Source organism: Pan troglodytes, chromosome 20 (genome assembly GCF_028858775.2).
Source record: "Pan troglodytes isolate AG18354 chromosome 20, NHGRI_mPanTro3-v2.0_pri, whole genome shotgun sequence".
Lineage (NCBI taxonomy): Eukaryota > Metazoa > Chordata > Mammalia > Primates > Hominidae > Pan > Pan troglodytes.
The window spans coordinates 8,920,402-8,992,081 of record NC_072418.2 but is presented as its reverse complement, the minus strand read 5'-3'; the positions used below and the strand labels follow the sequence as shown (position 1 = coordinate 8,992,081).

Genomic DNA, 71,680 nt, shown 5'->3' with positions numbered 1-71,680 from the left:
TTTTTAATGATGGGGAAAAAAGGTAGTTGTCTTACTTTGATAAGTTTGACTTAGCACCTACCACATTTTTGATGCTTTTGGTCACAGTTCTGTCACTAGAATGCTAGCAATTGGACATATGCAATGAGTAACCTGATTACTTTAATACAGTGGTTTGAAGTGCTGCAAGCAGTAACTCCTAGACACCAAATCACAGCGTTTCAATGTGTGGCATGTTAGAATGACAGGCCTTTTGGTGGTATAAATACCCTATTAACTAATCCTTGTGCTGTTAAGTTTCACAACTTTGACTCCTGGGTCTGAAAAAGGCACTGACCCCTGCTAAGTCTTGAACATCAAAACCAGTGGAAGTCTTGTCTTCAGATCCAGGGAAAAATGACAAACAAAATGAACTGTTTTCATGAGACACAGGGCTAGAAATTAAAACTATTCAGCCAGGTGCGGTGGCTCACACCCGTAATCCTAGCACTTTGGGAGGCTGAGGCGGGCGGATCACGAGGGCAAGAGATCGAGACCATCCTGGCCAACATGGTTAAATCTCGTCTCTACTAAAAATACAAAAATTAGCCAGGAGTGGTGGCGGGTGCCTGTAGTCCCAGCTATTCAGGAGGCTGAGGTAGGAGAATCGCTTGAACTGGGGAGGCAGAGGTTGCAATGAGCCAATATCGTGCCACTGCACTCTAGCCTGGCAACAGAGCGAGACTCTGTCTCAAAAAAAAAAAAAGAAAAAAACCCAAAACTATTCAATCCCTCTAGGCCCAGGAACTATCAATCACGGACGAGGTGGGTGTGCGAGATTATAAGGGTCAATTTTGAGGGATAAAATTAGTTCAGAGTTTTTCTTATAAATTAAACGTTAATATCAAAAGCACACTGATGCAAGGTGAGGGTCTGAGCCCATGTGTCAGGAGTAAGGGTTTTTGTGGAGCATTGATCTGTTCTTTTTAATAGAAAATCATGAAAGCTTATAAAAAGTTTATCAAAATCTTACCCTATGGTCAAACCAATGAAAATTAGATAGATTTATTCATAAAGTTTTATTAAAATTAGCTTTAACATTAATAAATACACCATATAAAGGTAAAATTTGGGTTTTCTCTTTTGAACAAAATTTGTATAATATTAATAAGAGAGAAAATAGTTTTGTTTATCTTTTAAGTAAACTGGAGGGAAAAAATGGAGTGGAGAGGGACAGATTTGTTTGGTCTCATGCTGTCTTATTGTTTGAGAAACTGCGTCTCCTATTAAAAGGTAAATATTTTTGTTTTATCATTTTGGCTAAATAAATGACTTGTTTTTTCCTTTTTTTCTTTTTCTTTTTTGAGACAGAATTTCATTCTTGTCGCCCAGGCTGGAGTGCAGTGGCCCGATCTCAGCTCACTGCAACCTCTGCCTCCAGGTTCAAGCAGTCCTCCTGCCTCAGCCTCTCAAGTAGCTGGGATTAACAGGCACGTGCCACCACACCTGGCTAATTTTTGTATTTTTGGTAGAGACAGGGTTTCACCATACTGGCCAGGCTGGTCTCAAACTCCTGACCTCGTGATCCGCCTGCCTCGGCCTCCCAAAGTGCTGGGATTACAGGCGTGAGCCACCACGCCTGGCCCTTAGGGTTATATTTATATAGATGAGTTGTTAATATATGTTCTAGGATTGTATGAGATTCCTAAAATTCTGATATGTGAATGTGTTTGTTGGCATAATTTCAGTAAGAACCTATTTTCTTTTATAATGGAACACAGTGTGAGGTTCCAGCAAGGCCAATTTAGAAGGATCTATGTGGACAATGATTTTTGCTGCACTTTATGGGGGTAATCAGGCCAAGTATATGGGACCAAAGCTTTTTTATTTTTTATTCTTTATTTTTTAGACAGAGTCTCACTCTGTCACCCAGACTGGCTCACTGCAACCTCCATCTCCTGGGTCTCCAACTCCTGGCCTCAAGTGATCCACCTGCCTTGGCCTCCCAAACTGCTGGGATTACAGGCAGAAGCCACCATGCCCAGCCATGGACTGAAGCTTATTTTGCAGGTAGGTTCATCCTGCTTTGACTTGTCTTTGGTGGGGGCAGTGGTGGCTGGACAGAGAATGATTGTGTTTCAGAAGGTGGCCACATGGTCACCTCCTCAGCATGAAGCAGCCAGAAAGATCAATGGTCAGATTCCCCATGATTAAAAAAACTGATAAATAGAGGGGACTGAAACTGACCCAATAGTCCCATAGATTGTTTTGTTTTTGATAAATAGAAATCGACACTTCCAGTCTTAAACCTTGAAACTTATGTTTGTTTTATCTGAATTTCTTCTTCTTCAAAAGGAACCTCCCCACCCCAACCCAGGCATCTCAAAAAATATCAAAGAACTGAAACTCACCAGATCATCACATCCAGACCCCTCATTCATCATGATTGCTTCCTTATGCCTCCCAAGTTCCCATTTTCCCACACATCATTACATTTCTTCCCAGCTACATAAACCCCTAATTTTAGTCAGTCAAGGGGATGGATTCAAGACTGATCTCCCACCTCCTCAGCTGCAGCACCCAATTAAAGCCTTCTTCCCTGGCAATACTCATTACCTCAGCCATTGGCTTTCTGTGTGGCAAGCAGCAGACCTAGACCATATATCCCTGGTGTTTCAGTAACAAGATGAGGGTCTAATTTCATTCTTCTGCATGTGGATATCTATTTTTCCCAGCACCATTTATCAAAGAGCTCTCCTTTTCCCATTGTGTGTCCTCAGCATTTTTGTCTGAAATTCATTGACCGTACATGTGTGAGTTTACTTCTGGACTTTTTATTCTGTTCCATTGGTCTGTGTGTCTGCTGTCATTCCAGTAACATATTGTCTTGATTACTATAGATTTGTAATATAGTTTGAAATCCAGAACTGATGCCTTCAGCTTTGTTTTTCTTGCTGAATTATGTTTATTATTCAAAGTCTTTTGTGGTTAAATTTTAGAATTTTGTTTCTATTTCTATGAAAAATACCCCTGAAATTTTGATAGGGATTTGCATAGAATCTGTGGATCACTTTGTGTAGCATGGACATTTTAACAATATTAATTCCTTCAATCCATGAACATGGGATATCTTTTCATTCATTTGTGTCTTCTACAATTTCTTTGATCATTTTTTTTTTTTTTTTGTAAATGGATCTTTTACTTCCTTGGATAAATTAATTCCTGAGCATTTTTTATTCTATTTTAAATGGGAGTGCTTTATTGATTATTTTTTCAGACAGATTGTTGTCAGTGCATAGAAACACACTGAATTGTCTACGTTGATGTTGTATCTTGCAGTTGAATTTGTTTATTAATTCTAAGAGGTTTGTTTGTGGCATCTGTAAGATTCTCTAGGTAGGGTGCAATGGCTCACACCTGTAATCCCAGCACTTTGGGAGACCGAAACAGGCGGATCATTGAGGTCAGGAGTTCAAGACCACCCTGACCAATGTGGAGAAACCCGGTCTCTGCTAAAAATACAAAATTAGTCGGCGTGGTGGCGCATGCCTGTAATCCCAGCTACTCGGGAGACTGAGGCAGGAGAATCACTTGAACCAAGGAGGTGGAGGTTGCAGTGAGCCAAGATCATGCCATTGCACTCCAGCCTGGGCAACAAGAGCGAAACTCCATCTAAAAAAAAAAAAAAATCTATACATAAGATTATGACATCTACAAACAGAGGTAGTTTTACCTCTTCCTTTCCAATTTAAATTTCTTTTCTTTCTTTCCCTTACCCAAATGCTCTGCCTAAAACTTTCAGTACTATTTTGAATAGAAGTGGTGAGAGTGGACTCATTTGTCCACCACTGAGTATGATGTTAGCTGTGGGCTTATCATATATGGCCTTTATTATGTTAAGATACCTTCCTTCTATATCTACCTTGTTGCTAGCTTTTATCGTGAAAGGATGTTGAATTGTGTCAAATGATTTTCTGCATCTAGTGAGATGATAATATAATTTTTATCCTTCATTCTGTTAATATGGTATATTATATTTATTAATCTCTGTATTTGGAACCATCCCTGCATCCTAGGGATAAATCCCACTTGATCATGGTGAATGAGCCTCTTAATGTGCTGTTGAATTAGGTTTGCTAGTACTTTGTTGAGAATTTTGCATTTGTGTTTCTAAGGGATATTAGCCTGTAATTTTCTTTTCTTCTAGTGCCTTTTCTGGCTTTGGTATCAGAGTAATACTGTCCTTGTAAAATTAGTTTGATAATATTCCCACCTCTTCAATTTTTTGAATAGTTTGAGAAGATTAGTGTTAATTTTTCTTTTAAAGGTTTGTGAAATTCACCAGTGAAGCCACCTGGCCACAGACTTGTCTTTGTTGGAGCACTTTTGATTACTGATTCAATCTCCTAATTTATTATTGGTCTGTTCAGATCTTTTTTAATTTCTTCATGATTCAGACTTGGTAGGTTTGTGTTTCTAGGAATTTATCATTTCTTCTAGGCTACCCAATCTGTTGGTGTATAACTGTGCATAATAGTCTCTTATAATCCTTTGTATTTCAGTAGTATCAGTTGTAATGTGTCCTCTCATTTCTGATTTTGAGTCTCCTCTCTTTTTTCTTAGTCTAGCTAAAGTTTTGTCAATTTTGTTTATCTTTTTATAAAACCAGCTCTTAGTTTCATTGATCTTTTCTATTGCATTTGTAGTCTCGATTTTATTTATTTTTTGCTCCATTATTTTCTTCCTCTACTAACTTTTGCTTAATTTGTCTATTTCCTTGAAGTATAAACTTAGGTTGTTTATTTGAGATCTTTCTTTTCTCTCTCTTTCTCTCTCTCTTTTTTTTTTTTTTTTTTTTTTGTGAGATGGAGTCTCACTCTGTCGCCCAGGCTGGAGTGCAGTGGCATGATCTCAGCTCACTGCAACCTCCGCCTCCCGGGTTCAAGCAATTCTTCTGCCTCAGCCTCCCAAGTAGCTGGGACTACAGGTGCATGCCATTACCCCCAGATAATTTTTGTATTTTATTAGAGACAGGGTTTCACCATATTGGCCAGGCTGGTCTCAAACTCCTGACCTCATGATCCACCCACCTAGGCCTCCCAAAGTGCTGGGATTACAGGTGTGAGCCACCCGTGCCTGGCCTCTCTTTTCTTAATGTAGGCATTTATTGCTGTAAACTTCACTCTTAAAACTGCTGTTGCTACCTCCCATAAATTTTGATACAGTCTTTCTCCATTTTTGTATTGTCAAGCTACTCTTTTATTTCTCTTTTTATTTCTTCTTTGACTCATTTATTGTTCAGGAATGTGTTGTTTAATTTTCATATATGAGTGCATTTTCTAATTTTCTTCCTATTTTGATTTCTAGTTTCGTATCATTGTGGTGAGAAAACATACTTGATACGATTTCAGTCTTCTTAAACTTGTGAAGACCTATTTTGTGACCCTAACCCTTGATCTGTCCTAGAGAATGTTCCATGTGTATTTGAAGGAAAAATGTGTATTCTGCTGCTGTTTGATGAAATGTTCTATATATGTCTGCAAGGTCCTTTGGTCTGCAGTGTTATTCAAGTCTACTGTTTCCTTATTCATTTTCTGTCTGGATGTTCTATCTATCATAGAGAGTGGGGTATCAAATTCCTCTATTAGTATGTATTGCTATCCATCTCTCTCTTCCCATCTGTTAATATTTGCTTATATAATAGAAACTCCAATGTTGGATGCAAATATATTTATAATTGGCAGATCATCTTTATGAATTGACCTCTTTATTACTATATAATGACCTCCTTTGTCTCTTGTGACAGTTTTTTACTAAAAGCTAATCTTGTCTGATATAAATACAGTTACCCCTTCCCTCTTTTGGCTACCATTTGCATGGTATATCTTTTTCCATCCTTTTACTTTCAGCCCATATATGTCCTTAAAAGTAAAATTAGTCTCTTGTAAGCAGCATATAGATGGCTCTTGTTTTTTAATCCATTCAGCCACTTTACATATTTTGGTTGGAGAATTTAATCCACATACATTTCAAATAATTATTGATAGGTAATTACTGTTTCTGTTTTCCATATCATTTTCTGACTGTTTTTGTAGTTCCTTCATTTCTTTCTTCCTCTCTTAATGTCTTTTGTGATTTGACGATTTGGGGTAGTGATAAGCTTTGATTCTTTCTGTCTCTCTTTTGTGTATCTACTGCAGGTTTTTTCTCTGTGGTTACCATGAGGTTTACATAAGCATCTTATAGTTATAACAGTTCATCTTAAGCTGCTAGCAACTTAATTTTGATCACATAAAAAACTCTACACTTTTACTTCCCTCTTATATGTTATCTTATTAATGTTACATTTTATATATTTTAATATTTTGTATCCATTAACAAATTACTGTATAGTTTTTAAATATTTTTGCTTTTTATTCTACAGTTTAAAATGATCTGTACACACCATTACAGTATTAAAGCATTCTGAATTTGACTCTATATTTACCTTTACAGTGAGTTTTATACTTTTATTTATTTATTTTTTTTTTAATGAGATGGAGTTTCACTCTTGTTGCCCAGGCTGGAGTGCAACGGCACGATCTCAGCTCACCACAACCTCTGCCTCCCAGGTTCAAGCAATTCTCCTGCCTCAGCCTCCCGGGTAGCTGGGATTACAGGCATGCGCCACCACACCCAGCTAATTTTGTATTTTTAGTAGAGACAGAGTTTCTCCATGTTGGTCAGGCTGGTCTCAAACTCCCGACCTCAGGTGATCCGCCCACCTCGGCCTCCCAAAGTGCTGGGATTACAGGCGTGAGCCACCACACCTGGCCTGTTTTCATATTTTTATTTGGCATTCTTTTGTTTCAAACTGAAGAATTTCCTTTAGCATTTCTTGTCATGCAGGTCAAGTGGTGAGGAACTCCCTCAGTTTTTGTTTATCAGGGAAAGTTTTTATTTACTTATTTTTATTTCTAAAGGATAGCTTTGCTGTTATAGTATTCTTGATTGACAGTTGTTTTTGTTCTCTTTTGGCACTTGGAATACATCATCCCACTTTCTCCTGGCCTGGAATGTTTCTGCTGAGGAATCTCTAATACTTGAATAGAGGTTCTGTTGTATATGATGAGTTGCTTTTCTCTCGCTGCTTTCAAATTCTTTTTATCTCTGATTTTTGAGAATTTTATTACAATGTGTCTCAGTGACGTTCTCTATACCTTAACCCTATTTGGGGTTTTGGGGGCTTCATGGATCTTCATATTCATTTTTCCTTTTCCAGATTTGGAAATTTTGGGGGGTTTGTTTTTGTTTTTGTTTGAGATAGAGTTTCATTCTGTTGCTCCGGCTGGAGTGCAGTGGAACAATCTTGGCTCACTGCAACCTCCACGTCCCAAGTTCAAGTGATTCTTATGCCTCAGTCTCCCAAGTACCTGGGACTATTGGTGTGCACCACCACTCCAGCTCATTTCTGTATTTTTAGTAGAGACAGGGTTTCACCATGTTGGCCAGGCTGGTCTCACACTCCTGACCTCAAGTGACCCACCTGCCTCAGCCCAGCAAAGTGCTGGAATTATAGGCATGAGCCACGACGGCTGGCCTCAAAATTTTTCTATCATTGCTTTTGTAAATATGTTTTCTCTCCTTTTCACCTTTCCTGCTCCTTTTGGAGCACTTACATAATGCATATATTGGTTCACTTAATGGTATCTCATAAGCCTATTGAGCTTTTTCAGTATTATTTATTCTTTTTTATGTTTGCTCCTTTGAATGGATAATTTCAAATGTCCTGCCTTTGAGCTCACTGATTCTTTCTTCTTCTTGATCACATCTGCTGTTGAAGCTCTTCATGGAGACTTTCAGTTCAGTCCTTGTTTTCTTCAGCTCCAGAATTTCTTTTTAGTCCTTTTTTAAAAATAGGTTCTATCTCTTTGTTGAATTTGTCATTTCGTTATGTTTTGTTTCCCATTCAGTTGTCTCTCTGTGTTCTCTTATAATTCACTGAGCTTCTTTAAGATGATTATTTTGAATTTTTCATCTGGAGTTCGTTGATGTCCACTTCTTTTGTGTCAGTTTCTCATACTTTATTTTGTTCTTTTGGTGATGTCATGTTTCTCTGATTATTCATGATCCTTATGGCCTTGCATTAGTGTCTGTGCATTTGAAGTAGTCAGTTCTTTACATACTGGCTTTAGCAGGAAAAGCACTTTGCCAGTCAGCCTATCTAGAGATTCTAGGCAGCCTGTTTGGTGGGGAGTTGCTGGTGGACTTCTTGCTGGAGTCCTTGAGAGGGATTGCCTGGTGCCTATTTCAGCAAGAGAGGCGGCTTGGCACCTGGTTCCACAGGGGCTGACCTGGTGCCTGGATCCCCTGGGATGGACCTGGAGTTTGAGTCCACATGGCTGATTGTGTGTGTGTGTGTGTGTGTGTGTGTGTGTGTGTGTGATAACAGATCAATTTTAATTCTAGCACCTGAAGCTATACAAGGGTATGCTCTATAAACTTCATGGGTCTGTTGCACACACTGGATAAAATGACATCTGTGCAATACCACTTAGCATCTCAAAATCAGGAGCATACTATTGAATTGCTTAAACACAATCCACAGAATTAAAAACAAAAGCAGATGCCATCCACGGTTATACTAATTGTCCATTAAAAGTTTACACTTAATGCTTGATATAACAATCAATATCTAGCAGGGAATATTGAAAGGGATTTCAGAGTCTCATCCTGTTGTACTCTATTGGGAAGGTTTCTTGAGTACATATGTGACTGGCCAAAGATGGATACAACCAAGACCAGACCAGCAAGTAAAAGTTCTACAACAGTTTCTGTAGTTTCCACTTGCTTTTCTCTGGACAGCCTGTATCAGTGTTCACTAAAGTGGAACTCGGGCTCAGGTCTGCAGTGCAGCCAGGAACTCACTTTACTCTCCGTCCCCCATGAAGTGGGTTTCTCTCTCTGTGCTGCCTTGGGTTCAGGAAGGGGATGATGCAGATCAAGTGAAACTCTTTCCTACCCTCTTCAGTACATCTTTTCTTTTCTTTTTCTTGTTTTTCTTTCTTTTTGCCTTTTTTTTTTTGAGATGGAGTCTCGCTCTGTCGCCCAGGTTGGAGTGCAATGGCACGATCTCGGCTCACGGCAACCTCTGCCTCCTGGTTCAAGAGATTCTTCTGCCCCAGCCTCCTGAGTACCTGGGATTACAGGCGCGTCCACCACGTCTGGCTAATTTTTTTTTGTATTTTTAGTAGAGATGGGGTTTCTCCATGTTCATCAGGCTGGTTGGAACTCCTGACCTCAGGTGATCCACCCACCTCGGCCTCCAAAAGTGCTGGAATTACAGGCGTGAGCCACCACGCTCGGCCTATCTTTTCTTACCATTATTTTCCATTCAAGTTCTGTGGTCTCTCAGCTGGATTCTTTGACTCTTGTGAAAGTATTTTTCTGCACAGAAGATTATTGAAATGAATGTTTCTGTGAAAGGATAAAGGTTCGAAACATATCCTGCCACATTGTTGACTCACTCTCAGAGTCATGCCCAGTCTTGCCAATTTCCACTGTTGAATAAGGGGGATTCCACGTGGTTTTACTTTTTTTTGGAGTAATGTAGCTAAATATGCTCTCTAGTATTGTCCACTTGTATATTATTTTATGTGAAGTGTTGCTTCACATCTTTTATATCTTTTAAAAGTAGGTTGTCTTTTTCTTTTTGCCTTACAGAATTTTTTTTTTTTTTGAGACAGAGTCTCGCTCTGTTGCCCAGGCTGGAGTACAGTGGCACGATCTCAGCTCACTGTAACCTCTGCCTCCCAGGTTGAAGTGATTCTCCTGCCTCAGCCTCCTGAGTAGCTGGGATTACGGGTGCACACCACCACGCCCGGCTAATTTTTTTTTTTTTTTTTTTTTTGAGAAGGAGTCTTGCTCTGTCGCCCAGGCTGGAGTGCAGTGGCATGATCTCGGCTCACTGCAAGCTCCGTCTCCCAGGTTCATGCCATTCTCCTGCCTCAGCCTCCCAAGTAGCTGGGACTACAGGTGCCCGCCACCACGCCTGGCTAATTTTTTGTATTTTTAGTAGAGACGGGGTTTCACCGTGTTAGCCGGGATGGTCTCGATCTCCTGACCTCGTGATCCGCCCGCCTCAGCCTCCCAAAGTGCTGGGATTACAGGCGTGAGGCACCGCGCCCGGCCGAGCAATTATTTTTATAATCCCACTGGATTGTAGTCCCTGGTGGCACTAATACCACACTGTTTAACTTGCTGTAGCCTTTTAATAAGACTCAATATATAGTAGTCTCTCCATTTTGTTCTTTTTACAGATCATCTTGTCTTTCTTAGTTCTTTGCATTTCCCTGTGTTTTTATTAGAATCAATCTCTCTCTCTCTCTCCTCTCTCTCTCTCACAGGCGCGCGCGCACACACACACACACACACACGTATACTTCCTGCTGAGATATTGACTGGGATTGCATTGAATCTATAGATATTGGTGTAGAATTGGTGTCTTCATGGTATTAAATGTTCCGACCTCTTAGCCATGGTATATCCTTCTATTTATTTAAGCTTTCTTTAATTTTCTCAGTAACATTTTATGGTTTTTGGTGTAGAATTTATATAGTGCTTCCATTAGATGTAGTCCCAGGTATTTGATATATTTTTGTTGTATTTGTAAATGACATAGTTTTACATGTCTTTTCTAGTTGACAGTGGTATATAAAAATATGATTTATTTTTGTACTTTGGCTTTGCCTCCGGTGTTGTTGCTAAATCAATATATTAAAACTATGTGTAGGCCGGGCGCAGTGGCTCATGCCTGTAATCCCAGCACTTTGGGAGGCTGAGGAAGGCAGATCGCTTGAGCCTAGGAGTTCAAGACCAGCCTGGGCAACATAGTGAGACCCCCATCTCTACAAAAAATACAAAAATTAGCTGGATGTGGTGGTGCATGTCTGTAATCCCAGCTACTCAGGAGGCTGAGGCAACAGAATTGCTTGAACCCGGGAAGAGAAGGTCATGGTGAGCCGAGATATACCACTGTACTCCAGCCTGGGCGACAGAGCAAAACTCTGTCTCAAAAAAAAAAAAAAAGTATGTGTAGGTTGGGCGCGGTGGCCCACACCTGTAATCCAAGTACTTTGGGAGGCTGAGATGGGTGGATCACCTGAGACCAGAAGTTTGAGACCACCCTGGCCTACACGATAAAACCACATCTCTACTAAAACTACAGAAAAAATTAGCTGGGTGTGGTGATGCGCACCTGTTGTCCCAGCTACTTGGGAGGTTGAGGGAGGAGAATTGCTTGAACCTGGGAGGCAGAGGTTGCAGTGAGCCGAGATTGCACCACTGCACTCCAGCCTGGGTGACACAGTGAGTCCATCTCAAAAGTAAAAATAAAACTATGTGTAGATTATTTAGAATTTTCTTTTTTTTTTTTTTTTTTTTGAGACAGAGTCTCACTCTGTCACCCAGGCTGGAGTGCAGTGGTGTGATCTCGGCTCACTGTAAGCTCCACCTCCTGGGTTCACGCCATTCTCCTGCCTCAGCCTCCCAAGTAGCTGAGACTGCAGGCGGCTAGTTTTTTGTATTTTTAGTAGAGACAGGGTTTCACCGTGTTAGCCAGGATAGTCTCGATCTCCTGGCCTCATGATCCACCCACCTCGGCCTCCTAAAGTGCTGGGGTTACAGGCGTGAGCCACAATGACTGGCCTAGAATTTTCTACATACATAATGAAGTAATCTCTAAATAATGACTCATTTCTTCCTATTCAATCTTTTTGTCTCATTGCATTGACTAAAACCTCAAGTTCAATATTAGCTAACTCATTTCCTAATTTTAAAAAACGTGCAGCTCACGGCCAGAGTTCATTTAACTTTACATAAACACACTTGTTGAGGCTGAAGCAAATCTGGTTGAGTTTCAATGTGCAAATAAAATATAAAAACTGTTCTTGGAGTTATTTCTGAACAGAATTTGTCTCTAATCCTAATGTAGCAGAAATGTATATGATGTTACATTGGGATTAGAGACAAGAGTATTCTCGGGGCAAATGGGAAATGGGTTAAAAGTAGTAATAACAATCCTGGCCGGATGTGGTGGCTCACGCCTGTAATCCCAGCATTTTGAGAGGCCAAGGCGAGCAGATCACCTGAGGCCAGAAGTTCGAGACCAGCCTGGTCCAACACGGTGAAACATCATCTCTACTAAAAATACAAAAATTAGCCAGGCATGGTGGTGGGCACCTGCAATCCCAGTTACCTGGAAGGATGAGGCAGGAGAATTGCTTGAACCCGGGAGTTGGAGGTTGCAGTGGGCCAAGATTATGCCACTGCATTCCAGCCTGGGTGACAAACTGAGACTTCATCTCAAAAAAAAAAAAAAAAAGAGAACATAAATTATTCTACTATAAAGACACACGCACCATATGTTTATTGCAGCACTATTTACAATAGCAAAGTCATGGCACCAACCCAAATGCCCATCGATGATAGACTGGATAAAGAAAATGTGGTACCTATACACCATGGAATACTACGCTGTCATAAAAAGGAAAGAGATCGTGTCCTTTGCAGGGACATGGATGAAGCTGGAAACCATCACCCTCAGCAAACTAACACAGGAACAGAAAACCAAACACTGCATGTTCTCACTCATAAGTGGGAGTTGAACAATGAGAACACATGGACATAGGGAGGGGAACATCACACATCGGGCCTGTTGGGGGGTGAGAAGTGAGAGGAGGCAACTTAGAGGATGGGTGAGCAGGTGCAGCAAACCGCCATGGCACACATATACTTATGTAACAAACCTGCACGTTCCGCACATATATCCCGGACTTAAAGTTAAAAAAAAAATCGACCGGGCGCGGTGGCTCACACCTGTAATCCCAGCACTTTGGGAGGCCAAGGCGGGCGGATCACGAGGTCAGGAGATCAAGACCATCCCGGCTAACACGGTGAAACCCCGTCTCTACTAAAAATACAAAAAATTAGCCGGGCGTGGTGGCGGACACCTGTAGTCCCAGCCACTCGGGAAGCTGAGGCAGGAGAATGGCATGAACCTGGGAGACGGAGCTTGCAGTGAGCCGAGATCGCGCCACTGCACTCCAGCCTGGGTAAGAGAGCAAGACTCCGTCTCAAAAAAAAAAAAAAAAAATTAGCCAGGTGTGGTGGTATGCACCCGTAATCCCAGCTACTCAGGAGGCTGAGGCAGGAGAATGGCATGAACCCGGGAGGCAGAGGTTACAGTGAGCTGAGATCGCGCCACTGCAGTCCAGCCTGGGCGAAGAGAGCCAGACTCCGTCTCAAAAAAAAAAAAAAAAAAATCACCAACATATTTTCTATCTCTGGTTTCTCAAAAACTAAGGATTACTTACCTTATTAAATCTTCACATACCTCTACTGAATCCCTGGGTAGATGCATTCTCTCTGTTTACTAACCAAAATATTAAACATAATCATTGCAACTCTCTCTTATGTCTTCCAGTGGTCAGAAGTGTATCATAGCATTTCATATTTATTTTATCTTTATAACCTGCATTTTTACCAGTTCAATATAATTTTCACATATTGATTGCTAAAGAGTGAAATGAAGGAATTAGGTTAAAATGTTTTTATTGGAAACTATCATGTCAAGTACCTTTTTTTTTTTCTTTTTTTTTTTTGAGACAGAGCCTCACTCTGTCACCCAGGCTGGAGTGCAGTAGTGCGATCTCGGCTCACTGCAACCTCTGCCTCCCGGTCTCAAGCGATTCTCCCGCCTCAGCCTCCCAAGTAGCTGGGACTACGACAGTGTGTCACCTCACCCAAGGAATTTTTGTATTTTTCTTTTTTGTAGAGACAGGATTTCACCATGTTGCCCAATCTGGTGAAGTACTTTTAATGTGGAAATTTCCAATAGCCATATGAGTTTGGGCATATCTCAGAAAGTCAGCAAACAGTGAGGTCAAGCAAAAAGACGGAGTAGAAAGCTCTGGGAGCCCCTCCCTCCAGTGAAATAAACAGTGAACTGAGGGGCAGGAGACACAGAATCAATGATTTCAGAACTAGTCATCCTGTTGCAGCACTTATAATAATGAGAGGAGTGCTTGATGAAAAGAGAGACTGAGACTTTAGAAAGAGAACAGCCTTCACAAACCGGCCCCCACTCCCCATTCCTCCGTCTGAGCGGGGCAATTTGGAGACAGTCCATTTTCCTCAAACAGGTGACCAGTGCCAGAGCAGGCAGTTGAGACCTTGGCCTCCAAAATTTGGGGGATTTGCACTCTACTAGGTCTGGCAATTCCTGAGAAGCCAATAAGATGCTCGTTTTGGCCCTCTTGAGTCCCTTGGTATCCCTCAGACTTAGAGGTTCGATGCCTTGTAAAATCTTTGTCATGTTACTAACTGACCACAAAATGGAAAAGACACTTCAGTGATCACACCCAAAGCATACACACTTGCCAAAAAACAGTCGGGAAAAGTCAGAAATGAATAGTTTCAGCCTTCAGTAAGCAGAAATCAGCAATCCATGAAGACTTGGAGCATCGGAGTTCCAGACTTGTGAATCATAATACTCAGGATGTCCAGTTCTAATTACAAAGCATAAAGACATAGGAAAGTATAACTCATTTGCAATAAACCATGATTTAACATATACCGTGACTAGGAAAGCCCACACATTGAAACTATTAGTCAAAGACATTAAATCAACTGTCTCCAATGTGTTCAGTGAGATGAAGGAAAATACGGACAAAGAACTAAAGCAGATCATGAGAATGATACATGAAAGAAGTGAGAATGTCAATAGAAGGAAAGAAATTATTAAAAATTCACAAACACGACTTCTGGAGCTGAAAGTTACAATAATGGATATGATAATTCATTAGAGGAATTCAAGAACAGATTTGAGTAGGTAGAAAAAAGATCAACAAACTTGAAGATAAGGCAACCATAAAGTTAGCAAATCCAAGAAGCAGGGGAAAAAAGTGAAGACAAATACACAGAGCCGGCCGGGTGCGGTGGGATGTTAACAATGGGATTGTTTGTGGGAGCAGGGGGCTCTAGGGGTGTGTGGGAACTTTTTGTATTTTCTGCTCAATTTTGCTGTGAAACTAAAAGTGCTCTAAAAAGGCTTTTTTTTTTTTTTTTTTTTTTTGGAAACAGAGCTTCACTCTTGTTGCCTAGGCTGGAGTGCAATGGAGCGATCTTGGCTCACCGCAACCTCCACCTCCCAGGTTCAAGCAATTCTCCTGCCTCAGCCTCCCAAGTTGCTGGGATTACAGGCATGAGCCACCACACCCATAAAAGCCTATTTTTTAAAAAGTTTTGACTAGTACCTTTTCCCCATTACACCTCTGTCCCACTCATCCTTTAAAATGTATTTTGACTGTGATATCAGCTGGGGCATGACTTCAGAGGAAAAGGTATTGTATAGAAGGAACTCTGGAGTCAAAATAAAGTTGGAGTTTTGAATTTTGGCTTTGCTTTATTTATTTATTTTTTTTTATTTATTTATTTTTCTTTTTGAGACAGAGTCTCACTCTGTCACCTAGGCTGGAGTGCAGTGGCACGATCTCAGCTCACTGCAACCTCCGCCTCCTGGTTTCAAGTGATTCTCATGTCTTGGCCTCCCAAGTTGCTGGGATTACAGGCACCCGCCCCCATGCCTGGCTAATTTTTGTATTTTTAGTAGAGATAGGGTTTCACCATGTTGGCCAGGCTGGTCTCGAACTCCTGACCTCAAGCGATCAGCCTGCCTCAGCCTCCCAAAGTTTTGGGATTAGAGGCGTGAGCCACCACGCCTGGCCAGCTTTTACCTTTAATAAGGTACTTAACCTTTTTAAAACCTAAGTTTTCTTATCATTGTTCACTGTGTCCTTTCATATACGTACGTTATGGAAATATCTATGGATTGTTTTTAAAATTCTAGTTGTTGCTGAAAATTCACAAAAGGCATCTCAAGATAATACTACTTATCTCCCAGGGCTGTTGGAATATTAACTGAGACCATTTTGTTGTTGTGGTTTTTGTTTGTTTGTTTTTTGAGACCATATTTATGTTTAAAATAAAAACAGAATGCAAGAAAGTTGGCCTGACACAAATGGGAACTCATCAAATGCAATCTCCAAGAGGGCAGGAACTTTGATTTCTGCACTATTGTATTAATACCTTGGAAACAGCAGGAACTCAGAAATATATGTTCAGTAATTTAAAAAAAAAAAAAGCTTGGCTAGGCTACTGAATGATCACAGACCACATGGAAAAAAAAGAGGCTTGATGCCATTACAGGTGGGACTACGGAGTTCTCTCGAGGAGGGGTGACTGTATTTTGCGCAAGCAGGAAGGAGCATGAGCTGAGTTTCTGTGATCAAATGGGTGGGTTTTGATAGCGATTCATGTTCTCCACCTAGTATTTTCAGCTTTCTTTCTGACTCTTGCAAGCGTGCCACTTCCCTGCACCCACTAAAGTTAAGCAGGGTCACTGACACGCTTTGGTTAGTGAAAAGGGACTGGCAATGATGTGTATCCATCTGTGGTTTTCTACTTTACACTCCTAGCACAAGGGTCATGTCAAGATGAAAACCGTTTAGGCATGAGCCACAGCACCTGGCTGGAACATCAGTTTTACTGCAAGATTTGGAAGAAACAAATTGAATTGATTACCAAGAGAATGTGCAAGAACTATTAAGTCTCAGGACACATGGCCAAGACCAAAAGTCTCTGGTGATGGGCTGGGGTGGGGCCCCGTCCTACAGCCCTTGGACCAAGTAAGAAGAAAAAGTAGGAGGGGGACGTGGCTTATGCCTCTAATCCCAGCACTGTGGGATTAGCTGGGTGTGGTGCCTCATGCCTGTAATGTCAGCTACTCGGGAGGCTGAGGCAGGAGAATTGCATGAACCCAGGAGGTGGAGGTTGCAGAGAGCCGAGATTGTGCCACTGCACTCCAGCCTGGGCGACAGAGTGAGACTCCTACTAATAAATAAATAAAAGAAAAACTAAGTTAAAATTTGTAAGGGCATAAAACATAATTTTAATAGGAAGATATGAGAATTATCTACACTTGCAGATAATTGAATGAATTATCTGATGATTGATTGAATGATCGAATTATAGGTAACTGTGATTTTTTTTTTTTTTGAGATGGAGTTTTGCTCTTGTCACTCAAACTAGAGTACAATGGCAAGATCTCGGCTCACTGCAACCTCTGTCTCCCAGATTCAAGCGATTCTCCTGCCCGCCACCACGTCTGGCTAATTTTGGAATTTTTAGTAGAGGTATGGTTTCACCATGTTGGCCAGGCTAGTCTGGAACCCCTGACCTCAGGTGATCCTCCCGCCTCGGCCTCCCGAAGTGCTGGGATTACTGGCATGAGCCACTGCGCCTGGCCTTTGCTACTTAATTTTATAAGACATCTACTTTTTCAAATATTTGCTGTTTTTGCTCTCATTATATGAAAATTTTTTTATTGTGAGGGAGCATTTCTATGAAAACAATAGTAGAAATTTGTGCCAATTTTGGTTATTAAAATAATAAAATTGTTGGGTTAGTTTGTTATTCTTAACCAAATGCTCCTACAGATAGCATATTGCACAGGTTGTTTTTTTTCATCTTAGGTGAATTTTCCTTAATTTTATTCATCAAACTGTATTTACTTGAGATAAATAGACATTGTAGTTACTGTGTGCTCTACAGATCTCTACTTTTTTAAAAATAAAAATTCTCGGCCAGGCGCGGTGGCTCACGCCTGTAATCCCAGCACTTTGGGAGGCTGAGGTGGGTGGATCAGAAGGTCAGGAGTTCAAGACCAACCTGGCAAAGATGGCAAAACCCCATCTCTACTAAAAACACAAAAAATTAGACAGGCGAGGTGGCGCAAGCCTGTAATCCCAGCTACTCAGGAGGCTGAGGCAGGAGAATCGCTTGAACCTGGGAGGCAGAGGTTGCGGTGAGCCAAGATTGCACCATTGCACTCCAGCCTGGGCAACAAGAGCAAAACTCGGTCTCAAAAAAAAAAAAAAATTCTCAGTCAAAACTCTGACCTATTTTATAAAAATTTGGATTGTAAATAATACTTCGAGGTAACTTATATGTACATTAATGATTAGTAAGTGGAGTAATTCTATTCTTTAAAGGGGGGAGGTCTATATGAGTGTATTAATTTGTCAAAATGGTACAGTTCAGATTGTACCTTTCAATATGTATACATTTTATCTAAAAAGAAAACCCAAAAAACTAATAAAGTGGGGGGTAGGAAATGGGTCAAAGTATAGATGAAACAAAAATGGCATGACTAGTAGCTGTTAAACCTGGGTGACAAGTCTATTATACTATCTTTGTATTCTGTATATATTTTTGTTTTTTGAGATGAAGTCTGGCTCTTGTCGCCCAGGCTGGAGGGCAGTGGCATGATCTCAGCTCATTGCAACCTCTGCCTCCCAGGTTCCAGCAATTCTCAAGCCTCAGCCTCCTGAATAGCTGGGACTACAATTGCACGTGACCACGCCTGGCTAATTTTTGAATTTTTAGTAGAGAGGGAGCTTCACCATGTTGGCCAGGCTGGTCTCGAACTCCTGACCTCAGGTGATCTGCCCGCCTCGGACTCCCAAAGTTCTGGGATTACAGGCGTGAGCCACTGTACCTGGCCTGTATTTTGTGTAGGTTTTTAATGTTTGGTGACAAAACACTTGTTGAAAATGAAAAAAAAAATTAGTCGGGCACAGTGCCGTGCACCTGTGGTCCCAGCTATTTGGGGGACTAAACAGGAGGATTACTTGAACCCAGGAAGCAGAAGTTGCATTAAGCCGAGATTGTGCTACGGCTCTGCACCCTGAACAACAGAGTGAGGCCCTGTCTCAACAAAAAAAAAAAAAAAAAAAAAAGGAAGAAGCCTATTTCACCCTACCATGGGCAGAACCCCTTGCTGATCTGAATGTTGTGTGAGTAGAAAATAAACTTTTTTTTTTTAAGTGAAATAAGTTTAGTAAGAAAGTAAAGGAATAGGCCAGGAGTGTTAGCCTCACAGCTGTAATCCCAGCACTTTGGGAGGCCAAGGCGGGCAGATCACCTGAGGTCAGGAGTTCGAGACCAACCTGACCAACATGGTGAAACCCCATGTCTACTAAAAATACAAACAATTAGCCGGGTGTGGTGGCAGGCACCTGTAATCTCTGCTACTCTGGTGGCTGAGGCAGGAGAATCACTTGCCCAGGAGGCAAAGGTTGCAGTGAGCTGAGATCGCGCCATTGAACTCCAGCCTGGGCAACAAGAGCAAAACTCCGTCTCAAACAAACAAACAAACAAACAAAAAACAGAAAGTAAAGGAGTAAAGAATGGCCACTCCATAGGCAGAGCAGCCCTAAATAAACCTTTATTGTGTAAAGTCTGGCCAGGAGTGGTGGCTTACACCTGGAATCCCAACAATTTGGAAGGCCAAGGTGGGAGTATCACTTGAGGCCAAGAGTTCAAGATCAGCCTGAGCAACATAGCAAGAGCCCATCTCTCCAAAAACTTTTAAAATTAGCTGAATGTGAGGCCGGGTGCGGTGGCTCACGCCTATAATCCCAGCACTTTGGGAGGCCAAGGCAGGCGGATCACGAGGTCAGGAGATCGAGACCATGCTGGCTAACACAGTGAAACCCCGTCTCTACTAAAAACACAAAAAAATTGGCCGGGCGTGGTGGCGGGCACCTGTGATTCCAGCTACTCGGGAGGCTGAGGCAGGAGAATGGCGTGAACCCGGGAGGTGGAGCTGGCAGTGAGCCGAGATTGCACCACTGCACTCTAGCCTGGGCAACATAGCGAGACTCCATCTCAAAAAAAAAAAAAAAATAGCTGAGTGTGGTGGTGCATGCCTATAGTCCCACCTTCTCAGGAAGCTGAGACAGGAGGATCACTCAAGCCCAGGAACTGGAGGCTGCAGGGAGCTATGATTGCACCACTGCTCTCCAGCCTGGGCGACAGAGTAAGACCCTGTCTCCAAAAGTAGTAATAATAATAAATAAATAAATAATAATAAGAGGCCGGGCGCAGTAGCTCACACCTGTAATCCCAGCACTGTGGGAGGCCAAGGCGGGCACATTATTTGAGGTCAGGAGTTTGAGACCAGCCTGGCCAACATGGTGAAACCCTGTCTCTACTAAAAATACAAAAAAAGTAGCTGGGCATAATGGCAGGCTCCTGTAGTCCCAGCTACTTGGGAGGCTGAGGCATGAGAATCACTTGACCCTGGGAGGCGGAGGTTGCAGTAAGCCCAGGCCACTGCACTCCAGCCTCGGCAACAGAGTGAGTCTCTTTCTCAGATTAATAATAGCAACAGTCGTAGTGATACAGGAGGTAGAAAGAAATTATTTAGGCAGATAGTGAAGGCAGCAGAGTCCTCGGCAGAGCTTCCCTTCTAAAAAAAAGCAGCCCCCAAATCATTTCTTTTCTAACAAGCAGCAGCCTGAAAAATTGAGCTGCAAACATAGATAGGCACAGCTGGAAGCTTCCACGGGAGAATGCCGGCAGGTGCGCCAATAGAAGAGAGCTACCCAGGGGCCAGGCAGGCCCTACATGGACGCTTCCTCTTCCCTTTTATGTTACCACGCGTGCAGTAACAGAAATGGGCAACATGGTGCAGCTCGGGCAGAGAACCTGCCTGCATAATAAAAGATTAGGGTCAGAGGCTACCAGAAATTTGCACCCTATGCAAATGCGACACATGGTCTAACCAGTTTTTCACACCCTATGTAAATCAAACACCGTTTGCTCACTAGCTTCTCTATACAACCCCCTACATTTCCCCGCTGATATGGCAACCCATTTTTCCGGGACCCCTCTCTGCAGCAGAGAGCTCTTCTCTTTCTTTCGCCTATTAAACTTCCATTCTCGACCTCACTCTTTCTATGTCTATGTCCTTGTTTTCCTTGGCTGTGAGACTGTGAACCTCGGGTGTTACTCCAGACAAGGAGGCCGTTTCAGTAGTAGCAGTGATAGTAGTAGTTCTCACCAGTTCCTTACTACGTACTGGCTGTTTGCTAAACAGTTTACAAATATTAATTCCTTCCAACCTCATAGCAAGCCTGTGAGATACTTTTATTACTTCCAGGGAACTGAGGCACAGAGAGGTTAAATCACTTGCTGCAGGTCACACAGCTGGTAAGTGTTGGAGCCAGAATGCAAATTTGGGCTGCAAGACCAGAATGAGGGTGGAAAAAAATGAAGCAGATTGTAGAAGTGTAGGGTTGGATCTGATCTTTAAAACATCTTTGCAATTTGTTCATCATGAATTTTTTTGACCTTCACTTTTTAGATTTTTTTAAAATGTTGCCTGAGAATATCATTTATTTTGACAATGACAGTTTGAGATGCCCCCTTGAAATTTGCACTTGAGGCACAAAATTCTGTTACTGATAGTAATAGAACCCTGGAGTTTCAGCTGGGTACATGGCTAATCAGAATGAAGACTACATTTCCCAGCCTCCCTTGCCTGAGTCATGTGACAAAGTCCTGGCCAATGGGTTGTAAGCGGAATTTATTAGCGCAAGCACTTCCTTGAAAAGGAAGGATAGTTGCTTCCCTTCACTTTTTGACCTTCCTGTTTCCTGGAACTCAGCCATGGTGGTGTGTCACTTTGTACTTTGCAGACAAGGGCATCACCTTTGATGTGTCGGAGGCACTTGAGTGAAAGAATTTTGGCTCCTAAAGATTTTGCAGAACAGAGATGACATGCCAGCCCAGACTTTCATGTAGGTGAAAATTGTTTCTTGTTGCTTCCTTTTGAACAGAATTCTCCTAGTCCTACTGGCTCATGGGATAAAGAAAGGAACAGGAATGAGCCGGGCATGGTGGTTCACGCCTGTAATCCCAGCACTTTGGGAGGCTGAGGTGGGTGGATCACCTGAGATCAAGAGTTCGAGACCAGCCTGGCCAACATGGTGAAACCCCATCTCTACGAAAAATACAAAAATTAGCTGGTCGTGGTGGTGGGCGCCTGTAATCCCAGCTACTGGGGGGCTGAAGCAGGAGAATCCCTTGAACCTGGGAGGCGGAGGCTGCAATGAGCCGAGATTGCATCATTGCACTCCAGCCTGGGCAACAAGAGCAGAACTCCGTCTCAAAAAAAAAAAAAAAAAAAGAAAAGAAAAGAAAAAGAAAGAAAGGAACAGGAATGATGGAAGAGTGAGAAGTGCTGAGACAAAAGTGTCTTGATACCCTCCCTCCCAGCAGAAATCCCAGCAGTGAGAGGCGTGCTATATAGTTAAGCGGGAAGCTGTAAGTTGAAGGATCCCTGTCCTTTTCCTGTTAGAACTCTGCCAAGGGTAACACTGAACCCGCTACGCTGTCTGGGTTATATACCCTGGGGTTCTTTGATGCGTGCAGAGAAAGAATTCAGGACACAGGCACAAGTGAGTGGGTTAAGAGTGGAAAGTTTAATAGAAGAAAGGAGAGAGGGCCGGGTGGGATGGCTCACGCCTGTAATCCCAGCACTTTGGGACCCAGGCTGAGGCAGGCAGATCACCTGAGGTCAGGAGTTCAAGACCAGCCTGGCCAATATGGCGAAACCCCATCTCTCCTAAAAATACAAAAAAGTAGCTGGGCATGGTGGTGCACGCCTGTAATCCCAACTACTTGGGAGGCTGAGGCAGGAGGATTGCTTGAACCCAAGAGGGGGAAGTTGCAGTGAGCTGAGATCAGGCCACTGCACTCCAGCCCGAGCGACAGAGCAAGACTCCATATCAAAGAAAAAAAAAGAAAAGAGAGAGGAGAGGAGCTGAGAGAGAGAGAGAGAGAGAGATCCGAAAAAAGGAGAGCCAGCAGACCACAGCAGATTTTATAGGCAGGCTAGAGAAGGCGGTGTCTGTTTTACACAGGGCTCACAGATTGGTTTGATTAGATATGACGTCTACATAGTGTGCAGGGAAGGCTGGTTGCCCCACCCTAATTCTGTGTGTGTGTGTTTTGAGATGGAGTCTCACTTTGTCACCCAGGCTGGAATGCAGTGGTGTGACCTTGGCTCACTGCAACCTCCACCTCCCGGGTTCGAGCGATTCTCCTGCCTCAGCCTCCCGAGTAGCTGGGATTACAGGTGCTCACTAAAACGCCCAGCTATTATTTGGATTTCATCATTGGCCAGGCTGGTCTCGAACTCCTGACCTCAGGTGATCCACCCGCCTCGGCCTCCAAAGTGCAGGGATTACAGGCGTGAGCCACAGCACCCCGCTGCCCCAGCCTACCCTTCTTAAGCAAATAGGCTTTCTAGTTGATCAGTGCCATGTTGTCTGCTCCTTTACAGCACACGTGGCTGGCAGAGAAGGGTAGAGCCGCCATCTTCAATATATCTAGTCCTTAGTTCCCGCTGGCATTCATCCAGGCAAGCTCCCAGCTTGCAGGCTGCTGTTTGTTAGAAAATGATTTGGGGCTGCTTTTCATTAAAAAGAAAAGCCTTACCGAGGACTCCCATGCCCTTGCTCTCCGCCTAAGTAATTCCTTCTCTCTCTCTCTTTTTTTTTTTTTGAGACGGAGTTTCGCTCTTGTTGCCCAGACTGGATTGCAATGGCGCAATCTTGGCTCACCACAACCTCCACCTCCCAGGTTCATGCGATTCTCTTGCCTCAGCCTCCCGAATAGCTGGGATTACAGGCATGTGCCACCGCGCCCAGCTAATTTTGTATTTTTAGAGAGATAGTGCAGCAGGACGAGCTGCAGACAAAACTCCTCAGACACCGAGTTAAAGAAGGAAGGGGTTTATTTGGCCGGGGGCATCGGCAAGACTCCTGCCTCAAGAGCTGAGCTCCTCGAGTATGCAATTGCTGTCCTTTTTAAGGGCTCACAACTCTAAGGGTGTGAGCGTGAGACGGTCATGATTGATTGAGCAAGCAGGGGATACGTGACTGGGGGCTGCAGGGTGTGGCGCCCGGCTGTCTGCTTGTGGATTTCATTTCTGCCTTTTCGTTTTTACTTTTTCTTTCTTTGGAGGCAGATATTGGGCATAAGACAATATGAGGGGTGGTCTCCTCCCTTATCCCCCCCTTTTGAGACTCTCGCTCAATACTGGAGTTCTCACTTTCATTTTTACTACCCGTGTCTTCTTGCAAGACAGATCAATAATGATTCATATAGTACACTTGTGCTGAAGCATTTCGGTGAACTAAGTTAGCGATGAAGCTTTTTATCATTTGAAGAAGTACAGGTAGCAAACAAGCAAGCAGTAAGTAGGTTCTTATTACTATTATAACTCTTACTGTAAGAGTTTTAAATCTTCCTGGGGCTGGGAACTATTTTCTAAACATGGCCTCAGGATCAAATTTATGCCACACTTGCACGGGCACATGTGCCAGTTTCATCATATCTCTAACTATGTCTTCAACTACTTGCCCTTGATTATCTATGTGTAGGCAGCAATTAGTAAGGTTAAATTTCCTACAGACTTCTCCTTCAGCTGCTAGCAAGTAGTCGAGAGCTAATCTATTTTGAGAGATAGCATTTCTCATCTGAGTTTCTTGCTGGGCCAGAATGGTCAAGGCTGTGCCGGTTTTATTGGCGATTATTTTTAAGACAGCTTGTAACCATATGATTTGGTTGATCACGTAAATGGGGGTCCAGTATCTTCACGAGCCGTCTTGTGCCTAAGTAGCAGGACTATAATATTGTATGATTCTCTCGGGGGCCATTTATCATTTTTTCAATTTCTTATAGCTATGCTTCTCTTTTCAAGGGAAGCATAGACAGGGAAGCCCAGGAGTTCGCCTGTTTTGATGGGCAGTAGGAAGAAAGATAGTTTAATAGTGCTAATAACACAACTGCCTGCCTACTGGTTAGGCAATTTGGCATAAGCTCTATGCCTACATATGTAGCATAATCTAGTCGGGTCCGTCTAGTCCCGGTGGGACTCCGGCTATGTCTACATGGTTTGCAACTTTGGGAATTTACTAAATGGATTTCTCTCTGTGTGATTGGAGCTCTACCAAGTGACTGTTTTTGTGGTACCATTATACAGTTTCTGTCTCAGACAACTAAATCGTCCTACGGGGTGAGCGAATTCTTTTCTTTCTCTAGCTATGCAATATTGTCCAATAATTGAGGCTTTTAGGACCTAGAAATTATCAGGATGATTCTTTTGAGCTGGGAATTCATCAGGAACTGGGTCTGTAGGTACTAATTCTCGTGCTTCCTATGGCCATTGATCTCCTATGACAGTTCCCCCACATACATAACATGAAGTGACATTGAGAGACTGGGCTACATGCTCGGCTAATTGCAAAAACAAATTTCTTGTTTTTCATGGAATTTCTGGTACTGGCACTTTTAGTTTATCATAGAAGCTTTGAAATACTGGCTCAGGAGAGCATTTATACACTTTTTCTCAAACCACGATATTTACTTGAAGATCCAGTCTAGCTCTATCAATTTTTTAGGGTTAAACGTTCCTCTTTTTTCTAGCGAGGATCAAGGGGATTGGTTAGTACTAGCTCCAAGGGGTTACATTGTCCTTTAGTACAGGAAGGACCATTTTTTCCTTTCTGAAGGTGGACTGGATCCTTTTCTTTTTTTTTTTTTATCTAATTGGCCTAAATGACACAAGACCAGCACTTTGGGAGGCCGAGGTGGGCGGATCACCTGAGGTCGGGAGTTTGAGAGCAGCCTGACCAACAAGGAGAAACCCTGTTAAGGGAGGGGACAGCCCCTCATATTAGTTTTTGAGAGAAAAGAAAGTGGAAGATAAACCAAGTATATAATTTCTAAGAAATTGACCTTTTGTTTTAAATATGGGGACTGTGGCAGTGGACTTTATAGTCCTTAGTGCCTTTTTACTGAGAAATTTCCTTCAGCACCTATTTTTATTAGTTTTTAGACCAAAGAAAGCTAAACACTATTTTATATTTAATAATGCTTTTTGTATGATTTTTATACCAGATAAGCTAAATTTTATTTTTATATTAGTGTGTTATTAATGTTAAACCTAATTTTAATAAAACCTCCTAGACATATTTATCTAATTTTTAATGTTTGACTATAAGGTCTGATTTTATAGACTCTTTTCAACCTTTTATAATTTTTGCTAAAGAGCAGGTTGGTGCTTTAAGAAAAACCTGTTATGCTTTTACTTTAATGTCCAGAAAAACTGGATGATAGTTCTTTAACTTTGGCTAATATGTTTACACACAGAATTTTCTTTACAATTAACGTTTTAAAACTTGCTTAAACCTTCAAAACAATAATTTTTTTTAACTTTTTAATGTAGGTAAAAATGTACACTCTTATGCCTCCTTATAATCCTTTTACTAAAGGTATATTTTACTTTTCTTATACACTTTGCACATAAACTTTTTTTTTTCAATAGTTTTACATTCAGGAGGCCTAGTTACTTTTAAATTATACAACATTTTTTGCATAAATTCTTTTTTTTAACACTATTTTTATAACATTTTTCTTTCACAACTTTTACAGGCAATTTTTCGACATGCCTTAACTTTCGGACTTACTACAAACATTTCTTTCTTTAAACAACCAGTTAATTTATTTCAGGACAAGAATTTACCATATAATACTCTTTTTATATAAATTCTGCCCCATCTTTTTTTTTCCTTTTTTTTTCTCGAAGATGATAACCATTCTTTTCCAAAGCGAACCTTTTTTTATGTCTGTGGACTAGACTGTCTAAGGCCAGAAGCATAGAAGTTACTGTCATACATGTTAAACTGTTAACTTTTAGCAAACTTTACTTTTGTTGAAAACCTTGTAAGTCGGGATTTTAATTATCCTTTGCTATTAATAAGACCTTGTTTTCTCTAAATTAGAATTGGTATAGATGGCTTTTTTTTTTTTTAATTACCCGGGAGGAACCATCATTCATCCTGTCCTGAAGGGAGCTCCTCCTAGGTCTGGTCAGACCTTCGTATTTGGTAATTAAGATTTAGATCCCCTGTTAGGAAACCTGCTGAGTGAATGGAATTTTCAGTGGTTAATGTTAAATCATCTTTCTTTCTCTCTTTGACTTTGTCGCTCTCTCTTTGACTTTCCTTTTGCCTCTGTCTCTTTCTCTCTCTCTCTGCCTCTCTCTTTCTCTCTCTTTTTTTTTTTCTCTCTCTCTCTCCTTGACTCCCTCTTTGTCTGTCTCTTCCTCTCTGTCTCTTTCCTTTCTCTCTCTCTGCTGGTCTTTCCTTGCCTCTGCCAGCCGCTTATGCTGCTGTTCTCTCAACCACTGTGTGTTGGGGGCGGGGGGTCTAACACCAGCTGTAACCAAGTGTCTATGTATGGGAGCTGGTCTGGGTGCCCTGGCTTACAGGTTACCTTGTGCCATACCTTCGAAACAGGGGACCTGTCCAGGCTTCCTTCTAATGGCCAACTTACCTCTAATGCTGGCCAGTCTATCTTACACAAAGTTTTAAGTTTTCCTGGTGTCATAGTACTCCATAGTCTCCTTTAAATTTTTTTTTTTGAAAATTTTCAACCTAGTTCCTAGTAGGGTGGGCTTACTGGTGCCTGACCTATGCTTCTTCGAGACAAAACACCACGCTCACACCACACGCACACCACAAAACAAAGAACGGGTAAAAAGGGCACACACACACACACTTTTGCAGTTTGCACCAAACCAAAATCAAAACCAAAATCAGAGTATCCAGATATCCAAGCCAGGTCAAAACCAAAACCAAAGTATCAAGCAATCCAAGTCAAGTCAAAAACAATAACCAAAGTGCCGGCACAGGCACGTCGTGGGTGATCAGGCCACGCTTCCACTCAAACGGAGTGGGCAAGTTCCTGAGACCAATCCTGTCAAGCAATTCAAACCAAGTCAAAACCAAAACCAAAGTGCCGGTACAGGCACGTCGTGGGTGATCAGGCCACGCTTCCACTCAAACGGAGTGGGCAAGTTTCAAAGACTAGTCTTACCAAGTTTTAGATGTCCAGACTCCCAAGTGCCCATTCCTTCCCGGCGTTCAGCCACCGCGTTGATCCTCCACGGGGGCCTGCCACACACTCCTCTGGCGAGGCGTCCCACGGGCACAAATGCCTACCCGGGAGCACTCTCAGGATCCGCGTCACTCGGGCTGGTCGGAGTCCCCTGCAGGGATGTTCCACAGGGCGGGCTTAAGCCGCCTAAGGAGCTGCCTCGACCATCCGCCAATCACCTCGCTTCCCGGTCAGGGAACCAAGAAATGGAGCAGGATGAGCCACAGACAAAACTCCTCAGACACCGAGTTAAAGAAGGAAGGGGTTTATTTGGCCAGGAGCATCAGCAAGACTCCTGTCTCAAGAGCCGAGCTCCTCAAGTGAGCAATTCCTGTCCTTTTTAAGGGCTCACACCTCTAACGGGGTGAGCGTGAGAGGGTCGTGATTGATTGAGCGAGCAGCGGGTACGTGACTGGGGGCTGCATGCACCGGTAATTAGATCGGAACAAAACAGGATAGGGATTTCACAGTGCTTTTCTCTACAATGTCTGTAATCTATAGATCACGTAACCGATTAGGTCAGGGGTCGACCTTTAACTACCAGGCCCAGGGTGTGGCGCCGGGCTTTCTGCTTGTGGATTTCCTTTCTGCCTTTTTGTTTTTACTTTTTCTTTCTTTGGAGGCAGAAACTGGGCATAAGACAATATGAGGGGTGGTCTCCTCCCTTAACAGGGTTTCTCCTTGTTGGTCAGGCTGCTCTCAGACTCTTGACCTCAGGTGATCCGCCCACCTCGGCATCCCAAAGTGCTGGGATTACAGGCGTGAACCACTGCACCCAGCCAGTAATTCCTTCTTAATTCCTATATCAACACCAAGGAGCATATCCCTGTGGCAACTTGAGATCAGCCACAGCAAAGGGAAAGAGAAGGAGTGACCAAGTTGGACAAAGAGGAAGCCTGAGTAGGCACTTTCAAGCTGCCCACGGCTTCCAGGGTTATGGAAGAGAGGCAGAAGTTTCCAGATTTCCCTTGGGGGAAAGCAGAAGGCAGCCAAAAATCAGCCTGGTGGGCCTCGGGCTTCCTCAGGAGGAAAGTGATCTTACTTCCTGTGCTCCAACTGTCCTCTGGGTCTCTCCCCTCAACTCTTTCCCTTCACAGGGCTCATGATTCCCCTGACTTAGAGCAAGCGAGAGAGAGAGTGCCAACATCAGTGGACGTCTTGTCCTGGAGCCTCAGCTCTAGAGTCTGCAGATGGGGAAACTCTGGTTTTAGAAAACCTTCTTCTCAAACGTCACCAAAAAATAATGCACACGACCGTGGGGCGTGGTGGCTCATGCCTGTAACCCCAGAACTTTGGGAGGCCAAAGTTGGCGAATCACTTGAGGTCAGGAGTTCGAAACCAGCCTGGCCAACATAGCAAAACCCCATCTCTACTAAAAATACAAATATTAGCCGGATGTGGTGGTGCACATCTGTAATCCCAGCTACTTGAGAGGCTGAGGCAGGAGGAGAATCACTTAAACCCGGGAGGCAGAGGTTGCAGAGAGAGCCGAGATCACGCCACTGCCCTCCAGCCTGGGTGACAGAGCAAGGCGTCCCAAAAATAAATAAATAAATAAATAAATAATGTTGCAAATGACCTCCAGCAGAACTGCACAGACTGGAAAGTGGTCAGAGGCCAGGTCAAGTCACTAAGTGACTCAGGTGGGAAGGTCCAGGTTCTTCAGGTACACGATATGGATCCACATTCAAATCTAGGCACTTCCTCTCCCAAGCTCCTTGCTAGGTGGATTAAGCTGGGGGCCTTCCTCTCTGAGCCTGCTCACAGGGAAAATAGAAATAACAGCATGATTCACTTCATAGGGTTCTTGGGAAGGTCAGAAAAGGTGAAACCTGACAAGTGCATAGCACAGGACTAAACCCTCAATTGCGCATGGGTCTTCTGGTTGGTTGTGTTCCGGTATCATTCAAACCACACCGCGTTGAGTTTGTGTGCATACGTCCGCGTCTGTGACACGTGCAAGTGTGCTTACGAAAGAATATCCTTGAAGTAAAATTTCTGGACCGAAGGGAAGGTGCATTTTGGTGCATTGATAGATTTCAACAAGCTGTCCTTCCAGAAAGTTGGATCCATTCAGATCCTAGCCTCCAGGTTTGAGGCTCCTTCTCACCCACGCACTTGCTGAGCAGTGAATCATCAAACACTCTGATCTTTTACCAAATCACAGGTGACAAGATAAAGTGTGGCTGGGCACAGTGGCTCACATCTGTAATCCCAGCACTTTGGGAGGCCCAGGTGGGCAGATCACTGGAGGTCAGGAGTTCAAGACCAGCCTGGCCAACATGGTGAAACCCCATCTCTACTAAAAATACAAAAATTAGCCGGGCGTGGTGGTAGGCACCTGTAATCCCAGCTACTCAGGAGGATGAGGCAGGAGAATTGCTTGAACCTGGGAGGCGGAGATTGCAGTGAGCCAAGATGGCGCCATTGCACTCCAAGCTGGGCGACAGAGGGAGACACGATCTTAAAAAAAAAAAAAAGAGAGAGAGAGAGAAAGAAAGAAAGATTGTGTTTCATGGAGCTTTCAATTTCCAATTTTCTTGTGGTGAACGAGATTCAGTTTCATAAGCAGTTGTATTTTTTTTATTTATTTATTTTTTTAAGGCAGACTCTCTCTCTGTCTCCCAGGCTGGAGTGCAGTGGCCAGATCTCAGCTCACGACAACCTCCGCCTCCCGGGTTCAGGTGATTCTCCTGACTCAGCCTCCCGAGATAGCTGGGACTACAGGCGTCCACCACCATGCCCAGCTAATTTTTGTATTTTTAGTAGAGACGGGGTTTCACCATATTGGCCAGGCTGGGCTTGAACTCCTGACCTTGTGATCTGCCCGCCTCGGCCTCCCAAAGTGCTGAGATTACAGGCGTGAGCCACTGCACCCGGCCAAGCAGTTGTATTTATTTTTATGAGTTGGCTGCTCCTGTCTCATTTTGGGATTTTCCTAAGACACCTCGGCCTCCCAAAGTGCTGAGATTACATGTATGAGCCACCACACCCCATCTCTCTTTCCCCCATCTTTTAGAAGGTGTTAGTTATTTCTTAATGATATGAGTCTAAACTATTTATATCTTAAGCTGATAAAAAGATCAGCTAAGTAAATATTAAATAAATTAAGGTAGGAGGTTGTCTTGAAGGTGCTGTCTACCCGTTTCCCCCAGACCTGGAGTCCTAGGGCTTCCATGAAGGAAATCCCTTTAGTACTTGGGGATCTCAGGGAGGATATTTTGATTTCTGGATACCTCAAAATTCTGGACCTCTTTGACCACCCTCTTTCACCCACCCAGCAAATGCTATAGGCTCAGGCTCTGAAATCTCCCGTTTTTATCTCCTTTCAATTTTTTGCTTTTTGTTGGTAATTTTGCTGTTTCAAACAGCCCCCAAATAGTGCTGAAGCCCTGTCTAATGTCCCCAAGAGCAAGGAGGCCGTGATGAGCCTCACAGAGGAGGAAATCCATGTGTTAGAGAAGCTATCCCCAGGCACGAGTTCTAGCGCTGTTGGCTGTGAGTTTGCTGCTGATGACACTGACTTCTTGATGATTCATAGCCAGAGGCCCTTGGGACCCTAACTGTATGTATATACAGACATATCTTTCTTTCCATTTGAGAGCAGGTAATGTTTATTGAACAGCTTAGAAAAATAATTATAGTACACACCATAGTTCATTCTTCTAACAAGCCTGTTGATCTGGTCCTCCCTGTTGCCAGCATCTCCACCTTCCACGAAATGGGTCGTCTGTTTCTTCATTCCGCCTCATGGAGAAGATACTTTGAAGGACCACAGGAAGTTATGTGCTTCTTTGAAGCGTTTTCCAACAGTATAGACCTCATGAATCACATCCTCCATATAGATGATGCCATATTTTCCAAGAGATCGTGCAAAGCGTTGTCTGTCAAAGCAATTCGTTTCTTATTGATTTTGCCATAACCACGCTTGTAGATTAGTTTATTTACTGACTTCAGATTTAGGTACCCACATGCAATGTATGGCTCTACAATCCTCAGCATGTTAATTGGCCTTCACAAAGGTTCCACTGAAGATTTGACAAAGGCGAAGAAGCTGCAACACATTTCGGACCTTTGGGCTCACACCATCGATACCTCTGATCCTGATGACAAACGCCAATCTGGATTCTGCAGGTACATAGAAGTTGCCAGCTTTTCTTGACATCTTTTCCATTCGAATTTCAGTTCTGTACCTCTGCCTATATTCCTTGTGATAGTGCTTCAATTTTTCATAGATAAGCTTCCTCCTTGCCTTTCGAAGCATCTTTTGGGCAAACTTCTTTCTCAGGCGCTTGGTCTTCAGCTCTGTGAAATTCCTTTGCTTTTTCTTAAGGGTTTCTGGCACAGCAGGAACTTCCTTCTTCTCTTCTACACCCTCCATGGTTCCAGCCGGAAAAAGAGGCTGAATCCTCTTTTAAAAAAAAAATTTTTTTTTAAGACAGAGTCTCGCTCTGTCACCCAGGCTGGAGTGCAATGGTGTAATCTCGGCTCACTGCAACCTCTGCCTCCCGGGTTTGAGCGATTCTCCTGCCTCAGCTTCCTGAGTAGCTGGGATTAAAGGTGCCCACCACCACACCCAGCTATTTTTTGAATTTTTAGTAGAGATGGGGTTCCACCATGTTGGCCAGGCTGGTCTCCAACTCTTTTTTTTTTTTTTTTTTTTTTTTGAGACGGAGTCTTACTCTGTCGCCCAGGCTGGAGTTCAGTGGCGTGATCTCGGCTCACTGCAAGCTCCGCCTCCCGGGTTCACGCCATTCTCCTGCCTCAGCCTCCTGAGTAGCTGGGACTACAGGCGCCCGCCACCATGCCCAGCTAATTTTTTGTATTTTTAGTAGAGACGGGGTTTCACCGTGTTAGCCAGGAGGGTCTCAAACTCCTGATATCAAGTGATCCGCCTGCCTCAGCCTCCCAAAGTGCTGGGATTACAGGCGTGAGCCGCTGTGCCCGGCTCCTTCTTGGTGTTTCTTGACTTTCATCTGCCTCATTCAGTTTCTGTTTCTGTTTTCACACGGCTCCTTCTCTATGAGCCTCTTTTCTCTCCACCTGAGGGCCCACTCTAATCCACTATGACCTCATTTAAGCCTAATTATATCTGCAAAAAAAACCCCGTAATTTCAAAATGAGGTCATATTCTGCAGTTCCAGGAGGCCATGAATTCTGGGAGGACACCGTTAACCCACTACAGCCATTGAGAACAGGAGCAGGAGGCTGGATGCGGTGGCTCACACCTGTCATCCCGGCACTTTGGGGGACCTACGCAGCAGGATCGCTTGAGCCCAGATGTTTGAGACCAGCCTGGTAACATAGTAACACCCTATCCTCTACCCCCCCCCCCAAAAAAAAATTAGCCGGGCATGGTAGCGTGTGCTGGTAGACCCAACTATGCAAAAGGCTGAGATGGGAGGGTCACTGAAGCCCAGGAGTTTGAGGCTGCTGTGAGCTGTGTGGCGCCACTGCATCCAGCCTGGGCAACAGAGCAACACTCTGTCTCTAAAAATATTAATTTAGGCCGGGCGCGGTGGCTCACGCCTGTAATCCCAGCACTTTGGGAGGCCGAGGCGGGCAGATCACGAGGTCAGGAGATGGAGACCATCCTCGCTAACATGGTGAAAACCCATCTCTACTAAAAATACAAAAAGTTAGCCGGGCATGGTGGCGGGCGCCTGTAGTCCCAGCTACTTGAGAGGCTGAGGCAGGAGAATGGCGTGAACCCGGGAGGTGCAGCTTGCAGTGAGCCGAGATGGCGCCACTGCACTCCAGCCTGGGCGACAGAGCGAGACTCTGTCTCAAAAAAATAAATAAATAAATAATAAAATAAAATAAAAATATTAATTTAATTTAACTTTAAACAAAAAAGCAGGAGGTCTCCAAGAATGCAGGAGATAACTGACCGGGTGCAGTGTCTCATGCCTTTAATCCCAGCACTTTGGACGGCCAAGGCGGGTGGATCACCCAAGGTCAGGAGTTCAAGTCCAGCCTGGCCAACATGGTGAAACCCCATCTCTACTAAAAATACAAAAAATTAGCCAGGCATGGTGGCGCGCGCATGTTAATCCCAGCTACTCGCGAGGCTCAGACAGGAGAATCGCTTGAACCCAGGAGATCGAGGTTGCGGCGAGCTGAGATGGCGCCACTGCACTCCAGCCTGGGTGACAGAGGGAGACCTCCGTCTCAAAAACAAAACAAAACAAAAAAATGCAGGAGAGGGGTACACGAATATTTGGGGAGCACCCCCAATTCTTGGATGTCTGCTGTATCCCCAGTGCACAGCACAATCTAGTCCCTAATAAATGTGCAGTGGAGGTTTGTTGAATAAATGAATGGGCCCCAGAAGAATGAGGTGGAGAGGGGAATAGGAAGATTGAATGTCTCCTGCCTGAAGGTCGGGCGGGGAGGGGTTGGGGGCAGGCAACTCTGAGGCTCACCCGGGGCCACTGCCTGCATCCTGGCAACTGCCTCCACCCACTTTAGGATCTGCAGACTGGCAGCGGTTGGAGGGAATTTCCCCTCGCCAATTGCTCAAGTCCCTCCCCTCGACCGGCCGGACATCCCCAGAGAGGGGCAGGCTGGTCCCCTGACAGGTTGAGGCAAGTAGACGCCCAGGAGCCCCGGGAGGGGGCTGCAGTTTCCTTCCTTCCTTCTCGGCAGCGCTCCGCGCCCCCATCGCCCCTCCTGCGCTAGCGGAGGTGATCGCCGCGGCGATGCCGGAGGAGGGTTCGGGCTGCTCGGTGCGGCGCAGGCCCTATGGGTGCGTCCTGCGGGCTGCTTTGGTCCCATTGGTCGCGGGCTTGGTGATCTGCCTCGTGGTCTGCATCCAGCGCTTCGCACAGGCTCAGCAGCAGCTGCCGCTCGAGTCACTTGGGGTGAGTTGAGATGGAAAAGTTGGGAAGAAAACATCCTAACTTATTCCGGCAGAGAATACGGCGAGGGGCGCAGGGACCGTGCACCAGGGCGGAGACTGAGAGGCGCGTGACCGAAAAGACAGAATGAGATGGGTACAAAGAGGCCAGAGAAGAAGATCTGGTAGGGCAGAGACAGAGACCAGAACAGGGAGGCGAGGCGGGGACCAGGCTGCCCGGTGTAGGGGCTACAAGACAGGCAGCCCTGCCAGGAGGTACAGGGAGATCCCGGGATGGGAAAGGTAGGCGCACATAGAAATGGAAGATGACTCGGCTCTGGTGTTCCCCCGGCAGGCTGACTCAGAGGCTGCTGGGGGCTTCACAAGGCTGGGCGTGGGGGCTTCCTGGGGCCTCCTAGGACGGGATGGCCCCAGCCACTCGCTCCGGGTGGGGGAGGGGTCCCTTTGGGGACCGCGCCGGGCGCCTTTGCAGCGGAGAGAGTCCGCTGCGCGCGGTGCTCTCGCGCCCAGTGACATCCAGGAAAACGATTCGGGAAACGAAGAAGTTCTTTTGAAGGTCTCGACTTCACACTCCCCGCTGGTTCAGACCTGCTTCCTCTTTAAGAAGTCTTAAGAGTAAAAAAAGTAAAATGAAATAAAATCACCAGTGCGCGCCGTGGGATGAGAGGTGGAAAGGAGGATGGACAGAGAAAAGAGAGCTCCTGGCACAGGGGACACATAGAACCTCTCTGCTTACGTCCGTGCCCTGTTTTCTGGTCTTTTCTTCCAGTGGGACGTAGCTGAGCTGCAGCTGAATCACACAGGTAACACGGGGGACGTGGAGGGACGGGGAGAAGAAGAGGCACAGAGAGAGAAGGAAGGAGAGGTAGAAAGACAAGTGGGGAGAGACAGAGAGAAAGAGACACAGAGAGACGGAGGGAGAAAGGGAGGGAGAGATAGGGAGGGAAACGGAGAGGGGGAGACAGAGAGAAGACAGAGAGGGAGGGAGAGGCCCAGAGAAAGGGAGGGAGAGACAGAAAAAAGAACAGAGAGAGGGACAGAGGGGACAGACGGAGACAGGAGAAGAAGGGGAAAGAAAGAAACAGGGAGAGACGCAGGGAGAGAGGAAGAGGGAGGGAGGGAGACAGGCGGGGGAGACAGAACGAGAGAGAGGGAGAGAGAGGGAGAAAGAGAAAAAAGACAGATAGAGGAAGAGAGAATAAAAACGAGAGAGGCGACCTGGCGTGGTTGCTGGAGCCTGTAATCCCAGCACGTTCGGAGGCCGCGGCGGGTGGATCACTTGAGCCCAGGAGTTTGAGACCAGCCTGGCCAACATGGTGAAACCCCGTCTGTACTAAAATTACAAAAATTAGCCGGGTGTGATGGCAGGCGCCTGTAATCCCAGCTACTCAGGAGGCTGAGGCAGCAGAATCGCCTGAACCCGGGAGGCAGAAGTTGCAGTGAGCCAAGATAATGGCACTGCTCTCCAGCCTGGGTGACAGAGGGAGATTCTGTCAAATAAATAAATAAAAAGAAGAAAGGAAAAGAAAAAGAAAGAAAGAAAGGAAGGAAGGAAAAGAAAGAGAAGAAGGAAGGAAGGAGAGAGGGAGGGAGGTGAGAGAGAGAGAAAGGAAGAAAAAGAAAGAAGAAAGAGAAAAAAAGAAATAAGAGAGAGAAAGAAAAGAAAGAAAGCCAGAGAGAGGAAGAGAGAAGGAGAATAACAGAGAGGAAGAGACAGAGACAGAGAGGGGGAAGAAGAAAAACAGGGTGGGGGAGAAAGAGATCATGCCCAAGAGAAACGGGAAAAGGGAGAGAACGAGAGAGAGAGAGGAGAGAGAGAGCGAGCAGGTTTGTGTTTCTGGGCATCCACTACCTTTCTCTCTCTTTCCCTCTCAGTCCTTCACATTCGATCTCCTCCCTTGGAAGAATCAAAGGGGTTTTGTTAGTAAACGAAAACGCTCACAGGAAAGGCTACCCTTCCTCCATTCATGCTACAAGCACTAATTATACATCTGCAGTGGGCAGGCACTGTTCCGGTACCGCAGTCGCGCACAAAACAGACAGAAATCCCTGCCTGGGGAGCTTCCCTTCTACTATCACTCCTACCGAGGAGGAGATGACCAAAAAAATAAAAACGAACATGTGAGAAACAGAGCAATGCCACGTAGAGTAAAACAGGCCAAGAGCAGGTTTTAGAGAAGAAATCAGGCAAGGAGGTGGGTGGGGAATCCGGGCATGCCAGGGTTGGGGATTTTCATTTAAAGTGGAGTCGCCGTGGTCCGGTGAGGGGGTGGTCTCTGAGTGGGTGGCATTGGCAAGAAGCCTTGAGGGAGAAGAAATGAACAGTTCTGCTCTAGGTGGAAGTCTCTACCTCCTCCCAGCCTCTCTCGAACGCTTCTTCCTCTTCTGTTTTTCCACGGTTCATCCCCAGAGACTAAAATTACTGCAGGCTTGCGTGTTTTGTTCCTTCCATTTTGTAATGGAAGGGACCTTTGTTGCTCTCTCTTCTCCTTGGGTCTCTGACCCCTGATATGTCTCCCCCCACCACCCTCGCCGCCGCCTTTGCCATATTTTTCCTGTAATTTGGTCTTGAGGCCCCTTTCTGGAGAGTGGCTGTAAACTCCAGCCCCACGTCGATGGGGCACCAGGCGTGGTGGCCACAGGTGTTGACAGTGTCTTTCACAGGACAGCTCTTTCTTCTGGTGGATGATGTCATGCCTAAGTGTCTGACAGGGGACCAGGTGTCACTCTTACAGGAAATTTGCAAAGCCTGGTAAACACCCTTGGGGCTCCTGTTTGACCCGTGTTCAGCTCCTTCCTAACAAGACAGCCAGTCTCCAGGAGAGCCTTGAGTGAGGAGGAGAGTGAGGCTCAGGTGTGTCAGTCAGATAAGTCGCGGAGACAGGAGACGCTGAGATGAAACACGTGAAATATGGCCGAGCACTTGGCTCACGGCTGTGATCCCAGCGCTTTGGGAGGCTGAGGTGGGAGGATCGCTTGAGCCCTGGAGTTCTAGACTATGTTTCTTGGGAAACATAGCAAGACCACCATCTCTAGAACAAAAGTTTGAAAATTAGCTGGTCATAGTGGCGCATGCCACCTCCCAGTGACTCGGGAGGCTGAGGTGGGAGATAGCTTGAGCCCCAGAGGCTGAGGCTGCAGTGAGCTCTGATTGCACCACTGCACTCCAGCCTGGGTGACAGGACCAGACCCTGTCTCTAAAGAAAATAAAGATCCTAGAGAGAAGAGAGCCAACGGGAAGGTAGGGGAGCTCTCTGAGACACACACTCAACCAGCGGGTGGAGAGCAAGAAAAAAAAAGGGACCTGGGAGCCAAAGCTTTTATTGGGGTTCAGGGTGTGACCCGAGCAGGCGTCCCTTGGGGAACTCTCTCGTGCACTCTCTTGCGCGCTGTCTCTCTCGTGCGCACGCTGTCTCTCTCGTGCTGTCTCACTCTCTCAGGCACTCTCTCGCTCACTCCCGTGCACTCTCGAGCTCTGTAGCTCTCGTCCTCTCTCACACACACACACTCTCCCATGCACTCTCTCGAGCTCACTCTCACACTCTGTCTGGTGCACTCTCTCTCAAGCTCTCTCGTCCTCTCTCACACACACACTCTCTCTCTTGCTCTCTCTCTCATGCTGTCTCTCGTACTCTCTCCTGCTCTCTCGTGCTCTCTCTCACTCTCTCGTGCACTCTCCCTCAAGCTCTCTCGTCCTCTCTCTCACACACTCTCTCTCTCGCTGTCTCGTGCTCTCTCTCCCTCATGCTCTCTCTCTCTCATGCTGTCTCTTGCACTCTCTCCTGCTGTCTTGCACTCTCTCGTGCACTCTCCCTCAAGCTCTCTCATCCTCTCTCTCACACACTCTCTAGCTCTCTCATGCTCTCTCTCGCACTCTCTCGTGCTCGCACACATACACTCTCTCGCTCTCTCTCGTGCACTCTCGTGCTCTCTCACACATACACTCTTTCTCTCGCTCTCTCTCGTGCTCTCTCTCTGCATTCTCTCTATATATATCTCTCCCTCCCCCTCTATCTTTACCCTTGTCTGTTTCTGTTTTTTTTTTTTTTTTGTCTCTCTCTCTCTCCTGGTGTCTCTCTCTCCCTCTCTCCACCCCTCTCCCCTTACCCCTCTCTCCACCCCTCTCCCCTTACCCCTCTCTCCACCCCCTCCCCTTACCCCTCTCTCCACCCCTCTCCCTTTACCCCTCTCTCCACCCCCCTCCCCTTACCCCTCTCTCCTTCCCTTTAGATCTCTAACCTTCTATCCCCTTCCCTTTTTTTTGAGACAGGGTTTCTGTGACCCAGGCTGGAGTGCAGTGGTGTGATCATAGCTCACTGCAGTCTCAGCCTCCCAGGCTCAAGCGATCCTCCAGCCTCAGCCTCCCAAGAGTAGCCAGGACCAGAGGCGTGCACCACCACACCTGGCTGACTTTTTATTTTTTGTAGAGATGGGGTCTCGCCATGTTGTCCAGGCTGGTCTTGAACTGCTGACCTCAGGTGATCCACCCACCTTGGCCTCCTAAACTGCTAGGATTTCAGGCATGAGCCACCACGCCCAACCTATTCCTTGATCTCTAACTCTCGATCTCTATATCTGACTTTCTCTATGACCCCCTGTGCCTCAGTTTCCCTAAACCTCCATCCTCTCATCCCTCTAACCCTGTGCCCCCAGGACCTCAGCAGGACCCCAGGCTATACTGGCAGGGGGGCCCAGCACTGGGCCGCTCCTTCCTGCATGGACCAGAGCTGGACAAGGGGCAGCTACGTATCCATCGTGATGGCATCTACATGGTACACATCCAGGTGACGCTGGCCATCTGCTCCTCCACGACGGCCTCCAGGCACCACCCCACCACCCTGGCCGTGGGAATCTGCTCTCCCGCCTCCCGTAGCATCAGCCTGCTGCGTCTCAGCTTCCACCAAGGTTGTACCATTGCCTCCCAGCGCCTGACGCCCCTGGCCCGAGGGGACACGCTCTGCACCAACCTCACTGGGACACTTTTGCCTTCCCGAAACACTGATGAGACCTTCTTTGGAGTGCAGTGGGTGCGCCCCTGACCACTGCTGCTGATTAGGGTTTTTTTAATTTTATTTTATTTTATTTAAGTTCAAGAGAAAAAGTGTACACACAGGGGCCACCCGGGGTTGGGGTGGGGGTGTGGTGGGGGGTAGTGGTGGCAGGACAATAGAAGGCATTGAGCTTTTTCTTTCATTTTCCTATTAAAAAATACAAAAATCAGCTGGGCGTCGTGGCGTGCATCTGTAATCCCAGCTACTCGGCCGACTGAGGCAGGAGAATCGCTTGAACCGAGGAGGTAGAGGTTGCAGTGAGCCGAGATTGTGCCACTGCACTCCAACCTGGGCAACAGAGCAAGAGTCTGTCTCAGGAAAAAAAAAATGTTCTTGGTTAGGGATGTTTGAAGAATAGAGGAAGTGGGCTGGGCACAGTGGCTCATGCCTGTAATCCCAGCACTTTGGGAGGCTGAGGAAGGCAGATCGCTTGAGCCTAGGAGTTCAAGACCAGCCTGGGCAACATAGTGAGACCCCCATCTCTACAAAAAATACAAAAATTAACCAGATGTAGTGGTGTGCTAGTCCAAGCTACTCCGAAGGCTGAAGTGGGAGACTGGGTAGAGCCCAGGAGGTCAAAGGCTGCAGTGAGCCGTGATCATGCCACTGCACTCCAGCCTGAGCAAGAGTGAGATTCCTAGTCAAAAAAAAAAAAAAAAAAAGTTCTGTTTTCTGCTTGGTGCATCTATTTGACAAGAGAGGAAACACAAAGATCACTTTGGGTGACTGTCTCTCAAAGCAGGCAATGCAAAATATCTAACGAGTTGGGAGGCCAGGGCAGGTGGATCACTTGAAATCAGGAGTTCGAGACCAGCCTGGCCAACATGTAAAACTCCGTCTCTACTAAAAATACAAAAATTAGCCAAGCGTGGTCCAGGGCGCCTGTAATCCCAGCTACTCAGGAGGCTGAGGCAGGAGAATCGCTTGAACCCAGGAGGCGGAAGTTTCAGGGAGCCAAGATCGCGTCATTGCACTCCAGCCTGGTGATGGGTGTCGCAAACCACCATGGCACACATTTAGCTATGTAACGGAACTGCACATCCTGCACATGTACCCCAGAACTTAAATAATAATACTAAAAGATCACTTGAGGTCAGGAGTTCAAGACAAGCCTGGCCAACATGGCGAAACCTCACCTCTACTGAAAATACAGGATCTTGATCTGTCACCCAGGCTGCAGTGCGGTGGCATGATCCTGTCTCACTGCAGCCTCAAACTCCTGGGCTCAAGCGATCCTCCCACCTCAGCCTCCCAAATAGCTAGGACCGCCTGCACAGGCCACCACACCCAGCTTTTTTTTTTTTTTTTTTTTTTGAGATGAGGTCTCATTACATTGCCCCAGCTGGTCTCAAACTCCAGTCTCCCGAAATGCTGATCTTCCCGCCTCGGCCTCCCCAAGTGCTGGGATTACAGGCATGAGCCACTGCCCTGGACCTCAAATACATTTTGGAATTTTCCAGTATTTAAAGATGGTGTACAGGATTATACCATCTTTTTTTTTTGAGATGGAGTCTCGCCCTGTTGTCCAGGCTGGAGTGCAGTGGCATAATCTCAGCTCACTGCAACCTCCACCCTCCCAGGTTCAAGCAATTCTTCTGCCTCAGCCTCCCAAGTCTGGGACTACAGAAATCCGCCACCACGCCCGGCTAATTTTTCTATTATTAGTAGAGACGGGTTTCACCATGTTGGCCAGGATGGTCTCGATCTCTTGACCTTGTGATCCACCCGCCTCGGCCTCCCAAAGTGCTGGGACTACAGTTGTGAGCCACTGCGCCTAGCGCTTATACCATCTTTTATGCATCACCTCAGTGAGGTCGGGACAGCATTTTGTAATCAAACACCACACCTTTTTTTTTTTTTTTTTTTTTTTACAATGAGAAATGTTAACATTCACACTAAGTGGGATAAAAATCAAGACTACAGGCCAGGCGCGGTGGCTCATGCCTGTAGTCCCAGCACTTTGGGAGGCCGAGGTGGGCAGATCGCCTGAGGTCAGGAGTTTGAGACCAGCCTGGCCGACGTGGTAAAACCCCGTCTCTACTAAAAACACAAAAATTAGCCAGGCATGGTGGCCGGCACCTGTAAACCCAGCTACTCAGGAGGGTGAGGCAGGAGGATCACTTAAACCCAGGAGGTGGAGGTTGCAGTGAGCCAAGATCATGCCATTGCACTCCAGCCTGGGTGACAAGAGCAAAACTCCATCTCAAAAAAAAAAAAAAAAAAATCAAGACCGCAGTTACCAACCTGGCTAACACAGTGAAACCTCATCTCTACTAAACACTTAAAAATTAGCTGGGTGTGGTGATGGGCACCTGTAATCCGTGCTACTAGGGAGGCTGAGACAGGAGACTCTCTTGAACTCAGGAGGTGGAGATTGCAGTGAGCTGAGATAGTGCCACTGCACTCCAGCCTGGGTGGCAGAGTGAGACTCTGTCTTTAAAAAAAAAAAAAAAAAGACTACTATTAACAAAAAGTTAGTTCAGGTCAGAGATTGCTGCCAAACAATTCACCAAAACAACTTGATTTCCAGGGCTTTTTGGATTTTGGAACTGGGGACTCAAAGTAAAGTGAAGTGCTTCTTACGGCATTTAATATGGACTGCACACTGTTTTATCCCATTAACTCAGCTCATGTTCATGCAAGCCCTACAAAGCTGGAGGAATCATCATTGTTCCCATTTCGCAGATGAGGAAAACAGAGGCGCAAACCGTTGAGTCATCTGTCCAAAGTTACTGGTTTTGTAACAGCTGGAACCTCAGTATTTAACAGTTAAGGAAAATAGTGGCAGAAAACCTGAGTCACAAGCCCGAGGCAATTCATCTACATAGTAGTGGACTTAGGATTCCAAGCCAGATAATCCCGCATCTTGCATCCATGATCTCGCCTCTAGAGGGGCAAGTGAGAGGAGTGGTGGGGTGTCCCAGCTGAGGGAGGGGAAGTGAGACCCATGCGCCACCCGCCCTCACAAATCTAGCCCTGCAGCCCCTCTCCAACCTTACCTGGACTCAGAACCATGCATCTGGAAAAGCCACAGACACTCGACGCCAGCCTGTGAAAGCAGCCGGGAGGGAGGCTGCACCCTGCAAAGCCACAGGGAAGGGGCTGCCCAAGACCATGGGAACCCACCACTTACATCAGCGTGACCTGGATGTGAGACACAGAGTCAAAGGAGATTATCTGGCAGCTTGAAGATTGGACTGCCTGACTATTCACAATAGCAAAGACTTGGAACCAACCCAAATGTCCATCAATGATAGACTGGATTAAGAAAATGTGGCACATATACACCATGGAATACTATGCAGCCATAAAAACGGATGAGTTCATGTCCTTCATAGGGACATGGATGAAGCTGGAAACCATCATTCTGAGCAAACTATCGCAAGGACAGAAAACCAAACACCGCATGTTCTCACTCATAGGTGGAAATTGAACAATGAGAATACTTGGACACAGGGCAGAGAACATCACACACGGGGGCCTGTCGTGGAGTGTGGAGTCGGGGGAGGGGGGAGGGATAGCATTAGGAGAAATACCTAATGTAAATGACAAATTAATGGGTGCAGTAAACCAACACGGCACATATATACATATGTAACAAATCTGCACGTTGTGCACATGTACCCTAGAACTTAAAGTATAATTAAAAAAAAAAAAAAAGATTTGACTGCCTGGCCAGGCACAGTGGCTCATGCCTGTAATCCTAACACTTTGGGAGGCCGAGGCGGGCAGATTGCCTGAGCTCAAGAGTTCGAGACCAGCCCGGGCAATATGATGAAACCCTGTTTCTACTAAAATACAAAAAAAAAAAAAAAATTAGCCAGGCGTGGCAGCGTGCGCCTGTAGTCCCCGCGACTTGGGAGGCTGATGCAGGAGAATCGCTTTAACCCGGGAGGCAGACGTTGCAGTGAGCCGAGATCGAGCCACTGTACTCCAGACTGGGTGACAGAGCGACACTCTGTCTCAAAAAAAAAAAAAGATTTAACTGCCCCACTGGATTTTGGAATTGCAGGGGACCTTCAGCCCCTTCGTTTTGGCCAGTTTCTCCCATTTGGAATGGGTATATCCAACGCCTGTACCCCATTGTATATAGGAAGTAACTAATTTGCTTTTGATTTTACAGGCTCACAGAAGGGACATGCCTTGTCTCAGATGAGATTGTGGACTGTGGACTTTTGAGTTAATGCTGAAATGAGTTAAGACTTTGGGGGATAGTTAGGAAGGCATGACTAGTTTGAGGACATTATACTCAATGAAATAAGCCAGTCAAAAAGGAAAAATATGTATTGTATAAACTAACTTACATTAATCTACCACATAGGATTAAAACTGTTCACAGGAATATAAAATAGAATTTTTTAGATATACAGTCTTTGAGGGTTTCCTTGTGTTTCTACCAGTCCAGAACTTTTCTTCAGGTGCTTAACAGTCATTTGAATCAGTTCTATTTTCTTTTTTCTTTGTTTGTTTTGATTTTTTGTTTCTTTGTTTGTTTTTTGAGATAGAGTTTCGCTCTTGTCACCCAGGCTGGAATGCAGTGGCACGGTCTCGGCTCACTGCAACCTCCACCTCCCGAGTTCAAGTGATTCTCCTGCCTCAGCCTCTCAAGTAGCTGGGATTACAGGCATCCACCACCACGCCTGCCTGTAATCCCACCTACTCGGGAGGCTGAGGCAGGAGAATCGCTTGAACCTGGGAGGCAGAGGTTGCAGTGAGCCAAGATCGTGCCACTGCACTCCAGCTTGGGCAACAGAGTGAGACTCCATTTCCAAAAAAAAGAGAAAGAAAAATAAATTCAATGTCATTAACAGGAAGGCTGAGGCAGGAGGCTAGAATCCAGGAGTCTGCAGTGAGCTATGTTCATGTGGCACTCCACCTAGGGTGACAAAGGAATACAAAGAAAAAAAAGAAAGAAAGAGACAGAGAGAGAGAGAAGGAGGGAAGGAGGGAAGAAGGAAGAAAAGAAGGAAGGAAAGAAGGAAGGATTATTTGATGTTACATGATTTTCACCTCAATTTTTGAAAAAAGAGTGTATACACAGGGTTTTATAGAAAAGAAAATACAAGGCCAGGCACAGTGGCTCACACCTGTAATCCCAGCACTTTGGGAGGCCAAAGCAGGTGAATCAGCTGAGGTCAGGAGTTTGAGACCAGCCTGGCCAACATGGTGAAGCCCCGTGTCTACTAAAAATAGAAAAAAATTAACCAGGCGTGGTGGTGGGCACCTGTGGTGCCAGCTGCTCTGGAGTCTGAGGCAGGAGAATCGCTTGAGCCTGGGAGGCAGAGGTTGCGGTGACCCAAGATCACACCACTGCACTCCAGCCTAGGCAACAAAGCGAGACTCCATCTCCAAAAAAAAAAAAAAAAAGAGAGAGAGAGAGAAAAGAAAGAAAAGAGAAAATTCAAAGTCCGTTAACAGTTAATCACCATCTTGTCCACCTCCTCAAAAGGAAATCCAATGTCCATTAACAGGACCACGAGCGGTGACTCATGCTTGTTCCCAGCACTTTGGGAGGCCAAGACGGGTGATTCACCTGTCACAGCTGAGAGAGGGGAAGGATCACCCGCCTCAGCTTGGTCAGAAGGGCAATAAGGGCAAGACCAGCCTGGCTTATATGGCAAAACCCTATCTCTACTAAAATACAAAAAAAAAAAAAATAGCCAGGCATGATGGCAGGCGCCTGTAGTCCCTGCTACCTGGGAGGCTGAGGCAGGAGAATCGCTTGAACCCAGGAAGCAGAGGTCACAGTGAGCCAAGATCACAACAAGTCTGGCTTTTTTTTTTTTTTTTTTTTTTTTTTTTTTTTTTTTTTTTTGTATTTTTAGTAAAGACTGGGTTTCACCATGTTGGCCAGGCTGGTCTTGAACTCCTGACCTCAGGTGACCCACCCACCTTGGCCTCCCAAAGAGCTAGGATTACAGGCATGAGCTGCTGTGCCCAGCCTCATCTTTTGAAATTTAGCATTAAACTCGGACATCCAGATTAACAGGATAGAGACCAGAGATGTCCACTGTCATAAATTTAGCCTGCACAAAGGAGGAACTGGTGTTTTGATGAATCTACGTAATTCACCAATTAACCGACCACACTTTGTGTGTGGTCTTTTTTAAGGGTGATGGGAAATGCTTCATGAGTAAGTTGTGCTGAGATAGGAAAACTGTATCTCTTTAAAAGTCTTATAATACTGATTTAAATATCATGCTGGTGTGCGTATGTACGATGCACATGCAAATTTCCAGCAAACCTTACCAGCCCTAAGACCCAAGTGAGACTATTTGAACGCAGAGCCCACATTTTCCAATTTGGGGTAAACCCACTCCTTAGTACCTCGCAAGCCTCCAGAGAGCCCACATATTTGTACCCCAATATCTGCTCATTTCCTCCTACCCCTATTCCCTGGTAACCACAGTTCTACTCTCTGTCTCTAAGAGTTTGGCTTTGTTTTTTTTTTTAAAGATTCCCCATATTGACAGAACAGGAGTATCACCATCTTGGACAAGTGCTGCCATTTTAAGTTTCATCTTGATCAGAGCTGGGCGGGGTGGCTCACACCTATAATCCCAGCACTTTGGGAGGCCGAGGTGGGCAGATCATGAGGTCAGGAGATTGAGACCAGCCTGGCTAACATGGTGAAACCCCGTCTCTACTAAAAATACAAAAAAATTAGCCAGGCGTGGTGGCGGGTGCCTGTAATCCCAGCTACTCAGGAGGCTGAGGCAGGAGAATGGCATGAACCCGGGAGGCAGAGGTTGCAGTGAGCTGAGATCGCACCACTGCATCCAGCCTGGGCAACAAAGAGAGACTCCATCTCAAAAAAAAAAAAAAAAAGTTTCATCTTGATCCAAAAACCGCCTAAATCCAAATGGCATCAGCCTAATGGCTAAGGTCACCATGACCATAAACCACAAATAACATCCTCAACCACAGACATTCCAGCCCCAAGATAACCTCCTTTCTGGCTGGGAAGATGTCAGCCCCAAGATAACCTCCCCTGTGACCAGAGACATTCCAACCCCCCCGCCATAAACCTCTCCCCCACACAGAAACATTCCAAGCTTGTGATAAGCCCCCTCACCCTAAAACCAATATATACTCTTAGTCTGTAAGACAGAGCACTCTTGACCAAAAAAATTGGCCAGAAGCCCCTCTCAGGTTTATTCTCCAAAATAAACCCGTCTTTGACTGTTGAGCCACTTTTCGTGTTTCTTTTCTCTTTCTTTAACTCTTACACGTATAAGTAAGATCACACAGTATTTGCCTTTCTGTGTCTGGCTTATTTCACTTAGCCTAATGTCCTCCAGGTTCATCCATATTGTCCCAAATGTCAGGATTTTCTTCTCTTGTAAGATGAAATAGTATTCCAATGTGTCTATAGACCATACTTTCTTTATCTATTCTTTCATTAATGGACACTTATGTTGTTTTCATATCTTGGCTATTATAAATAATTCTGCAACGGCACTATTCACAATAGCAAAGACTTGGAACCAACCCAAATGCCCATCAGTGACAGACTGGACAAAGAAAATGTGGCACATATACACCATGGAAGACTATGCAGCCATAAAAGAGAATGAGTTCATGTCCTTTGTAGGGACATGGATGAAGCTGGAAGCCAAGCCATCATTCTCAGCAAACTAACACAAGAACAGAAAACCAAACACCGCGTGTTCTCACTCATAAGTGGGGGTTGAACAATGCGAATACATGGACACAGGGAAAGGAACATCACACACCGGGGCCTGTCAGGGGTTGGGGGGCAAGGGGAGGGAGAGCATTAGGACAAATACCTAATGCATGTGGGGCTTAAAACCTAGATGATGGGTTGATAGGTGCAGCAAACCACCATGGCACATGTATACTTATGAAACAAGTCTGCACATTCTACACATGTATCCCAGAACTTAAAGTAAAATTTAAAAAAATAATAATAATGCTGCAATGTTCATGCAGATATTACTATGTTCTGACTTCTCAACGTCAGAAGTGCAGCCTTTGAGGAACTGAAACCTGTGTAGCTGAAAGCTATTAAAGAGCAGATTCTCCTGCTCCAAATACTGCATTCTGGAAGAGGGAAGTAAGCTCTTCCAGTCTTAGTGAAACTGTTCTCTGACGTCTTTCTCATATATACCCTGGTTTCCCCATGGGGGCCACGCAAGACCCAGGGCATTCTGGAAGAGGGTGCTGGGGTCTTCTGGTCTTAGTGAAGCTGTTCTCTGGTGTCTGTCTTATATACCCTGGTTCTCTGATGGGACCACACAAGACCCAGAGAAGGCAAACACTTCCACTGGCAGACCTGTGGCAGATTCTTCTCTCCTCCAGCCCCAAGATGATATTGTATTTGCAAGATTGTTTCCTCCCTGAGAATTGGCTTAACACTTTGCCGTTATTCAAATAGGCTGAGATGGGGTGTGTCTCATCCGCTCAGGGGGCAAGCCCAGACAAGCCCAGACAAGACCAAGCTTTCTTTACATTCAGAGACTATCTGGACTCTCAGACGCATATGCAACTCAAAAACCACCTACCACCAGTACCCATAAACACACACACACACACACACATACACTGAGCCCAGCCTCCTCAAGTGCACACACCCAGCCTTTATCTTTGTGTGCACACTTTTGTGCATGCTTAGTCTTTTATGTGCACCGACCATTACTCTGTCAAATAAAAAACAAATCTGAATTTAGCAAGGGGAGACTTTATTCAAAAAGACTATTGCAAGGAGGGTAGAATAGGACTATCCTGTCACACACACCCATGTGAAGAGAGTCCACCAACAGGCTTTGTGTGAGCAACGAGGCTGCTTATTTCCCTTGGGTGCAAGTGGACTGAGTCCAAAAAGAGTGTCAGCAAAGGGAGATAGGGGTGGGGCAGTTTTATAGGATTTGGGTAGGTAGTGGAAAATTACAGTTAAAGGTGGTTATCTCTTGGGGGCAGGGGCGGGGTCACAAGGTGCGGTGGGGAGATCATGAGACTCATTGTCCAGGAGAAGGAATGTCACAAGGTTGATTGATTGATTAGTTGGGGTGGGGTAGGAACAAATCACAATAGTGAAATGTCCTCTTTTGTGGTTCTTGAGTTGCTCCAGGCCATCTGGATGTATACGTGCAGGTCACAGGGGTTATGATGGCTTAGCTTCAGCTCAGAGGCCTGACATTCCTGTCTTCTTATATTAATAAGAAAAACAAAACAAAATAGTGGTGAAGTGTTGGGGTGGCAAAAAGTTTTTGGGGGGGTGGTATGGAGAGATAATGGGTGATGTTTCTCAGGGCTGCTTCGAGTGGGATTAGGGGTGGCGTGGGAACCTAGAGTGGGAGAGATTAAACTGAAGAAAGATTTTGGGGTAAGGGATGATATTGTGGGGTTGTTGGAAGGAGCATTTGTCATATAGAATGATTGCTGATGGCCTGGGTGTGGTTTTGTATGAATTGAGAAACTAAACGGAAGACACAAGGTCTGAATAAGAGAAGGAGAAAAACAGGTATTAAAGGACTAAGAATTGGGAGGACCCAGGATATCCAGCTAGAGAGTGCCCAAGGTGGTTCAGCATAATTATTTGCTTGATTGGCGAGTTTCTGGGCTCTGTCCTTGAGTGTTTTTATGTTGTCATATACCAGGCCAGATAGATTTAGGTAAAAACAACAGTCTTCATTTAAAAATATGCAGAGTCTTCCTTTTTCAGCAGTGAGCAAGTTCAGGCCTATTCCTGTCTTCTTATATTAATAGTAAGAAAAACAAAACAGTAGTGAAATGTTGGTGTCATAAGGGGAACAGGAAGCTGTTCGGTCCCATATGCAAATTGATTTTTGGGAGTAAGGAAAACTAGTGTCCATGTGCCTGTCCAATTAACAGCTAAACACATGTAGGTGGAGGAGGCACGAAGGAAAAAGAGACCTTGTGTAAGGCAAAACTGGAAATGTAAAGTGAAAAGATGACAGGATGTACTAAAAGAGTTATCTTCATATGGCTGGGAATCTGGAGTAGGCAAGAGAAGGTTAGCAGCCCGGTGAATTTCCTGTCTAGCCTGCTGGAGGACTGGAAGTTAGCCGCCTAGAGGGCTGGTGTCTAGGATGAGGTTGGGGCCCAGCAAGAAAGTGCGTCCATATAAAAATTCAAAGGGACTGTACCCTGCGGCCTCTCGAGGACAGGCCCTAATTCTGAGGAGGGCAAGTGGTAGAAGTACTTAAGTTGGAGGCTGAGCTTGGTGAGGTGTGTTTTTAAAAAACCATTCATCTGTTCTACCTTTCCTGAAGACTGAGGACGGTAAGGGGTATGAAGTCTCCACTGAATACCAAGAGCCTGAGAAACTGCTTGGGTGATTTGACTAATAAAGGCGGGACCATTGTCAGATTGAATAGAAGCAGGGAGGCCAAATCGGGGAATTATATCTGTTAGAAGGGAAGAGATGACTGCAGTACCCTTTTCGGAGCTAGTGGGAAAAGCCTCAACTCATCCGGTGAAGGTATCGACCCAAACCAGGAGATATTTACATTTACGGACATGGGGCATATGAGAAAAGTCAATTTGCCAATCTTGTGTCGGAGTAAATCCACGAGCCTGATGCATAGGAAAAGGAGGAGGCCTGAGAAAGCCTTGGGGGCTGGTGGCATGGCAGACAGAGCATTGAGAGGTGATGGTCTTAAGGATGGATTTCCACAGAGGGAAGGAGATGAGGGGCTGTAGGAGGCGAGCCAGAGACTTGTATCCCACATGGAGGTGGTCATGAAGGGAAGAAAGAATGAACTGGGCTTGTGAGGCAGGAAGAATGAATTTTCCATGATTTAAGAACCACTTGCCCTGAGTTGGAAAAGACTGGTAGAGCAGGTTTTCAGAAGAAGAGTAGGTGGGAGTGATAGAGGAGAAAGAAAAATACTGGCCCCCTGGAGCGGGGGCTGGAATATTGGCAGGTGTGGAGGCATCGGCTATTTCTTTTGCTGTCCTGTCGACATAGGCATTTCCTTTTGCAATAAGATCAGTAGGTTTCTGGTGTCCTTTACGATGAATGACTCCAGCCTTGGGCGGCAGGAGAGCAGCCTTAAGGAGGGCCTTTATTAGGGAGGCATTGATCATGGAAGAGCCTTGTGTGGTAAGGAAGCCTCTTTCAGCCCAGAGGGCAGCATGGTTATGGAGGATGTGGAAAGCATATTGGAGTCAGTGTAAATGTTACTGTGCATTCTGTTAGCAAGAGAGAGCGCACGAGTTAAAGCAATTAGTTTGGCTTGTTGGGAAGTGGTGGAGGGAGGAAGTGCAGCAGCTTCGAAAATAAAGGTGTGGGACACGACATCATATCCAGCTTTAGCTGGTGAAAATTGATTGGGTTTAGAAGCACTGCCATCGATAAACCAAGTGTGGCCTGGGTTTGGAACTGGAAGAATAGAAATCTGAGGAAAGGGGGAAGATGCTATGTGTGTTAGGGAAACAGTCATGTGGTTCAGGACTTGTGTAAACGAACCCAGGTTTGGCTGCTCATCATTTGAAAGCCAGACTCAAGAGACAAGGATTGGAGGAAGGAAACGCAGGTTTAATCAGACAGCCAGCAGACTGGGAAGATGGGAGACTATAGTCATAAAGATCATCTTAAATTTTAAAATCTTACCATAGGGATTTTACAGGAAAGCTTGGTATTGATATAGGAGTTAAGAAGAAATTACTTAGGCAGATAGGGAGATATGGGGGTCCTCGGTAAGGTCTTCCTCTTAATGAAAAGCAGCCCCCAAATCATTTTCTTCTCTAACAAAGAGCAGCCTGTAAAATCGAGTGGCAGACATAGACAAAAAAGCTAGAAGTTTGCACAGGTGAATGCTGGCAGTTGTGCCAATAGGAAGAAACTACTCGGGAATAGGCATGCTCAAAATGGCAGCTCCATCTTCTCTTCTCTTTGCCAGCCACATGTACAGTAAGAGGCAGACAAGATGGCACTGACCAAGCAGAAAGCCATTTGCATGATAAGATTAGGGTGGGGCAACCAGCCTTCCCCACGCACCATGTAAACATCAAACCAGGTCGAACCAATCTGTGGGCCTTACATAAGTCAGACACCTCCTTCTCAAGCCTGCCTGTAGAATCTGATGAGGTCCACCACTTTTTCCTTTTCAGACACCTCTCTCTCGAAAGAGGGAGAGAGCTGCTCCTCTTCCCTCCTTTCTTCTGCCTATTAAACTTTCTGCTTCTTAACCCATTCCATGTGTGTGTGTCCATATTGTTAATCTTCTTGGTGCAAGAGGACGACTCCCAGGTATTTACCCCAGACAACGATGCCACTTCAGTATGGGAGATGTGGAGTAGAATGGTGCACGGTATGGGGTCTGTGTGTCTTGTTCCAATGGCTAACTTGGGTTGTCGTCTGTTCAGGGGTCTGGTTGGTATTATCTTGACTTTGGCCAAATGATGGTGGACTAACCATTAGTATTAGTGGCTCTCCCTAAGTGAAAGGATTCTGTAATCAGGGCTCCTGATTTGCCTGGTTTGTTTTAAGATTAGCCTCTGGAATTTCTCAAGGAAGTGCCTAATTAGATAAGCATGCATTGCCAGAAGGGAGTATCTAGAGAGGGAAGGAATGAAGAGGTGAGAGGAGAGGAGGGTCATTAAAAGTATATATGTGCGTAGATAGATAGATAGATAGATAGATAGATAGATAGATAGATAGAGATATATTTATAAATAAATGAATATACACACATATATAATGTATATATATATATATATATATATATTTTTTTTTAGAGGGAGTCTCACTCTTGTCGCCCGGGTTGGAGTGCAGTGGTGCAATCTCGGCTCACTGCAACCTCCTCCTCCCGGGTTTAAGCAATTCTTGTGCCTCAGCCTCCCAAGTAGCTGGGATTATGACTCCCACCACCACACCCGGCTAATTTTTTTGTATTTTTAGTAGAGGCAGGGTTTCACCATGTTGGCCAGGCTGATCTTGAACTCCTGACCTCAGGTGATCTGCCCACCTCAGCCTTCCAAAGTGCTGGGAATGCACGCAGGAGCCACTGCACCCGGCAATTAAAATGTTTTTAGGCTGGTCCAAGTGCAGTGGTGTTTACAACTAATTGTTCACAACCAGTTACATATTTCTTTGTTCCTTCTCCACTCCCACTGCTTCACTTGACTATCCTAATAAAAAAATTAATAAATAAAATATATTTTTAAACTGAAGTCTCCAGTTATGAAATCCCCACCATCAAACTCCATTCCATTTCTATGGAAAACAGGTGATGCATCCATTCTGGCTACTTCCTGCTGAAAAGGGGCATAATTAGGCAGCCATGGGGTAGAACCTATCCACCTGGAGTTGAAAGGATTCACAAGTCCCTGGGCTTACACAAGAGAATCTTCTGGGAAGGGCAGAGCAAGGTGGCCAAATAAAGAGTGCCACCAATCATCCCTCCAACAGGAGCACCAAGTTTGACAACTAGCTACACAAAGGGAGTGCCTTCCTAGGACCCAAAAATCAGGTGAGCACTCACAGTGCCTGGTTTTGACTTCATATCGCTGAAAGAGGCACTGAAGAGGGAAGGAAAGACAGTCTTGAATTGCCAATGCCACCCCTCCCCCACCCCCCCAGCAGCAACCATGTGGACAGAGAGTCTGTGAGTTGGGAGGGGGAAAGCGCAGCAATTGTGAGGCTTTGCATTGAATTCACTGCTCGCTTGTCACAGCAGAAAGCGGAACCGGGCTGTCCCCAGCTGACCCATCCATAGCGGAAGCAGTTGGACTGGCCCTAACCAGAGTGGAATCACCCATTTCAGTGGTCAGGGCTTGAGTTCCAGCAAGCCTTGCCACTGCAGGGTGGAGTGCTCTGGGTCCCTAAGTGAATTTGAGGGAAAGTGATTCAGTCAGAAAGAAAAGGTTGTCAATGAGCAGTAAGAAATCATCTGAAGGTACAACACTCACTGGTAATAGTAAGTACACAGAAAAAACACAGAGTATTATAAGACTGTAGCTGTGGTGCATAAAGGACTCTTATCTTAACTAGAAAGACTAAAAGATAAAACAATCAAAAATAATACCTACAACAGCTTTTCAAGACACAGACTGTGCAATAAGATATAAACAGAAACAACAAAAAGTTAAAAAGCAGAAAGGCAAAGTTAGAGTTTTGTTTTGTTTTTTGAGATGGAGTCTCGTACTGTCACCCATGCTGGAGTGCAGTGGTGCAATCTCAGCTCACTGCAACCTCCACCTCCCAGGTTCAAGCGATTCTCCTGCCTCAGCCTCCCGAGTAGCTGGGATTACAGGCACCCGCCACCACACCCAGCTAATTTTTTGTATTTTAGTAGCAACGGGGTTTCACTATGTTGGCCAGGCTGGTCTTGAACGTCTGACCTCATGATCCACCTGCCTCAGCCCCCCAAAGTGCTGGAATTACAGGCGTGAGCCACTGCACCCTGCCTGCAAAGTTAGAATTTTTACTAGTTTTCTTTTTGCTTGCTTGTTTGTTTATTTATGCAAGCAGTGTTAAGGTGTTATCAGCTTAAAATAATGGTTATAAGATAGTATTTGCAAGCCTCATGGTAACCTCAAATCAAAAAACATACAATGGATACAAAACAAATAAAAAGCAATAAATTAAATTAAACCACCAGAGAAAATCACCTTCACTAAAAACAAGATAGGAAAGAAGGAAAGGAAGACCAGAAAGCAAACTAAAATGCCAGAAGTAAGTCTTTACTTATGAATAATAACATTAAATGTAAATGGACTAAAGTCTCCAATCAAAAGACATAGGGTCACTGAATGAATTAAAAAAAGAAACAAGACCCAATGATCTGTTGCCCACAAGAAACACACTTCACTTATAAAGATACACACAGACTGAAAATGAAGGGATGGAAAAAGATATTCCATGCCAATGGAGACCAAAGAAGAGCAGGAGTAGCTATACTTAGACAAAATAAGTTTCAAGACAAAAACTATAAGAAGAGACAAAGAAGGTCATTATACAATGATAAAGGGATCAATTCAGCAAGAGAATATGGCCATTGTTAATATATATGCACCCAACACTGGAGCACCCAAATATAACAAGCAAATACTATTAGAGCTAAAGTGAGAGATAGACCCCAATACAATAATAGCTGGAAACTTCAACAACCCGCTTTCAGCACCGGACAGATCTTCCAGCCAGAAAATCAACAAAGAAACTTCAGAATTAATGTGCGCTATAGAAAAAATGAACCTAATAGATATTTACAGAACATTTCTTTCAACAGCTACAGAATAAACGTTAAATAAAGCTGCAGAATAAACATTGAAAACAGCTGCAGAATAAACACCTTTTCCTCAGCACTTGGATCATTCTTAAGGATGGACCATATGTTAGGCCACAAAACAAGTCTTAAAATATTCAAAAAACATTAAAATAATATCAAGCATCTTCTCTGACCACAATGAAATAAAACTAGAAATCAATAACAAGAGAAATATTGGAAAGTATACAAACACAATGGAAATTAAACAATACACTCCTGAACAACCAGTGGGTCAATGAAGAATTAAAAAATAAATTCAGAAATTCCTCAAAACAAATGATAATGAAAACATGACATACCAAAACCTATGGGGTACAGTGAAAGCAGTACTAAGAGGGAAGCTTTAGCTATAAGCACCTACATCAAAAAAGAAGAAAAACTTAAAATAAACACACTAACAATGCATCTTAGAGAACTAGAAAAGCAAGAGCCAACCAAACCCAGACTCAGTAGAATGAAAGAAATAATAAAGATCAGAGCAGCCGGGTGTGGTGGCTCACGCCTGTAATCCCAGCACTTTGGGAGGCTGAGGCGGGCAGATCACGAGGTCAGGAGATCAAGACCATCCTGGCTAACATGGTGAAACCCCGTCTCTACTAAAAATACAAAAAATTAGCCGGGCATGGTGGCAGGTGCCTGTAGTCCCAGCTACTCAGGAGGCTGAGGCAGGAGAATGGCGTGAACCCGGGAGGCGGAGCTTGCAGTGAGCCGAGATGGCGCCACTGCACTCTAGCCTGGGTGACAGAGAGAGACTCCATCTCAAAAAAAAAAAAAAAAAAAGGAAGCCTCTGGGAAAGCCAGTCTTGCATTCCCATACATAGCGTGCAACAGCAATACAGTCCAGGGTAGAAGAATAAAGCTATCCCTATAATCATGGCTAAAATCACGAGCAAATTTTTCCATCTGGAGGGACCTTATCCAAACCATGAGGAGAGTCATTGATTTAAAGATATTGTGGGGCCGGGCATGGTGGCTCACCTGTAATCCCAGCATTTTGGGAGGTTAAGGTGGGTGGATCATTTGACGTCAGGAGTTTCAGACCAGCCTGACCAACATGGTGAAACCCCACCTCTACTAAAAATACAAAAAAAAAATTAGCTGGGCATAGTGGGGCTATAAGTGATAGTGAATAAGTCTCACGAGATCTGATGGTTTTAAAAACAGGAGTTTTCCTGTGCCTGTAGTCCCAGCTACTCAGGAGGCTGAGGCAGGAGAATCATTTGAACCCAGGAGGTAGAGGTTGCAGTGAGCCGAGATCACATCACTGCACTCCAGCCTGGGCAACAAGAGTGAAACTCCTCAAAAAGAAAAGAAAAGAAAAGAAAGCTGGGTGCGGTGGCTCACGCCTATAATCCCAGCACTTTGGGAGGCAGAAGCGGGTGGATCATGAGGTCAGGAGATCGAGACCATCCTGGCTAACACAGTGAAACCCCGTCTCTACTAAAAATACAGAAAATTAGCCTGGCATGGTGGTGGGCGCCTGTAGTCCCAGCTACTCAAGAGACTGAGGCAGGAGAATGGCGTGAACCCGGGAGGCAGAGCTTGCAGTGAGCCAAGATCGCACCACTGCACTTCAGACTGGGTGACAGAGCGAGACACCATCTCAAAAAAAAAAAAAAAAGAATAGAATAGAATAAAATAGAAATATTACTATTAAGCCCTATAGATCAAAAGTTCTTTTCAGGCCAAAAAGGCACACAAGCTTGCAATTTCCGTAAACCAGCCAGATCTAGCGCATGGTCAGTGGTTTCTTCGTCAGGAAAAAGTTACTGAAATAAGTCTCTTGCCTAATTAAAGCCATAGTTATGGCTGGTGGTCAGTTAGCATCCAGTGGAGCTGCAAAGTGCTTTAACGTTGCTTATCTAGAGGCAAATGCTTGTTTGGCTGCTTGGGAAAAAGAAAAACTTTGTGGCATTTAGAACATAGTTTACTTCTTTTTTTTAGATGGAGTCTCACTCTGTCATCCAGGCTGGAGTGCAGTGGTGTGATCTCGGCTCACTGCAACCACCGTCTCCCAGGTTCAAGCGATTCTCCTGCCTCAGCCTCCCAAGTAGGTGAGAGTACAGGCGCATGCCACCAACCTGGCTAATTTTTTGTATTTTCAGTAGAGATGGGGTTTCCCCATGTTAGCCAGGATGGTTTTGATCTCCTGACTTCATGATCTGCCCACCTCAGCCTCCCAAAGTGCTGGGATGAACATAGTTTACTTTTTAAGTGAAGGAGTGTGTAACTTAACCTTTGCTGGCGTGGTCTTAGGTTCTGTTTATAATTTGGTATCTTTTTTTTTTTTTTTTTTTTTTGAAACAGGATCTTGCTCTGTCACCCAGGATGGACTGGAGTGGCACAGTCATAGCTCACTGTAGCCTCGAACTCCCAGGCTCAAGCTATCTTCCCACCTCAGTCTCCCAAATACCTGGTGTAGGAGATTGGTCAGGGTGGTGGGAGAAATTATAAAGATAGAGTTATAGGAAATAGACGCAAACTTTCTTGGAAGGCCGGGTGGTTTGCATCACTTCAGTAAAAGATTTGGCTGGAGGCAGCTGAATTCTCTTAAAAGCTTAGGGCGTAGATACATAGGAATGTAGAGGAGTTTATCTAAGTAGCTTGTTTACTCATGTGGTCCTAAGACTGACCTTTGATCATCTGCGGGTGCATGAGTGCTCTCTACTCAGGAGGTCAGCAATGTTAATTACCCTCCAGTGGTGTTTACTTGAGACCTTTGTCATTTAATCTGTACTAAATAAATGCAAACTTCACCGGCTTATCGAGGCCAATGCTGTGGACTCAGGCAGCAGAGCCCCTTAGCCACACTGACAGGCAAAATGTCTGTGTCAGCGTACGTCTTTCATCCATCACTGGGTCAGGGTCCACAGGTCGGACCTGGCAACCTGATACTACAGGTGCACGCCACCATACCTGGCTTAATTTGCTATCTTATTGTTACAGAAAGCCTGTTCTGTCTTGTGATTTTTATTTGACCATTAATGGTGGTCAGTTTTTGTGTCTAAACCACAAAAAGAAGGTATGTCTGGCCTCCCATCCCATTATGTCTGGGAACTAAGTTTTTAAGGTTTTTTACAGGGGCTTCCCTTCCCTTGGCCAAGGAGGGATCCATTCTGTCAGTAGCAGTGGGAAGAGGGAGCTTGGGATTTAATTATCAGTTTACATTCCCCCTTTTTTTGGTCATTATATGCCAGATGCAGCATCGATGGCCAAACTTCTGTTTTGTCCCATATTATTGCTGGGGTGGTGTGTCTGCCTACCCAGGCCCAACATGTCCCTCGGTGGGACCCCATGCCCAAGGGATTTGGAGTCAAAATGTTTATAGCCAACTAAATGTTCCAGGCCAGATGGGAATGGTGGTGGGCAGGTTCTCATTAACCCTGGGAACCCTTTAGGTAACATGAGAGCCAAAAATCAAATGCCAAAAGGTGAGGTTATAAAATTGGCATCTATTTAAGTTCTATGCATTGAGCTACTGTAATCTTGGTTGTAGTTACATGCTTGTAGTAATTAGCTATACAAAACATAAGCATTTTCCTAAAACCATTTAAGCTAAGGAATTTAGAGACTTTCAATGTGCTGCAAGGCTATTTGTAGTCTTTTTAGTAATTCCTCCTAAGGTGGCTGATAAAATTGTTTATATAATTGGCATCATTTTATTACTGGGAGCACTATACCCAGAAGGCTTTGTCACCAGGTGATATTGTTTGGCTGTGTCACCACCCAAATCTCATCTTGAATTCCCACACATTGTGGGAGGGCCTGGTGGGAGGCAATTGAATCATGGGGGCAGGTCTTTCACATGCTGTTCTCATGATAGTGAATAAGTCTCATGAGATCTGATGGTTTTAAATACAGGGTTTCCCTGCACAAGCTATCTTTTTGCCTGCTGCCATCCATGTAAGACGTGACTTGCTCCTTCTTGCCTTCCTTCATGATTGTGAGGCTGCCCCAGACACGTGGAACTGTAAATCCTTTTTCCTGTATAAATTACCCAGAATTGGGTCTGTCTTTACCAGCAGCATGAAAACAGACTAATACACCAGGTATCTGGATATCTTTCCATAATTTTTGTTTAATTCTATGGAGAGCAAAACTTTTTATGGTTGGGATGGATGGAGAGAGGCAACATAGTAGCCCAAGACACAGTCTTATTTTGGCAGATGTTTGGGCATCTGTGTGCCCATGCTTGAGTAGGAGGGTCTGAAATAATTCTATCCATCAAATTTGGCCCTTACAATCTCACATGCCCACCTCTTATGTGACAGTCCCTGAGCCTAGAGGGAAGGGGCTTATACAGTTTTAGCAGCAGGCCATCAGCAATGAAAGCACATAAGTCCCAGTGAGATTCTAAATAGTTTTTAAATTTCAGAGATATCAGGCCAGGCATGGTGGCTCATGCCTGTAATCCCAGCACATTAGGAGTCTAAGGTGGGAGGATCACTTGAGGTCAGGAGTTCAAGACCTTCCTGGCCAATATGGTGAAACCCCATCTTTACTAAAAACACAAAAAATTAGCTGAGTGTAGTGTCAGGCACCTGTAATCCCAGTTACTTGGGAGGCTAAGGCAGGAGAATCACTGAACCTAGGAGGCAGAAGTTGCAGTGAGCCAAGATTGCACTACTGCACTCCAGCCCAGGTGACAGAGTGAGACTCCATCTCAACAAAAAAAATTACTGCACAGCAAAAGAAACTACCAACAGAGTGAACAGGCAACCTACAGAATGGGAGAAAATTTTTGCAATCCACCCATCCAACAAAGGGCTAATATCCAGAATCTACAAAGAACTTAAACAAATTTACAAGAAAAAATCAAACAACCTCATCAAAAAGTGGGTGAAGGATATGAACAGACACTTCTCAAAAGAAGACATTTATGCAGCCAACAGACACATAAAAAAATGCTCATCATCTCTGGCCATCAGAGAAATGCAAATCAAAACCACAATGGGATACCATCTCACACCAGTTAGAATGGTGATCATTAAAAAATCAGGAAACAACAGGTGCTGGAGAGGATGTGGAGAAATAGGAACACTTTTACACTGTTGGTGGGACTGTAAACTAGTTCAACCATTGTGGAAGACAGTGTGGTGATTCCTCAAGGATCTAGAACTAGAAATACCATTTGACTCAGCCATCCCATTACTGGGTATATACCCAAAGGATTATAAATCATGCTGCTATAAAGACACATGCACATGTATGTTTATTGCGGCACTATTCACAATAGCAAAGACTTGGAACCAACCCAAATGCCCATCAATGATAGACTGGATTAAGAAAATGTGGCACATATACACCATGGAATACTATGCAGTCATAAAAAAGGATGAGTTCATGTCCTTTGTAGGGACATGGATGAAGCTGGAAACCATCATTCTGAGCAAACTATCACAAGGACAGAAAACCAAACACCACATGTTCTCACTCATAGGTGGGAATTGAACAATGAAAACACTCGGGCACAGGAAGGGGACTGTCACACACTGGGGCCTGTCATGGGATGGGGGGAGGGGGGAGGGATAGCATTAGGAGATATATCTAATGTAAATGACGAGTTAATGGGTGCAGCACACCAACATGGCACATGTATACATATGTAACAAAACTGCACATTGTGCACATGTACCCTAGAACTTAGAGTATAATAATAAAAGAAAAGAAAAGAAAAAGAAAAAAAAGTTAGCCTGGTATGGTGGTGTGCACCTGTAATCCCAGTTTCTGGGGAGGCTGAGGCATTAGAATTGCTTGAACCTGGGAGGCAGGGGTTGCAGTGAGCCAAGAGCATGCCAATGCACTCCAGCCTGGGTGACAGAGAGACTCTGTCTCAAAAAAAAAAAAAAAAAAAAAATGAGAGTTGGCTAGGTAAAGGATAGAAAGTATCAAAGAGAGAAAGGAAGGGAGTTCCTGACTGCAGGAACACCACTGGGCAATAGCTGGGAAGTGGGAAGGAGAAGCCAAAGGAGGCTAATGTGGATGAGGAAGAGGGTGGTGCAATATCCTTCTGAAGAACTAGGCAGAGACTTGTTCACTCAAGATCTTACAGGACTCCTGAGGCACCATCTTCATGGTTGGCAGAGAAGTTGAGTCTGTAGACCCTGACAAAATCTGACTGGACCAGGGATCAATGGCTAGGTCAAAGATTGTCCAATAGGATCACTCCAGTTTGGATGGTAACTAATCCAGCCAATCAGCTCTCCCCTGGCATGCGTTCCACTGTCCATGGTTCTGAAGTATCTTTGCAAAATAAGACTGGTGATCCCAATCAACAGGTTGGCCACATAACTCTGTATTAGTTAGCTACTGCCGTGTAACAAATCATCACAAACTTAGTGGCTTGAAACAACACTCATTCATTATTTTCATGGTGTCTTCATCAGGAATCTGGGCAAGATTTATATGGATTCTATTCTCAAGGTTATACAATCAAGGAGTTGACCAAGCTGTGTTTTCATCTGGAGACTGGGGAAGAATTATGTTCAAACTCATTAGTGTTGTTGGCAGAATTCAGTTCCTTGCAGTGTAGAACTGAGGCCCCTGTTTTTTTGGCTCATTGTTAGCCAGGGATCACTCTGCTCCTAGAAGATGTTCTTGGGTTTTTGTCATGTGGCCCTTACCACCTTTAAAGCCAGCAATGACAGGTCAAATCCTTCTCAAGGTCTGAATCTCTCTGGCTTCTGACTTTCTTGATATTTGACTTCTACATTCAGATTTATAGAGTTTGTGTGATTAACTCAGGCTCACCTAGACAATTTCCCTTTGATAAATTTAAGGCCAATTGAAGAAGTGGCTCAATCTGCAGTGTGGTGCAGTGCTGAGGAGCTGAGGCCATGGCCACCTCAATGCCAGACTGTCCAGTGAGCAGCATGGCCAAAGCCATCAGCCAGAGCAGCCTTGGAGCAGAAGCAGCAGCTGCCAACGTTTGCAAAGCCCAGATGAGCTGGCCTTGGCATTGTCGATGCCACTGAACAGGTTGAAGGAGGAAGACAAAGAGCCCCTCATTGAGCTCTGGGTCAAGGCTGTCAGTGATGGTGAAAGCACAGGAATCTGCCTTCTTTCCCAGAGATTCCTCATGATTCTTTAGCTCAAAGGAGTTGTCTTCAGTGTCACAACTGTTGATCTGAAAAAGGAAACCTGCAGATCTGCAAAACAAGGCTCCTGGGAACCACCCACCCCTTATAACTTTCAACAGTGAAGTCAAATAAGATTGAGGAAGCTCCTGAAGAAGTCTTATGTCCTCCCAAGTACTTAAAGCTTTCACCAAAACACCCAGAATCAAATACTGCTGGAATGGACATCTTTGCCAAATTCTCTGCATAGATCAAGAATTCAAGGCCAGAGGTTAATGAAGCATGAGTGAAGTGTCTCTTAAAAACCCTGCAGAAAATGGTGATTATTAAAAAGTCAAGAAACAACAGATGCTGGTGAGGTTGCAGAGAAAAAGAAACGCTTTTACACTGTTGGTGGTAGTGTAAATTAGTTCAACCATTGTGGAAGACACTGTGGTGATTCCTCAAAGATCTAGAAGCAGGAAAAACATTTGACCCAGCAATCCCATTAGTGGGCATATACCCAAAGGAATATTCGTCATTCTGTTATAAAGATACATGCACGCATATGATCACTACAGCACTACTCACAATAGCAAAGACATGGAATCAACCCAAATGTCCACCAATGATAGACTGGATGAAGAAAATGTGGTACATATACACCATGGAATACTATGCAGCCATAAAAAGGAACAAGATCATGTCTTTTGCAGGGACATGGATGGAGCTGGAGCAGTTATTCTCAGCAAACTAACACAGGAACAGAAAATCAAATGTCGCATGTTCTCATTTATAACTATGAGCTGAACAATGGACACAGGGAGGAGAACAACACACAATGGGGCCTGTCAGTGGGGCAAGGAGAGGAAGAGCATCAGGAAGAATAGCTAATGAATGCTGGGCTTAATACGTAGGTGATGGGTTGATCTCTGCAGCAAATCACCATGGCACACATTTACCTATGTAGCAAACCTGCACATCCTGCACATGTACCCTGGTAGCTAAAAAAAAAGTTAAAAAAAAAAAACTGCAAAAACTTATGAATATCTGAATTCTCCTCTCCCTGATGAAATTGATGAAAATAGCATGCAGGACACTAAGTTTTCCACACATAAATTTCAGGATGGCAATAAAATGGCATTAGCTGATTGCCATCTGCTGCCCAAACTGCATATTGTCAAAAAAAAAATCACAACTTTGATATTCCAAAAGGAATGACTGGCCAGGCACGGTGTTCATGCCTGTAATCCCAGTACTTTGGGAGGCCAAGGTGGGTGGATCACTTGATGTCAGGAGTTCTAGACCAGCCTGGCCAACATGGTGAAACCCATTTCTACTAAAAATACAAAAATTAGCCAGGCTTGGTGATGGGTGCCTGTAATCCCAGCTACTTGGAAGGGTGAGGCAGGAGAATACCTTGAACTCGGGAGGCGGAGGTTGCAGTGAGCCGAGATCATACCACTGCACTCCAACCTGGGTAATAAAGCGAGACTCCATCTCAAAAATAAATAAATAAATAAAATATAGAAAAAAAAAAAGGAATGACTGGCATCTGGAGATACCTAACGAATGCAAGTAGTAGGGATATGTTCAACAATACCTGTCCCAATGATAAAGAGATTGAAATAGCGGCAGAAACAGTTAATGTAGTAATGTAACCAAAAGACTCACCAAGTAAACTTGCATTTATGACAGAGATGTCTTCGTGTCTTCTCCTCAAAATATGCTTTTCCTAACAGACCACTCCTCTTCCTTTAGAGTACAAATTGTATTTAGCACGAACATGAGTTATTCAAGGATTAGGATCAAGGACAGACAAGGTATAGAAGTTATCTTAAAAATAAACACTCCTGGCTAGGTGTGATGGCTCATGCCTGTAATCCCTTGGGAGGGCAAGACAGGTGGATCACCTGAGGTCAGGAGTTCAAGAGCAGCCTGGGCAACATGGTAAAACCCCATTTCTGGTAAAAATACAAAAATTAGCAGGGTGTGGTGGCACACGTCTACATCCCAGCTACTTGGGAGGCTGAGGCAGGAGGATCGCTTGAACCCAGGAGGCAGAAGTTGCAGTGAGCCAAGATCATGCCACTGCACTCCAACCCGAGCGATAAACCAAGACTCCATCTCAAAAAAACAAAAACAAAAACAAAAAAAAGGAAAGAAAAGAAAAAAGAAACAAACAAACAAAAAAACACTACTGGAGGGTGCAATGGCTCATGCCTATAATCCCAGGACTTTGGGAGGCCAAGACAGGCAGATCAACTGAGGTCAGGAGTTCGAGACCATCCTGGCCAACATGGCAAAACCCTGTCTCCACTAAAAACACAAAAATTAGCCAGGCGTGGTGGCACATGCCTGTAGTCCCAGCTACTTGGGAGGCTGAGGCATGAGAATCTCTTGAATCTGGGAGGCAGAGGTTGCAGTGAGGCAAGATCATGCCACTGCACTCCGGCCTGGGAGACAGAGTGAGACCCTGTCTCTAAATAAATAAACAAATACATTAATTAAATAAATTTTTAAAAAAAACACTCCTGGCTGGAAACAGTGGCTCATACCTGTAATCCCAGCACTTTGGGAAGCTGAGATGGGAGGAGTGTTTGAGCCCAGGTGTTCAAGACCAGCCTGGGCAACATAGTGAGACCTCATTTCTACAAAAAATTTTTAACAATTAGGTGGGTGTGATGGCATATATATGCACACACATACACACTCCTAAGCAGTATTATTTTAAAGTCCTTTTACTCTACCTACCTCCCTTACCCATGTCCCTCTCTCCTCTAATTTGGAGACACTCTATCACTAACTTTTCACTTGGGAAGTAGTTTGCCATCTCTGAGGAGTCCTCACCATTGTGTCTGTTTCTTGTGCATGGATGGCAGAACTTTTGAGGTGCAATTTTTGTTTTTGTTTTGTTTTTGCTTTTTTTTTTTTTTTTAGACAGAGTCTCACTGTGTCACCCAGGCTGGAGTGCAGTGGAACGATCTTGGCTCACTGCAACCTTTGCCTCCCAGGTTCAAGTGATTCTCCTGCCTCAGCCTCCCAAGTAGCTGGGATTACAGGCACCTGCCACCTTCCCCAGCTAATTTTTGTATTTTTAGTAGAGACGGGGTTTCACCATGTTGGCCAGGCTGGCCTCGAACTCCTGACCTCAGGTGATCAGCCCACGTTGGCCTCCCAAAGTGCTGGGATTACAGGCGTGAGCCACCGTGCCTGGCCTAGGTGCAATGTTTAACTGTTAAAATAGTAGCCATGGCTGGGTGCAGTGGCTTACGCCTATAATCCCAGCACTTTGGGACGCTGAGGCAGGCATATCACTTGAGCCTCTGACTTTGAGACCAGCCTGGAAAACATGGCGAAACCCCATATCTACAAAAAAAAATACAAAAATGAGCCACACGTAGTGGCACCCGCCTGTAGTCCCAGCTACTCAGGAGGCTGAAGTGGGAGGATTGCTTGAGCCAAAGAGGTTCAGGCTGCAGTGAACCATGATCCTGCCATTGCACTGCAGCCTGGACGACCCTGTCAAAAAAGAGAAAAAACAAAAACAGTAGCCACAACTTCATCAGGCAGCCCCAAACTGGTGCATAATGGGTGGTAAGAAGAATATTTACATATATTTAGGAATTTTGTAACATTTAGTAAGACTATAAGAAATAATTGCTACTGTATCCAAAATATTGTTTCAATTTCCTCTATGCTGTATAAGTACTAAAGAATATTACCACCACAGAAGAGAGCCTCCTACAAAAAGTCACTATGGATTTTGCTTTGTAGATAGCTTTTTTTTTTTTTTTTTTTTTGAGACAGAGTCTCACTCTGTCACCCAGGCTGGAGTGCAGTGGCGCGATCTCGGCTCACTGCAAACTCCACCTCCCGTGTTCACACCATTCTCCTGCCTCAGCCTCTGGAGTAGCTGTGACTACAGGCGCCTGCCACCACGCCCGGCTATTTTTTTGTATTTTTAGTAGAGACGGGGTTTCACTGTGTTATCCAGGATGGTCTCGATCTCCTGACCTCGTGATCCGCCCACCTCGGCCTCCCAAAGTGCTGGGATTACAGGCTTGAGCCACCACGCCCAGCCTGTAGATAGCTTTTTACTTTTGCCTAAAAGCATTTATCCTTCATACCAATTGTAACATCCGACACTATGTGGAAACAAAGTTTAGTAGAGGGAGGGAGGATTTTCTCAAGACCTTCCTCAAGCATGTTATTCTTATAAGAGAAACTGATGGGCACTTGATACTCTGTCTCAATATGTTCGTTGTATGTATTTTGCCCCCTGCCACTTACTTGGAACATTATTGCTTTCTTTATTTTAAAAAGCTCATTTTTGAAGCAATTATCAAACTTGCTATTTGTACATCTTTTGAGCAACACTACACAAACTGATATCTAGTTGATTTAGCTATAGCAGTACAATGATTAGTAATATAAAAATTAACACTTATGAAAATTAACCTAAGGAAGCGTGGGTTTGTCAAAATATCAAGGAAATTTTTGTTTCTAAAGCATATTTAACACACATGATCTAAAGAAGGCATTACCATCCTATATTAAAAACAAGATAAGTGCCAGGCATGGTGGCTCACACCTGGAATCCCTGCACTTTGAGGGGCCGAGGCGGGTGGATCACTTGAGGCCAGGAGTTTGACATCAGCCTGGACAACGTGGTGAAACCCCATCTCTAGTAAAAATGCAAAAATTCGGCCGGGTGCAGTGGCTCATGCCTGTAATCCCAGCACTTTGGGAGGCCAAGATGGGTGGATCACTTGAGGCCAGGAGTTCAAGACCAGCCTGGCCAACATGGTCAAACCCCATCTCTACAAAAAAATACAAAAATTAGCTGGATGTGGTGGCGTGCGCCTGTGATCCCAGCTACTTGGGAGGCTGAGGCAGGAGGATCACTTGAACCTGGGAGGCAGAGGTTGCAGTGAGCTGAGATCACACTGCTACACTCCAGCCTGGGCAACAGAGAGAGATTATGTCTCAAAAATAAATAAATAAATTAGTTCAGAAATTACAGTGAAAATACTGCCACTGAATCTGGAAACCTAAATATTGTGGAGATAACTGGGTACCAGGGTATCCATTAAAATAAATAAATAATTTTTAAAAATTTTAAGAGCTCTAACAGTTTGGCATGTTGCCTCAATCATGGACCAGAAAGTGACCTACACCAAATGAAGTTGGAATATCAGAACTACCTTGGTACACAAAGAAGGGAAGGGATATAGCAGTTAGGATACAAGGCTGGGCACAGTGGCTCACACCTGTAATCCCTGCACTTTGGGAGGCCGAAAGATCTCAGCTCACTGCAACCTCCGCCTCCTGGGTTCAAAAGATTCTCCTGCCTCAGCCTCCTGAGTAGCTGGGATTACAGGCATGCGCCACTGCACCCGGCTAATTTTTGTATTTTTAGTAGAGATGGGGTTTCACCAAGTTGCCCAGGCTGGTCTCAAACTCCTGACCTCAGGGGATCCACCTGCCTCGACCTCCCAAAGTGCTGGGATTACAGCCACAGCGCCTGGCTTAGGGACTAACATTTAAATCAGCAGACTTTGGGTAAAGTCCCTGGGAGATCCTCCATAATGTGGGTGGGCCTCAACCAATCAGTTGACGGCTTTAAGAGAAAAAGACTGAAATCCTCCACAGGGAGAAGGAGTCCTGCCTCTAGTCTCTGATTTCAGATTCAACAACTCTCCCCGGGGTCTCCAGCCTGCCCTGCAGATTTCAGACTTGCCAGCCCCATCAATCATGTGAGACAATTTCTTTTTATTTCTTTTTTTCTTTTCTTTTTTTTTTTTTTTTTTTTTTTTTTGTATTTTTAGTAGAGACGGGGTTTCACTGTGTTAGCCAGGATGGTCTCGATCTCCTGACCTCATGATCCGCCCGCCTCGGCCTCCTAAAGTTCTGGGATTACAGGCGTGAGCCACCGGGCGCGGCCATGAGAGGAAATTTCTTAAAATCTCTCTCTCTCTCTTCCCTTCTCTAACCCCCTATGTGTGCATATCCACAGGGGTTACACAGTCTGTTGCAGCTACTGAACTCTGCTATTGCAGCATGAAGGCAATTATAGACATTACATAAACAAATGATCATGGCTGCATTCCAATCAAACTTCACTTACAAAAACAGGCAAGGAGGCCGGGCACAGTGGCCCACGCCTGTAATCCCAGCACCTTGGGAAACCAAGGCAGGTGGATCACTTGAGCTCAGGAGTTCGAGACCAGCCTGGGCAACATGGCAAGATCCCATCTCTACAAAAATAAAAATAAAAAACTAGCCGGGCATGGTGACACATGCCTGTAGTCCCAGCTACTTGGGGAGCTCAGGCAGGAGAATTGCTTGAGTCTGGGAGGTCGAGGCTGCAGTGAGCCATGATCACGCCACTGCACTCCAGCCTGGGTGACACAGTGAGAGCATGTCTCAGAAAAAAAAACAGGCCGTGGACTAGATTTCACCTGCTAGATTTGACTCTAAAATATAAACTGCTTGAGAGCAGAAACTAGTCTCTCTTTCTTTTTATTCCGAATCATTGACCTAGAAAAATGTGGGCATAGCTGGTGCAGTGGCTCACACCTGTAATCCCAACATTTTGGGAGGCTAAGGTGGGAGGATTGCTTGACCCCAGGAGTTTGAGACCAGGCTGGCCAACATGGAGAGGCCCCTGTCTCTACCAAAAAGTTTAAAAAAAACAAAAAAATTAGTTGGGCATGTTGGTGTGTGCTTTTAGTCACGCTACTTGGGAGGCTGAAGTGGGAGGATTGCTTGAGCCTAGGAAGGAGGTCGAGGCTGCAGTGAGCCATGATCATGCCACTGCACTCCAGCCTGGGTGACACAGTGAGACTCTATGTTAAAAAAAATAATAAAAATGTTTAAAAAAAGAAAAGAGGACTGCTGATTAGTTGATGTTTTATACCCCCAAGGGCTAATGATAGCATTTGATCTGCTTAAAACATGGGCCAAAGGACAGAGCAAAGCTCACCCGACCAGTCCTGTGTTTCTTTCTAAGAAATCGCCTTCACAAATGCCCCAAGACTCCCTCCTGTTTCTCAAATCCTCTCACACTGCATGGGGAATTTCCCAGAACTTCCCTGGCCTCTGAGCCTGTGGTTTCCTCTGGCTTTGTTTCTTAACCTCGATCTTGTCAGATTCATCATAAATGAAACTTCTAAATCATACCCACAAGGGAGACGAGAGGGGAAATCGGGAGACAGAGGAAGAGATAGGGAGAGATTGAGAGACGGAGAGCTAGAGATAGAGAAGTAGAGAAAGAAAGATAGAGAAATAGGGGATACAGAGATATAGAGAGATCAAGAGATAGATTGAAATAAAGAGACAGAGGTAGAGACGTGAAGAAAAAGACAGAGATAGATAGAGATGGAGATATAGAGATAGAGATACAGATGGACAGATAGACATAGAGAGAGAGCTACAGATAGAGATGGAGATACAGAAATAGAGAGATACAGACAGAGATTGAGATAGAGAGATTGAGATACAAAGAGAGATACAGAGAGATAGAAAGAGATAGAGATGGAGGGATAGAGATAGAAAGATAGGTAGAGATAGAAAGAGGTGAGATAGAGACAGAAATAGGTAGAGAAACAGATAGAGATAGAGAGATAGAGATGGAGAGAGACAGAGACAGAGATGAAGAGATCGAGAGATTGAAATAGAGAAATACATAGAGATAAAGAGATAGAGAGAAAAAAGGAAGAAAAAATAACAAAAATAGAGAAAATAAAAAACAAAATTTAAACATATTTTAAAGAGATAGAGATAGAAAGATAGAGAGATATAGAGAGACAGAGATAGGGACAGAAAGGGAAAGAGACAGAGAAAGAGAGAGAGAGAGAGATGAGGAGAGCAAATGATAACACAAGCAGGCCCGAATATTAACTGGGGAATCTGGGTGAAAGACACAATGGGTATTCCTTGTACACTTTTCATTCATGTAACCTTCCTTTTTGTTTTGTTTTGAGACAGAGTCTGTCTCTGTTGCCAGGCTGAGGTGCAGTCTCTATCCTGGGCTCACGCAGCCCTCCCACCTCAGCCTTCCAAAGTGCTGACATGACAGGCATGCGCCACCATGCCCGGCCTACTTTGCTTTACATTTGAAGTTATTTCCCTAAAACAGTCTTCTAAAAGAAGCTCATTCTATAGGCTATCTTAAATTCTTCCCTTGTCACTAATTTCTCAAGCCACTCATGCCGCTAGATTCACTCCCATGATTAAAAATAGCCCTTGTAAAATCACCCTGTGACTCCCATGGTTCAAACTCCAGTAAATGTTTTCAGTTATCTTTTAATTTTTTTTTTTAATGTGTGGGAATGTGTGGGTTCCACATGAGACCAAATTTTAGAGAAGAACAAAAACTGAGCCACAGAGTCTGCCCGGATTTACCGGGCTGGGTTTACTTTTGTTTTGTTTTGTTTTGTTTGAGACAGTCTCAGTCTGTCACCCAGGCTGGAGTGGAGTGATGCAATCTCGGCTCACTGCAACCTCCACCTCCCAGGTTCAAGTGATTCTCCTGCCTCAGCCTCCCAAGTAGCTAGGATTACAGGCACCTGCCACCAAGCCTGGCTAATTTTTTGTATTTTTAGTAGAAATGAGGTTTCACCATATTGGACAGGCTGGTCTCGAGCTCCTGACCTCAAGTGATCTGCCTGCCTCAGCCTCCCAAAGTGCTGGGATTACAGGCATGAGCCACCTTGCCCAGGCTGGGTTTACTTTTAACTCATAGCTAAGGTAGAAATGGCTGAGCAAAAGCAACTGAAGAGAGAATGAGCTTCTCCATGATTCTTTTTTACAAAAGTTTATTCTTGAGGGGGAGAATGAAGAGAGGCTGATTAATGGGTACAAATACACAGTTTGATAAAAGAAGTAAGACCTAGAGTTTGTTAGCTCAATTGGGTGTCTATAGTTTACAAGAATCTATTGTCTCGTTGGGTGTGGTAGCTCACACCTGTAATCCCAGCACTTTGGGAGGCCCAGGTGGGCAGATTACTTGAGGCCAGGAGTTCGAGACCAACCTGGCCAACATGGTGAAACCCCATCTCTACTAAAAATACAAAAGTGAGCCAGGCATGATGGCGGACATCTGTAGACCCAGCTACTCGGGAGACTGAGGCAGGAGAATCACTTGAACCTGGGAGGCAGAGGTTGCAGTGAACTGAGATCGTGTCACTGCACTCCAGCCTGGGCAACACAGTGAGACTGCCTCAAAAAAAAATTGTTTAAGATAAAAAACATAAATAAATAAACTGGGTCTGTGACCACAATATGTTGCTGCAATCAGGACCATTGCAATAAAATAAAACACTCAACTACTATGAAGCCGTCGCCTGGCCCAGGTCTCATAGAACTGGCAGCTGTCATTGCCTCCTCTGCATCTCACTCATGTTAATGATCTGTTTCTGCCACAACCGCACTGTCACTCGCCGTCAAGTGTCAAATAAAGAGGACCCTTCATTAGATTATCCTTTTATTAGGCCGGGCGCGGTGGCTCACGCCTGTAATCCCAGCACTTTGGGAGGCCAAGGCGGGCGGATCATGAGGTCAGGAGATCGAGACCATCCTGGCTAACACAGTGAAACCCCGCCT

General features: G+C 44.8%; 1 protein-coding gene and 1 pseudogene across 5 annotated transcripts; both read left to right on the top strand.

Moving 5' to 3' along the window:
* Positions 1–21,422: 21,422 nt before the first annotated feature.
* Positions 21,423–39,928, top strand: CD70 (CD70 molecule). Of its 5 annotated transcripts, none has more exons than XM_063801076.1 (6): positions 21,423–21,641; positions 31,872–31,983; positions 32,988–33,147; positions 34,498–34,712; positions 35,478–35,511; positions 39,362–39,928. In XM_063801076.1, exons 4-6 carry the CDS (start codon positions 34,551–34,553, stop codon positions 39,745–39,747), a joined length of 582 nt encoding a protein of 193 aa, XP_063657146.1. In that variant the 5' UTR covers positions 21,423–21,641; positions 31,872–31,983; positions 32,988–33,147; positions 34,498–34,550; the 3' UTR covers positions 39,748–39,928. The 5 variants fall into 5 exon arrangements, with proteins under 5 accessions (XP_063657146.1, XP_063657144.1, XP_063657147.1 ...); XM_063801077.1 differs by having other exon boundaries at positions 21,477–21,641; positions 31,552–31,983; XM_063801074.1 differs by lacking the exon at positions 35,478–35,511 and having other exon boundaries at positions 21,430–21,641.
* A 17,910-nt stretch (positions 39,929–57,838) lies between these two features.
* Positions 57,839–63,292, top strand: LOC112206428 (chloride intracellular channel protein 4-like; annotated as a pseudogene).
* The last annotated feature ends 8,388 nt before the right edge of the window (positions 63,293–71,680 follow it).

Bases quoted from the DNA above. Each gene is read 5' to 3' on its own strand.
- CD70 (XM_063801074.1), top strand. From the start codon at position 31,956: ATGACAAACGCCAATCTGGATTCTGCAG. The intron at 33,148-34,497 runs GTAACATAGTAA...CCTTCTCGGCAG, and splicing joins AGATGTTTGAGACCAGCCTG to CGCTCCGCGCCCCCATCGCC. The intron at 34,713-39,361 runs GTGAGTTGAGAT...CTGTGCCCCCAG, and splicing joins TGCCGCTCGAGTCACTTGGG to GACCTCAGCAGGACCCCAGG.